The sequence below is a fragment of the Dryas octopetala genome, chromosome 8 (genome assembly GCF_963921425.1).
Source record: "Dryas octopetala chromosome 8, drDryOcto1.1, whole genome shotgun sequence".
NCBI classification, from domain to species: Eukaryota; Viridiplantae; Streptophyta; class Magnoliopsida; order Rosales; family Rosaceae; genus Dryas; species Dryas octopetala.
In genome coordinates this window covers 10885185-10937168 of record NC_141373.1, presented here as the reverse complement: position 1 = coordinate 10937168, position 51984 = coordinate 10885185, and the positions used below count along the sequence as shown (strand labels likewise).

At 34.9% G+C, this 51984-nt stretch overlaps 4 protein-coding genes across 8 annotated transcripts; 3 read left to right on the top strand and 1 right to left on the bottom strand.

The window, feature by feature from the left end:
• The first annotated feature begins 9286 nt into the window (after positions 1-9286).
• LOC147277161 (Major facilitator superfamily protein) lies at positions 9287-18927 on the top strand. The gene is made up of 16 exons (XM_086253246.1): positions 9287-9464; positions 10027-10158; positions 10859-10960; positions 11282-11386; positions 11544-11619; positions 13517-13591; positions 13815-13917; positions 13993-14058; positions 14858-14939; positions 15491-15588; positions 15817-15893; positions 16059-16172; positions 17194-17313; positions 17541-17669; positions 18129-18207; positions 18545-18927. Exons 1-16 carry the CDS (start codon positions 9331-9333, stop codon positions 18676-18678), a joined length of 1626 nt encoding a protein of 541 aa, XP_086109372.1. The 5' UTR covers positions 9287-9330; the 3' UTR covers positions 18679-18927.
• A 4665-nt stretch (positions 18928-23592) lies between these two features.
• PPA6 (pyrophosphorylase 6) lies at positions 23593-27596 on the bottom strand. Its single transcript, XM_086253708.1, has 6 exons — positions 27232-27596; positions 26475-26635; positions 25450-25550; positions 25175-25356; positions 24518-24616; positions 23593-23960 (listed from the first exon to the last, which is right to left on the bottom strand). The coding sequence occupies exons 1-6, from the start codon at positions 27481-27483 to the stop codon at positions 23868-23870; spliced, it is 888 nt and encodes a 295-aa protein (XP_086109834.1). The 5' UTR covers positions 27484-27596; the 3' UTR covers positions 23593-23867.
• A 4841-nt stretch (positions 27597-32437) lies between these two features.
• On the top strand, positions 32438-35866 carry EMB2735 (embryo defective 2735). The gene is made up of 4 exons (XM_086254797.1): positions 32438-32572; positions 33267-33532; positions 34338-34500; positions 35281-35866. The coding sequence occupies exons 2-4, from the start codon at positions 33395-33397 to the stop codon at positions 35472-35474; spliced, it is 495 nt and encodes a 164-aa protein (XP_086110923.1). The 5' UTR covers positions 32438-32572; positions 33267-33394; the 3' UTR covers positions 35475-35866.
• A 1907-nt stretch (positions 35867-37773) lies between these two features.
• On the top strand, positions 37774-51420 carry LOC147277158 (Ankyrin repeat family protein with DHHC zinc finger domain-containing protein). 5 transcript variants are annotated; one of them, XR_015123839.1, is made up of 13 exons: positions 37774-38184; positions 38569-38709; positions 40301-40413; positions 42499-42578; positions 43634-43797; positions 45020-45158; positions 45253-45352; positions 46073-46130; positions 47647-47724; positions 47859-47957; positions 49771-49853; positions 49955-50103; positions 50914-51053. XR_015123839.1 is itself a non-coding variant. In XM_086253980.1 (13 exons), the coding sequence occupies exons 1-13, from the start codon at positions 37945-37947 to the stop codon at positions 51097-51099; spliced, it is 1626 nt and encodes a 541-aa protein (XP_086110106.1). In that variant the 5' UTR covers positions 37774-37944; the 3' UTR covers positions 51100-51420. The 5 variants fall into 5 exon arrangements, 3 of the variants coding, with proteins under 3 accessions (XP_086110106.1, XP_086110105.1, XP_086110108.1); XR_015123840.1 differs by having other exon boundaries at positions 50911-51050; XM_086253980.1 differs by having other exon boundaries at positions 49771-49849; positions 50914-51420.
• Positions 51421-51984: the final 564 nt, after the last annotated feature.

Here is a 51984-nt window from a genome sequence, read left to right as displayed (position 1 = left end):
AATTTTTTGTAAAGATAATCATTTAATAAAGACCTAAAAGATATACAGTTTGGATCGTTGAAATCCTATATGAAGTGGACCCCATTAAAAATTTGTGTCAAAAATAAGATGTCATAGATCCGTCCCCATTAAATATATACAAACAAAAATATGCTTAATTAATTTCCCGGGTGATGACAAAGGACTCCAAAGATTGTACTTGGACTTAATAAATTGATTACATAGATTCTTGGCATAAATATATTCAATTTAGACACATAACTATATATACTATTTCAACGGGGTCCATGAGCTTTCAAATATTTCAAATATACACCTGATTTATTATGTAAATTGAAAAATGAAATTCCGTTCATCAATTTATTGAGAGATTAGTTAAATGGCAGCTTGGCTTTTGCTAACGGGGATTAATTGGCGACGTGGCACCAACTCAGCATACATTTCCCGCCAAATGAGCAACACATATCCACTTGACACGGGCCCACACACCCATCACCTCTTTCCCGCTCGTCGAACGCTCTCCTGACCATTTACTCTCCCAAAAACATCACGTTTTCTCCCAAATTCGAATATAAATCCCTCACTTGTGTTCAACGAGCGAGAAAGAGATGATGAGTTTGTGGACCCGTGTCGCTCATTTCCCGCGGGTCCACCTAACCCCTGACACGGGCACACAAACTCTCTCTCACTCTCTCTCTCTAATTATTATTAAATTGTGGGCCCATGTTGCTCATTTGGCGGGAAATGTTTGCTGAGATAGCGCTACATCGCCAAGTAATCCCGATCAGCAAAAGTCAAGCTGTCATTTAACTGATCTCTCAACGAATCAATGGACAAAAATTCATTTTTCAATTTAGATAATATATAGATCGGGTGTATATTTGAAATATTTGAAAATTCATGGACCCCGTTGAAATAGCTTATATAGTTATGTGTCTAAATTAAATTTATGTCTAGATTCTTAGTTGAGTAGGTTAAATTAAAAATAGATGATAAATATAGGTGGGATAAATAGAAATTAGATAATAATTCCCATAAAAACTACCTCATGGGCTACAATCCATGGCCTAATGCTCGATCACTAGCTATATACATATATTCCATGTCTGATGTGAACCAACTTTCGAAACCCATTTGGCATATGGGTCAATCCTTCAAAGATAACTTTCCCAAAGAACACATGCACAGCAAGCCATTGAAATCTGGATTTTAAATTTTTAACCATGAAGTTGAAGAGGTCTGAATACATCCAATAGTATATAAGGTCCGGATAAGAGAACTGTTGTAATATACACAAGAAGGTTGAATCATAAACTTTGTTTAATACTGAAATAAAATTCTAAAAACCAAATCCTATTTACAAGGTGCGGCTGTACCCATTAAACCACCAGCCTAATTACCAAATTATTTAAAAACCAAATCCTATTTACAAAGGGTGTCTAGCTAACACACCTAAATTGCTATACCCACCAAATATTCTGAATAATTTACACATAAAGACCATGAGAACCAAACCAGTACATTGAATTTAGAAGATTGGTTTCGGTTGGCAACAATATTGGAGAGTCTTGAACCATCTGGCTATTGAGTACTTTCTGATCATAATTTTGATTAGCAAGTGAAGCTTCAAACTCATATCTTGTACTGTCACGAACTGTGGTGACATCAAAGATACTTTGTCTTGTCTTCTTCTCTCCTCTTTTCATTGGATCGTGACGAGCAAAATACTTTTGAGCATGAGAAGCTACTTGTACTTGCGATCTTGTCTTCACTGCATATCGACATATAAACTTCCAATTTCCCTTCTCATATTTCTCCAATCCAAGCAAAAATAACCTTTGATATCAACAAATACAATAGTCAATATATATATCTTCATTGAATAAAGTTTGTAAGAAATTTAATTATTGAAACCATTAACAACCTACTACTACTTATATTCATTTGGAAAATAACAAGAAGATATATAATTGAATTCTACATGGTAAATAAGTAGATAGATAAATAAATAAATATAAAGAGAAATTTTATTAACTAAACTTTGTGGATGCACCAAAAAAAAAACTTTGTGGATGAACAACTCCCTTTCTATAAACTTTTCTATAAACTAAAAAAGAAAGTCAAAAAAATTCAAGAAAAACTTACCTATAATGAGTGATGAGATCAGTGTTTTCAGACGCAAAAGCGTCACGCGAGGCGTTTGCGGTTTCGCAAGGCTAGGCGTAAGCCTTGACGCGTATAGCGTAAGCCTTTCGGGCATAAAAACATATAATAATAAAAAAATTATAAAAAAAATAATATAGCTAAAAAATAGCATTAATTGTCATTCATAAATAAAAATCATCCATATTACATATCAAAGCTCCAAAGCACTCTAACCTCACAACATTTGGGACTTTTCTGCAAGGTCTCATTCCATTGTGAGTGTGAGCTAAGTGCTCTTTCAGTCTAGAAATACCCTTGTTACATTGTTAATCATAATACTTGTACCTTATATTTTTTTTTCCACCAACCTCTTTTGCATACTCCCAAGCAAAATCTTTTCGAATACTTCCAAGCAAAATCTTTTGGACTCATAATTTTTTATCAAAAAATATCTCTGTCCAAAACACAAATAAAATACCAGAAAAATTCACAATATTCATTATTCACAACAATGAACAATACTCACAGAATCACAAATTTAAAACAATTCACAATACTCACATAGTCACAGAATCACAATACTCACAGAATCACAATCCCAATATTCATTATTCATTATTCACAACAATTCCTAATATTCATTATTCACAAAAATTCCTAATATTCACATAATCAATTAATCACAGATGTGCAAACTGCAGAAACAAACATACATATGACTATATGAGAAGAAACTCAGAAAGTCAGAAACAAACATACAGAGGAGAGAGTGAGAGACGAATGCGCTCCTGCTGCCGAGAATGAGAGATCGAGACTCAATGGGCTCCTAGCTGCCCAGAGAGAGATGAGACTCAGAGATGACAGAACGAGAGATCGATTCGAGAGTCCACCCAGCCGCCGCCCAGACCACCCAGCCGCAGTGATAAGACAATTACCCAACCGTCGAGAATGAGAGAACACTCACAGAGATGCGGGTTGAGGGTTGAGAGTTTGAGAGAATGTGATTCTGAATGGGGAAGGACTGAAGGAGTTAATTAAACTCTCAGCCCAAAACGACGTCGTTTTGGGACTGAGTTTTTGAAAAAATAAAAATAAAATTCTTGCATAGCGTCACCATTAACGCTATGTACGCCTCGCCGCTTTATGCGCCTTGCTGTCGCCTTTCAGTCATTTTATACATTCCCTCGACGTCGTGCGCAATCGGCCACCGCCTCGCCATGACTCGCGCTTGAAGCTCGCTATTGAAAACACTGGATGAGATATACCCTCGATACATAGAAGTTTTATTGACATTCAAAGATATTTTTTTATTATATTGTTGGGAATCGAAAAGGTCAAAACTCTCTCAACCTATCCAAATTTAACCATTTGGTCTAGTAGATTGCACCCAGCCTCCTATTTGTTGAGAGAAAGTTTTGAGTTCAAATCTCATGTACGATAGTTGGCGAATTAAAAAAAAACTATCTAAATCTTACATATTACTCTTTCCTCCTTCACCATTAATTGGACTAACCTCAAGAATTTAAAATAAATAAAAAAGAATACTTACTCATGCTCCTTTAGTGTCCAAGAAGTTCCTTTCCTCCAGCTTTTTGGGACTTGTGGCCCGGGCTTTGAGTTCACCAGACAATCAGAATTTGCTGGGACATAAGAACCAAGGGGTTGGGTTTGAGTTTGTCCAGCAACATCTCCCACACTCAACACTTCAACCAGTGCATCGATTTCTAATGATGGCATCTCCATCACTTTGCCCCAATCTTCAAAATTTGGGCAGTCCTCTGCAAAATACTTAAGTACATCCAACACTTGATCATCGAAAAACATATCATCTTCTTCACAAGATGATGGAGAGAGAAGGACATTATCAGTCATGCTTTCACTCTCTTCAAACATTTTTTTTTTTTTTTCAGTCTTGTTGTATCTCTTATTCACTGGTTTGGATTAATATTAATCAATTTGTTCTTTATGTTCTAAGCTTTTTATAGCGATTGACATATATTGTTCTAAGGTCGTTGGTTATTTTGAGAAACTAATGAAACATAGTCAGCATTGCATCATTCGATTAATCTTTACACTAATTAATTAATAGTTTTTTTGGTCCATAATTAATTAGTAGTTGATAAATTATAATATCAATATCAATATCAATCTTAATATATATATATATGTATCGTTGTTATCTTTCACATTTTCTTTCCTAACCTTCACTATTGTTTTGACTGTTTTTATTATTTTCCTCCGTATCCTTACTATTTTTCTCCCTAACAAAGTAACAAATCTCGAAATGTATTTGGAATCTCTGCCTTTAATGGATGGATAATGAATAGGATCGGATTAAACTAGGTCAAAGGTTGAATCTATCCAAAAAAAAAATTCACAACCACCCTTATAATCCAATGACTTTCAATGGGCCACGTCATCACAAAGTTTTTTATTTTTTTAAACTCATCATCGTTTTGGACTAGTTAGAAAAAAAAAATTAAATGAGAAAGTTTGAGTAATTGTGAGGGATGAACAATGGACCATCACCGTATTGAATTTGAATGTCCTAAACAAATTGACTAGTTGTATTTGATCTAACTGTTGAATTGAATGTGTAATCTATTTATTTATTTTGTCTTAAAGAGTTTTTTTTTTTTTTTTTTTTTTAATTGAATGTGAATTTGAGACATTTTCAATGTTGTGGAGAAATATGTATAGTATTAGAATTTGAAACGGAAGAATAGTTATTTGTAAAAAGTCTCATGACCGTACATTAATATTAATAACTTATGCCTTTATACATTAGTCTCAAAAGTAACAATGTCTATTGAATCCTACATTGACATTGTCTTTTTAATTTTTACTACAATAAAGAAGAACAATGTTTAACTATGCAATGCTTGGTTACCATATTCAAAAGAGATACTCTATTCTATCTCAAAAATATCAACTTTACCCTTAAACAAAATTAAATAAACTAATTCAACAAAAAAAATTAAACAAATTAAAAACTAAAACTAGAAAAAAATGCAACAGTCCAAGGGCAGATCTAGCTTAGAGCTACATGGATTGTAGCCCAGGTTGCTTTTTTGTAAAAAAACATATGTATTATGTTTGTTTGTAGCCAAAAGTATATATATAGCCCATCCAATTAAGAGATAGTAGGTTAGCCCAATGTTTTAGTCCTTAACTTCTTTAAATTAATATTTTACTAAAAAAATGAGCTAAAACTCAATAGATTGAGCTAACTCTTATAGTTGAGTAGGCTATAACGCTATATATATACTTTTGGGCTGCAACATAAAAAAAAATAATAATCATACGATTTGGGTGAGTTTTTTTTTTTTTTTTAAGTGTATTAATTTAAACAGATTATTAGATAATAAAATAGATATAGGTGATGTTAAATATGTGTTATTAGATTAATCTAAAGACTCTTATAAAACAGTTCCTCCTAATAATCATCCAGTTATAAGATTTTACTTAAAACTCTTAGGATGATTATAATAATTATACCTAGAAGCAAAAGTATAGTCAGTAACCTTTAAGGTAATATTAGCTAGCCCGACCTTTCCGAAATTTCTGGTTCCACCCACCCATTTGACCTTGGTGGCTGCCCATGGTTGTAGATTGAGCTGCTCTAACATTGGTAGCAGTTACGACGGTGGTGCTCTTCAGTCTTGGGCTAGCTTTTGTAAATTGAACTGTATTCTTGTTTAGGGCCTTTATGCTTTCTTTTTTTTTTTTTTTGGTTTTTTTTTTTTTGTGATTATATGTTGGGTAATTTAATTCAATAACCCTTTTTAATATGTAATAAGCTTTTTTGACTCTCCTCCCCCAAAACTTACATTTATAACCCTTTTACAGTTTTTTAGACCAAAATACCCCTTAAATATATTGTGTGTAAACCGCACATTACACCAAAATTCACCGGTTATTGCACCTTCTTCCTGCAGCAGCTAAACCCTCCTCCACCTTCTTCATACAGCAACCATGGAGAGCAACAACCCAAACCCTCCCCCCCTCACCGGCCAGCGACCTATCATTTCATCTCTCTGTCTCTCTCCACTTCTCTCCCAACTCAAATCTATAAAAAAAAAAAAAAACAACGCAGATTTAGGTGTTTGGGTGGTGGACAAGATCGAGGAGGCACCACATCGCCAAACCCCACCTTGAACAACGATAGCTGAAGCTCCGCCTTGCCTCAAGTTTGATTGGACTAGTGGGAGAGAGAGAGAGAGAGAGAGAGAGAGAGAGAGAGAGAGAGAGGTCGGTGTGGGAGGTGGAGGATAGTGGTGGATTGAATCTGTTGGAATGATGGTGGTGGGTTGTTTTGCCATGAAAAATATGGTCAAATTCTAGTTGTGGAATGCACGGTTGCCAGAAGAGGAGAAGAAGATGGTGAAATTTCTGGTGGAATGCGCGGTCTACATAAGGTCAGGCGTTTTATTGCGAGAGTAAATTCGACATTTCACAGGTAAAATGGTTAGAAAAGTAAGTTTTGGAAAGAGAGGGTCAAAAAAACTTATTGCATATTAAAATGGGTTATTCAATTAAATTACCTTATATGTTTAGGTTTGATTCACTATGTGAGGATTGAAGGTGTTGGGCCTCTCTGGCCACTAAAACCTTTGTTTACGGGCTTTGTCTTATATGTTTTTGTTTTATCTATCTTAATTGTTCTCTATTATCAAATTGTCTTAAGGGTGTTACTATTCCCACCCTCTATCATATTTCTCAGGTTTTTTGTTTACAGTCCATTATAGAAAATAGGTTTTTTTTAAGGTCCATTATCATAAAGCAAATCTCAATGCAGTCAACTTTAATGAAATCACTTGAAAAAATGCATTGGGCACAGAGCCCAAGCTTTTTTTTTGGCAATTCCCACTCCGCAGCAACACCAAAAAACAACGTAACTTATATAAATCTTATGCCTTTTGTATGCATAAACATGTAAAAAAAAAAACCATAAAACAAACACAAAACACAAAAATTCAAGCTTTTGGAATAAAAAATCTTAATTTTAACAGTACCAATAATTGTCATTGTCTAAGTAGTAACTTTCAGATCTCAAAGCACCTCTAGATGATGCAATCAACAAACTCTGACCTCTATACTTCTAGATCGAAGGTAGACAAACTCCGATCTGGAGGTCTCCGATCTCCTTCAAGGCTCTGGCGATGAGATATGGTAAAAAACACAGAGAGATAGAAATAGACAGATAGAAAAAGCAGCAGAAGACGATGATAGAGAGAGAGAGAGAGAGAGAGAGATCAGAGAGCGATCGAAGATAGAGTGATCGGCAGAAATAGCGCTAGAGAAAGGTATGAAAAGATGGGGAGGGAGAGAGACAAAAACTGATTCTTTTAAAAGGTGGGTTTAAAACTAATTAAGTGGACCTTTTTATTATTTGGGTAAAGTAGGTAGATTAGCTTATCAGTAAGAGTCCAAAAGTGAATTTTATAATCATTATTGTATTTCTTGCTCACCTTATTTTTACCCCATTAAATTTTAAAAAATATAATGCACATTTTCCATAATTATCCACCCACTAAACACTCTTCCACTTCCCACCCTAAGGACTATGTGAATATCAACACTCTATCCTATTCTTTTGTTTTGTATATATGTCTTCTCCTTTTCAATGAAGCTTACTATTGACAAAATAAAAAATAAACAAAAATAACTCTATAACATCGACATCAATGAAACCACATTCATTGGATCGTGCCTACGAAAAAAAAAAATCCACATAACTAATTATATGTTTCTTTCTTTTCTTTTTCTTTTTTCCTTTCTTTTCATTTTGTAGAAAAGTAAACATTATAAAGAGATGCCCAATTCATAGAACTAATCACATTCTTAGCATCCTTGACCCAAAAAAAAAACCTTCCCTCTAGCATTAGATTCAAGCAGGAGCGGATCTTCATTGAGGCAAATGGGGTTAATTGTGACCCATTGAACTAATTTCTTCTCCTACATGTTAGAAAATTGACCTCATAAATTCTTGTTTGATCCTTTAAAGTTGGAAGGGCAATGAGATTTGTAGAAATGCCTCAAAGAGACCGCTATTTTCTTAGGAGAAAAGAAGCAGTGGAGCAAATGTCTAGTACAAGATGTCGTTGTAGGCCGTCACTCAAAAAGAATTAGAACATTCCAACAAAGACACCCTACCCACTCGACAAAGCCCTAGAAGTTGAAGTCCAACTTTCCTAATATACTTTTTAATCTCGACTCTAGTGGCAAATTTCTTGGATTTGCCACTGTATTCAAAAACAACTTTAGTAAACTCACAATCCTTTACCAGTTGAAGTCCCATTAATTGCAGCAACAATTAATTCAAAACATGACTTTGATCATCCATTAAAATTGTAGTTATTGCAAGTCCTTGTATTGTTTTTGAATTTTTGTTCATAGTATGCTCACTTGTATTTATTATTCAACATCGAGAAGAAAATGGAAATCTCTCCTTTAATTAGCTACTGTACTCGAAAGTGTAGCAAAGTGTTTTGAAAAAGTATTATGTGGGCTTGACATTAAAAACAAGATATATATATATATAACAAACATATGCCTACGTGGCCCAATTAAACAGAAGAGACACACAACTTAGCCAACTTAGCCATGCAACACAACACACAGAATCCAAATCCCACACCCGAAAAAAGAATCTAAACCGCATCATTCCAAAATCCAGATAACTATTACGGCTATCTGTTTTTGTTTTTGTTTTTGCCAGCAAATTTTTAAAAATACATAAGTGATAAGTATGCGTATAATATACAATTATATTAAAAAGATGAATATTTAAAAAAATGTATATTGAAAATGATAATAAACAAATAAGTTACTTATTTGTGACATGATATTTGTATGGTAGAATTTTTCGTCGGGTAGACTCCTTATTTTTATCAACCTCAAAGTCAAAGTCAAATATGTGGTAGAAAGCAAATTTATAGTTTCATTACTTTCCTAGAACACTTGTTTGATGAGTTCTTTCTGTTTTTAATTGCCTTCTGAAAAGTAAAAAGCTGACGCCAACAAACGAAAACACAAAATTCTGAGGCAGAGAGAGCGAAGAGAAGAACTCACTTCCTCCCGCAACTACCAGTCTCACTGTAACTTGGAAAAAATAAAAAGAGGTTTTACATTACTTTTAATCAAAGTTAATTTTGATTAAAATTATAATATTTTAAATAGTATATGCCCATGGCTCAAAAAGAAGAAGCAGCAAAGACTTCTGACGAAGCTAAGCAGCCTAAGCCTTCGGCGGAGACAGCCATGAACATTGTTGCTTCAACCGCACCTCCGGCTCCTTCGTGGTTCACGCCCAAGAGGTACTTTGCTTTTGTTTCAGTTCGCTTTTTGGGTTCTGGAGCCTGTTTGGTTGCCGAGAAAATGTGGGAAAGCAGGAGACAATTTTGACTTTTTTTGGATTTGGGTTTTGGTTTTTTGCTTATTTTTGTTACTGGGTCTGGAAAAAGAACGAAAATTTGTACACGGCTGGACCGTGGTACAATATTTTGGCTGGCTTAGTTGGGTTCAGAGTTTTTTCTCTACTTTCTCGGAAACCAAACGGGGAATTGGGTTTTTTCCCCTTGTGGGCACTATTGTTTGATTGCTGACAAATTGTATGGAAGGAAAGGGAAAACAGTGAAAACTGTTTGGATGCTAAATTAATAAATTGTTTTGAGAATGAAAGGAGATGGTGATGTACCATGTAGTTGAAAGCTATGGTGTTATATATAATATATAATTATAATTTGATTCATTGAACTCTGAGCTTGGGTTGAGTTATTTATCGTTTGAAGGTTTTGCAAGACTAGTGCCACATTAGAGCCATTAGTATCTTGTTCTTCATTTTGGTGTGTAATAAATGTCTTTATGCTGTGTTTTCAGGTTACTTGTTATCTTTTGTGTGATTAACTTGTTAAACTATGTGGACCGAGGAGCAATAGCAAGCAATGGTGTGAATGGGAGCCAAGGAACTTGTACAAAAAGTGGTACATGCACATCTGGTACCGGGATACAGTAAGAATTATTTCGAGGCTTTCTTGCTTCTCTGGTTTTTCACATTTGGTTGTCTCCATGCATACTTTGATTTCATTTATTTGAATGTGCTGAATTTTAATGTTTGCTAATACGATCATGATCCATGGTATAATGGAGGTGATAAGAAACAAATGTTGTCTCCATCTCGTTATGTTGTTATTGATATAAAGAGTTCATCTTTTTTCTAGGAGCACCTTTTTGAGAATTTTCTTGAATTGTTTTTCGATTAATGTTCATGCACAATGATGTGCTGTGTGAACAATATCCACCTACTGCAGCCATGTTTGAGACTTTGAGTTTGAAGCACTTATGTGTGTATATGTCTATGTTTTATCCTTTTTTGCACTAATTTATGTTCTTCTTATTAAATGAAGCTTGCAACGTGCAGTCTTTGAGATGACTATCTTCCTTGCTTGCATAGTCTTTGCCTTAAACTTCTCACCATTTCCATGGTCATAAAATTTTACTTGAAGATAGACCTTAAGTATTGTTTGGAGAGTCTTGAGATTCTACGCCTTAGGCTTTGTTCTTTTGAGCTTTTGTAGTCTCTTTTGTGTTGTATACTTCCTGCATATGATAATTGTATTCTTTTATGCTATTTTCTAATAAATGTTTCAATTGTCATAGAAAATATGAATCATAGACATTATTTGCTTCCTTAATTTCATTTTGTATGTAGGGGGGATTTTAACTTGAACAATTTTGAAGATGGAGTTCTATCATCAGCTTTTATGGTTGGACTTCTCGTGGCTTCACCAATATTTGCATCATTAGCAAAGAGGTAATAATCACCTATTGCATTATACTACCATGGTATAATATCTTTGAGCGAGGTGCATAATTTTGAAGATGAGATCTCAGTGCTTTGAACAGAATCATTTTATTTTGGACAAGTAATATAAACTTTTTTGGACATGTAATATAAAGTAATAAGAAAGTGTTTGATCATCTAAACTATGCAGACAGACATAGTCTGTCCAGTACAACTAAAATGACGATAATAGTAAACAATTGGCTAAATGATATATAATTATATATTTATGAATTCCAGAAATATTTATTTCTCTGTGATTTCTTATAGATGTTTTATCAAATTCTGCAGTGTAAACCCATTTAGGCTCATTGGAGTTGGATTGTCAGTTTGGACTGTTGCAGTAATTGGTTGTGGTTGTTCATTCAACTTCTGGTCCATTACTGTAAGCCGCATGTAGGTGACTTTATCCTTCTTGTGTTCTTGATATGCCTCCTTGCCCAGTTTCTTGCTCATTGATATTACACTTTTGAATAATCCAGTAATGTGGGATATTGTTTATGAGTATCTTAGTTGGTTTTACTTGTTTTAATGCATTTTCTGTTCTCTAAAGGCTAGTTGGTGTTGGTGAGGCTTCATTTATTAGTCTTGCAGCTCCATTCATTGACGATAATGCCCCGGTTTCTCAGGTAAATTTTGTTTCAGACTATACCTATCATTTTAAATTGGTTTGATCTGAGTAATTACGGTATTAAAATTTTAACTTCATATTTATTCTATTGTTCTAGAAATAAGGTTCTATGGAACAATGGGGCTAAGAAAGTGAGTATATGCTCTAGGTTACATGACATCTCTTACCATTTATTTGGATATATTGACAGTTATGGGATTTTTTTCCCTGGTCATCACCAGTTGTGCAATGTTTCAGCTTTGGCTTTGATTGCTAACCTTCTAGATTGTTGTCATTTTAGAATGACATAGATAAGCCTTAAAATCCTTGGGCATAAAAGTTGTCATTCAGAAAGAAAGATGGTAGGATATAATTATGAAGGTTTGAGCAAGGATCTTAAGGGTAACAAGCTGCACAAAACCTGAATAAAAGAATGTTGTGGGAATTTCTGGATAGCAACAATAAAATGGCTAGGCTGACACTAAAATCTGATGTAAGCTCATAATTGGTAGTGGTAGAAACTAGAAATAATAATTCAGTCCCTTGGTGAAGCATTTTGCTTCAGGTGATCTCATCGCTCCTTAATAATGGAGTGGTTTGGGTGATTAAGTTAGCTAATGGGAGGTAAATCTTAGAAATAGATAGATAGATAGATAGATAGTGATGGTTGGTGTCCATTCTTGAGTTAGTACTATTACTATAAAATTTTTTTAAAAGGAAGAGTACTGAAGCAAAGTAAAGGAACGAGATAAAAAATTTTTATGGTATATTAGAGCTAAACTGTTTAGAATGTTCTTACGACATTTTGAATCCGGCTTGGATCTAAGCTACACATAGCCCAAGCTCTGAATTTATGCCATTAAATTCCAACAAATGGGCAAACTTAGCTCTGCACAAAGCTGCAAGCTCAATTACTGCTTGGCTTAAAGATTTGAGGCCTTACTAAAAATAACTAGATGCCTCAAATGAATTAAAGAGTATTTAGTTTCCAAAGAATGCTGCAATTTTATTTTATTTTTTTTATCAACCGATATTGGGGATAGGGGGGTTCAAACTTGGGACCTCGGGTATAGAGATAAATGCCCTTAACTATTAGAGCTACAAGCTCCAACACAACGTTGCAACTTTTAGAAATTATGATAAGATGCCTAACTTTAAGGGCTTGTTTGTTTACAGTCAAAAGATTTTACTCTAAATCAAAATGTAATACTACTGTCAGATTTATTCCCTTCAAAATCAAATTATTTAAAAAATTATTAGAGAAAAAATTTCAAAGAAAACCTATCTCCCTTTGTACTAGTTTTTTTTTTTTTTATACCCAGAAATCCCTCAAACCCGCTGGACCTGGGCTCAAAACCCTACAATCTTCAGGAGGTAGGAAACTCTAGCAAACGGCTAGGTAGGTACTTTGAGGGGATTTGAACCCCAGACCACATGGGAGCAAACCATGGGCCTGACCATTCCAACCAAACCCTCGTTGGTGCTCCACTTTGTACTAGTTGATATATGTGTATATGAACTTTAAGTGCATGAAAAATAATAGAAACTATTAAAGCTTTTAAAAGATCACTTTGTAGCAGTAAACTTGTAATAATAAGCAAAATATTGTGACAAACACTCAGTTAAGAATAATGTGTCCAATTGTGTTAAAAAAGTTAAAGCAGTATTTTGAAACCAAACTATAATGTGGAATTTAATTGTAGGTTTCTTCCAAATTTTTATCCCTTCGTCAATATAAAGCCACTGTAATGTAACCATGTGGCCAGCTCTATTATAGGTTTTTGTTACTATGTGTCATTTCCCTCCCTCTTATTAGGCAAATATCCTATTTGATATTATAGCCACCTCACTGCTTTATTCGTTTATAATTTTTTAAATTTCTTGGCAACTGACTTGTACCATGCCCTTTATCTCAGAAAACCGCGTGGCTTTCAATATTCTACATGTGCATACCAAGTGGATATGCACTTGGCTATGTTTACGGTGGGTTGGTAAGTTTTCATACCTAATTGCTACATGATTCAGTCCCATTTGGAATATATGGTCTCTTGGTCAACATATAAATTCCTAGATCATAGAAACCTGCATGTTTGATAATTTTCCACCTAAAACTATATTTGGTTTCTGTTTGATATTCCTCACCTGTTCCCATATTTATTACAGTTTCCCCCACCCTCAATAAACTTATGATGATCTGTCATTTTTAATACATAGGTTGGAAGTCATTTCAATTGGCGCTATGCATTTTGGGGGGAAGCAATTCTGATGCTTCCATTTGCTGTTCTAGGATTTTTTATGAAGCCTTTGCAGCTGAAAGGTGAACTTTTATACATTGATTGATCTTGATCCAGCAGGCTTTTTACAGTCATTACTAAGCAATTTGTGATTACAGGTTTTATACCCGCTGAATCAAAAAAAGCACTGGCAGCAGTGGAAACGGCTGCCTCAGAAGTTGAAGGTGCCGATATTTTCTTTTTTCAGAAAACATCAAATTACGTAGTATCTGCAGATATTGGATTTTCTTTTTTAAAAAAAGCATGCACTGTGACTAGATGCAGAAGAGCTTATTATTAATAGGAACCTCTCCAATAAGCTATGTTTATGTGAAGTACTCTGATGAGTAACTTTGTGATTTTACTGTTACTGTATAGTTTCAGAACTGCATTCTGTTCTGTAAGATTTTTATTAATTTTATATACCTTTCCTGAAATTATTATTAATTTTTGGGATGAAACCTAAGTTGAGTTGAGTTGACTTCACATGAAACTTTATACTTTGATTAGGTCCATCTAGTAATCTTTCAATGATAAAACTCCAAATGCCAATCCTGTAAGAAGATTGCTTCATAATTAAGTTGTATCTTTCATTTCCTGGTAGCATCTTGGAGCTCATGATGCTGACTAAACTCTAAACATCATGTTATGGATTAAAAAGGAATGATGCTATGTGTGATCAAATTAGTGGACAGTGAGCTTAGATGTATAAATAGTACCAGCATAAACTTGTATGCTGGAAAGGGCGGAAAATAGTGTATTTTAAATGTTCAATTTTTTTTAATTTATCGTATTTTCCTTAGTCTTTAGCCCTCTTTCTTGACCGACAACGATTGATAATATTTTATGCAGTTCTTTTCAGTTCTTTTAATTCTTTATCAGGATAATGGAGGTTTCTGTTCTGTTAATTATATTTCTGTTCTTATAATTTCTTTTTATTCTTTTCCTTGGCCATGCTAACTTGGTTTGAAATTCAATCCACAGATTCATGTGATTTGAATGGTAAAGATGGTTCGTTTTCCATGAAGGAAGATGTCAGAAATTCTACCATACACAAATCTTCCGAGTGAGTTCACTCATCCTTAAGCTTATATATATATATATATATATATATATATAGGGTGGTGTTTTCTTGCTAGATATCTGGCATGTTATGTTACAAGACTGAATCTGTATCACACGTTTTATCGAGAATCCACTTATTCAATGGTTCAGAATTTGGATCATCTATGATATTGGAAGATTTCAAATGCTAAGACTGACCAACCAATGAAGCCAATCTAACTTGCTTAGGTGGTTTCTTATGTTGTCCCCGATCTGTTGTTTCCTCATAATTATCCCCGAGGGAAAATTGAGCTTCTTGTGTAAGTGGTATATGCATTCTATTCCACAATCCTCTACATTATAAGTTCCAAATTAAGCAATCATAGATGCACAGGCCTGCAAACATCATCCCAATCAACTGAGATGCCTGTGTGTAAGGATAATGGGCCAAACTATTGGTATTGTATAACTTCCTTTCCATATTATTGTCACATGTTAATGATGTTATTATGCCATAAGTTCTAGCACTTACTGTGAACATGAATATAACCTATAGATCTTATTTTATGGCAGGTCAAAAGTTGCAACCAAGATAAAGAATCAAATTTCAAGATTTATGAAAGATTTGAAGGGGCTTTTGGTTGAGAAGGTTTATGTTGTTAATGTTCTAGGTACTTTTTCTTTCTCTTTCTCCACCTGCTTTACCTATCATCTTCTGTATGAGATTTCTTTGGTTCAATGTGGTTCCTTGATAAAATATCTGTGATGGCTAGTTTCTGGAGAACACATTCAATTCTTAATTCTTTTTTTGAGAGTATCGTAGATGTAATAATTTATCGTTTTGCTTCTCTCTTTATCTATATACTAATTTTCTTCAACTGTGAAATTTCATTTTGTAGGTTACATAGCATACAACTTTGTCATAGGTGCATATTCATATTGGGGGCCTAAGGCTGGTTATAATATATATCACATGGTAAGAATCGCATTTAATTTGATATCATGGTTTTGTATTATTCACTAAAAGGTTTTTCTTTTTCTTTCTTATTCTTTGCATAGTCATGGTTGATGTTCAATGATGTGGAAATTGCACCTAGATAAAACTTAGTGACTTTGCTTTAAATTCATGTTCTTTTGGCAGAGTGATGCAGATTTGATATTCGGAGGTATAACAATTGTCAGCGGAATATTGGGTACTCTAGCAGGAGGCTTTCTTCTGGATTATATGACTAACACTATCTCAAATGCTTTCAAGGTAGGCATTCTTGTTTGTTTATAAGGGAGGACCTAGAATATTTTTCTTGATACTGTTGTTTAGCAATTAGACATGCATTATTTTGTTTCAGACCTAAAAAAAAAAAAAGAGGCATGCATTATTTTGTTTTTTCTAGGCTGCTGTGCAAGGAAAACTGAGGTTGTCCATTGTTTGTCTTTTCAAACTTCTAGTTGGTCTTTGGCTTTTGTTTGGTTACGTTCTTTCAGTGGATCTGTTGCATTATGACATTTGGTTACTTGGTTTTTCTTATAGTATATTTTAGTTGTTATTTCACATCCTGACTTTGTTATGGGTGTCGGTCTCAATAGCTTTCAAGGATTTATCTTTTTCTACTATTCTTTTAGATTGGAAGACAACTGTAAGTTAGGGGATAATATGTACAGATTGGTTAGTCTTGGTTTAGATTGCTGATGAACCTGATGTAGCGTAATCTTTTAATGCTTTATTTTGGTGAGTACTGCTTATCCTCAGCCTTGTACATTTTGGTTATGTAAACCAGTATTATTATGTAGTGTGATGAGTGTATCCTTGTGGACTTTTTCTCCACTATGTATGTACTTTGATGAGACTTAATAAAATTGTTTCTTATAAAAAAAAATATAATTCAGTTTCTTCTTAACAAAGAAAAAGTTGGGGATATGCAAGAATGGTCGCATATTCTAGTATTTTTAGGACATGATTATTGATGCCTTTCGTCATTTTATGCACTTCTAAAAAAAAATAGAAAATGAAAAGAGAGTTACAGTACAGCTTTTCCCAGGGATTTGGGAGGTCCTTCGAATTAATAAAGGAGGGAGGTCCTTAAATTTAATCAAGGAATTAAATTTTTTCTTAATACAAATTTAGAGGGAACTCTGTCAAGGTTATCTTTCATTTTTATTGTTTTGCTGCTTGTGTCTGAATAAATTATGTAGTCATTGTTCCAATTTTTTATTTCCTTTTTTTATTTTTCGCTTTGTTTCCTTGCATCTCTAACTACTATACTTGGACTCTATTGCAGCTCCTTTCAGCGGCAACATTTATTGGGGCAGCATTTTGCTTCAGTGCCTTTTGCTTCAAGAACATGTATATTTTCCTAGCTCTTTTTTCAATTGGGGAACTACTTGTCTTTGCAACTCAGGTATATTACTATTCAAAGGATTTTTCATTTATTATTTTGGTTTGTTGTGTTTAATTTTCTTCATGCTGTTAGTGCATGCTTCTCAATTTCACTTAAATCTGGAATGCCTTGTATGGCTCAAAAAGTAGCTAATTACCATAATCACACTTTTCTTAGCACAAAAGACATTTATAGCTACAACTGTGGAATACTCACTATGCTTGGACTTTCCATGTTTCCCTTTGCAGGGTCCTGTAAATTACATTTGTCTCCATTGTGTTAAACCTAATATGAGGCCATTATCTATGGCAATTTCCACTGTTTCAATTCACCTCTTTGGGGATGTGCCTTCCGCGCCTCTTGTTGGAGTTCTCCAGGTTTGCCTTCTTATTTTTCATTATACTGCTGTTGAAAATCAAAACTATCATTTCTCATTGGCCACGTCTTGCAAATGTTGAAACTGGGGTATCCTGTTCTCACATGTTTGAGTAGAAGTGTGGCTGTTATTAATGCTCATTCATAAATTCTTCAGTCTACCTTAGCATTTGATAGCACATCATCACAGTAACTTGCATGATTGGAATTATTTATCTTCATTCTATTTCTTGGTTTGAGGCTTTGAGCTAATTGTTATTGTAATTGATGTTTGGGCCAGAAGTAGAATGTGATATCCTAATTTTATTTCTTACTAGTAGATAATCATGTAAAGAAGCTGACCTGCCTTATATACCATGGACCAATTCTTTGCCTTTCATCTGTGCTACGAACCTAGCTATCATGAGTTGCGCATTCTGATTATGTTTTTACTGGCTTTGGTTTTGTTTTTGATTATGCAGGATGCCATTAACAACTGGAGGTCAACTGCTCTTATTCTAACATCTATTTTTATTCCAGCAGCTGGAATATGGTTTATAGGTAAGTTTTCCTTAGTTACTCAGTTACTTTCCAATGGAACACTCAAATTGATGATTTGTGAGACAAGAATTTTAGTAAGGGCAAGACGTTTGAGTAATCTCCGAACAGAGAGACGGGCGTATAATTCAAGTTGTCATGATGCCAATAATTTAGTGACTATTTTCGGTTAACTAGAATACAGCTAAAATTATTTTTGAGGGTTCTTTGCATACTGGACCCAGAAGACTGGCAATTAACACCTTCCATATTCTGTGATAAGGAAAAATTATTTGGCATGTAATGAAGTTGAGACCAGTCCTATTCCGTTTTTGTAATCCTCATTTTGTGCGCCATCCAGGAATTTTTCTGCACAGTGTGGATAGATCTAATGAAGAAAGTGAGCATCAGATCACCACAACTGAAAGGTCAAACACAACACCATTGCTTGAAGGGAAGAAGATAGAAACAATTGAATCTGCTGCTGCGACATAAGACTTCTGATCTTCCAAGGGGAGTTGGGGGGCATGGTTAACCCGTCACACATGTTCAGGTCGTGTCTACCAGGTTCTTTTAATTCATGTAAATATGGTTCCAAGGGCAATTTTTTTTTTTTCAAAAAAAAAAAAAAATTCCAATGGATGTGTTTATATTTCTTTCTTTTTTAATTTTTGCAAGGGTTGTAAAAAATGCAAACTATCTTGCTCAAGCAATGTGATCGATAAAAACATGCTTTTTTGGATATTGCTTCTTAGTATAATGTCAGTCAGTTGACTCAGTTCTGATCAATTACGATGCAAAATCTCATAAGATGAAATGAGAGAAACAAAAACCTTGTGCGTGTAGTGTGCCTTATGATTTGGTTTTTTTTATATATACAATAACAAAGTCCCAAAAATCCGCGACTCCAAGAACCAGGCAAACAGTTTGTCTAGAAATCCAAGTATCCAACCACATGAGGAGTTGCAAAGCAAATGATATTTAGTTATTTACAGTCCGAAACTCCATTACCCGATTCAACTTCCAAATGAAGTTCCAGAGTCTGAAAAATTCAAATCCTTCAGAACAAGACCATAAGCATATTTCGTTGAGAAAGCAACATTAGCCGTATGGTTCCAGATCCAACTAATCTTGAACACTTCCTTCCAGGCCTACAAGAATGAAAACAACTTTAGCCGCAGTATATTGAGGGAGTCAGTGAGAGACCTGACTATCTGAGCAATATATCTTTTTTGTTCTTATATATCTTTAATCTTTCTATTACACTTTAGTTTTTCTCAATTTTTCCCTTTATATAACTCCTGTAGTATTGTACATGCATCTGTGTGCATGTTAACTTCTGCTAACGTTGCGTTGAGCAGCGGTGGATTTAGGAATTTATCATTGTGGGTTGGTGATGAAGAAAACTCATAGCCCTTAGCTTAGAAACCGTCTCTTTGAGTTGTTTTATCAAATAATTTTTCCCCACCGTTAACGAGAAAATCAAGAAAATTGAGGATAAGAACATGAATTTAATGGACACTTCATGGTTGATGGGGTCAAATTGACCCCCTCAATCTTACATGTTATTCGCCATTAGCGTTGTTGGGTGAGTCCCACATAAGATTAGATTATTACTTGATCTGTATGGTCCATTTTCAACTTCTATATACTTTATGTCGAAAAGCTGGTTGTGACCAAGATCCCAAAAAAGTCTCATAATTCAATTCAAAATACAAACTAGATTGGGGTTTAGTAAAACATGAGAGAAGGGTAAAGGGTAATGGGTTAAGATTATGATAGGTTTAAGATTCGTTTCCTTCAATCTAACAAAGAAAAAATACAAACTAAATGACACCAAGAAAATGGGTGCTACTATTTAGCCCCACTTTTTATCATCATTACACTGTTTACACTCAACTCTAAAATTAAAATTATAAAAATTTATTATTATAATTTCTACCCAACAACTTTTCTAAAACTAGCCTTGTTAAAACTCAACTCCACACCCAACATATTCCTACTCTCATCCATACCCAACAAAAACACTCAACACTATCACCACCACTACCCAACACCATAACCACCTAATGTTGCGGTATTTTATTTATATACCTCCTCCTCCTCCTCCTTCTCTTCTTTTCTTTTACTTGAGATGCATAAAAAAAAGTTTTAAGAAAACTAAGGGCCCATTTGGTATCATACTCTATTGTTTTTTCAAGAATTAAGAATTTTTTTTTTTTAAATGTGAGTTTTCAAAATCAATTTTTAAAATTTGAAAACAATTTTTAAATTTTTAAAAATAATGGCAACTAAGAAAGAATAAAGTATAAAAAAAAAAATTTGAGAAAAACTATAAAACTTAAAAAGACGCCTATTTTTTAACTTTTTTTCTAAAAACTTTTTTTGAAATGGTCTACCAAATATGTTTTCTTAACTATAACATGTTTTTAAAAAAAAAAAAAAAAAAACTAATTTTTGAATAGGATACCAAACAGGCCCTAAGAAACCCAGCAGATTCCACAAGCAATCCCCTCCTTTTTCTTTCTTCTTCTTCATTCCTGCAGATAATCCCAACCGAGAAACCCAGCAGTGCCCCTCTCCCTTCATACCAAATGTGAGTGCAAGGAAATTCATGCCAATAGCAGCTAAAGAGTCCGCAACCATATTGGCCTCTTGAAAGGTGCGTTGGATCTACACGTGCGTCTTATCAACTTTGATAAATATGTGTACATCACTACACATATAAGCAATTCACTATGAGCAAAATGATACAGAGGAAGTAAGACTTACAACTGGACACTAATCCAAATTATGTTTGCTTAAGCCTCACATACCCTAGAATCTATAGTCTTTATTGTTAGTTTGATATACATTATTGGTCATTTCCTGATATTATTAGTTTTTTGGCACAATGGTTGTCTGACATGTATCATATCCTGAGTTTGAATTCTCCATCCCACAAAAATGTATGTTTGAGCATTGTGTCTGTCAGTATATGACTGCTCTCTATGTTCGGGGTTGGGGCTGCACCTAAGGGAGAGTGTTAGCTTGATATACATTGTTGGCCACATTAGTTATCTAACATTCACAGTGTGTTTCACCAATCAAATTCATAGCTCCAAGTCAACAGCTCGCATCACCGCTTCACTCGAGTCAAGAAGCTTCTTTTCTTGAGTCCACAAATAGCTTCAGGCTTGAATCCACTAGTTTGGAACACTAAGAGAGGTTTCTCATTTTCGTTTGTGTATGGGTTTCCTACAAGTTTTCTGTGGCATTGTATTATATATATACAATGGTCAAGATGAAAGTAATGGTAAAGGAATGATGAACTACCAACTTAGGCTTGATTCATAAATGCTCAAAGATGAATTTGTATGAAACTCGTAAATGCTGAAAGTTGGTAAACAATTCAACGATAATTAGCTTCATTCTCATTTCAATTCCAGACATTTAGTAAACACTTCAATGAGACGGGTTCATTTTGATTCCTAACCATTTTGATTTCTACTAGTTCCAATTCATTCTCTTTAATTATGATTTCATGTACATAAACATGATTCCTTACCATTTCGATGCCTACTTATATAGATTCATTCTCATTATGATTTCATGTACGTAAACATGTCATAAGTGAAATGTATAATCCTACATAAAATTATGCATGAATGAGTTTTGTTGAAAGGAATTATGCATGATTGAGTTTAGATAATTAATTTAACAACTTAAATCTTGCACTTTCCTTCTTAAGTGACCAAATCAAAATTTGAATTTGCAGTTGAGGTGTGCATCTTAATCTTTCAATCTTTAAATATCCTAAGGTGGGGGGTGGGGATTTGTAGCTTTAGTAGTTAAAAGCATTTAGCCCTACATCCGATGTCTCACACCTCCACCTCGAAATATGGTTAAAATGATGAGTTTAATTTACCAACAATGGTTTCTTTTAGTAACCGAGAATGTTTTGGTCCAACTTTCACGCACCAGACTAATTCCTTACGTCGGTCAAAGAGAGACAATCCAAGCCGAGCACAATGGTTTCTATTGATATCAAATAAATACTCACTCACAATTCCATAATTATAATATATGCTTTATAATAAAAATAAATTCTTGGTGGAGCCCATGAAGACAGAGATGTGTAGGAGCACAAGTAAGGCCTTCCAGTTTCAGAGTAATTTTCAAGCTTAAATAGGTAATTCTAAATGGACCTCTCTGCTTTGCTTTCTAAACCCCGTAAATGTTTTTATATTCCAAATCTTTTAAATTTTATCCCCAATTTGTAAGAACAAAAAAAAAAAAAAAACCCCACCACCCTCCTCTCCCTTTCTCCCTCTCACTCCCTCCCCCTCTCCCTCCCCTTCCCTTCCCCTTCCCATTCTTCATGCCTTGTTCTTACATAATTGGCATGTTATTGGATGTTGTGAACTTAACCGTGATATTTTCATGTTTGCCTTAATTGACCATCTTCAATTGTTGAATTCCTCTTATTTGTCTTATCTACACTCCAAGCACAAAACATAACCCCTTTTTCTTCTTGAAGTTTGGGTGAAAGCTTTAAATGGGAAACAAACAAAGAAAAGAACATACATTATTTATTTGTTTTGTTACATTGGAAGGAATCGAATCATGAAACTAGCCTAATTCTAACATTTACCTCACCCTAAAATTACCCCACCCACCCTCACCACCACTTGAACTAACCCCAAAGGCTTAAAGAACATACATTATTTATTACAACCACCGCACCACTTGGGCTAACCCCAAGGACTTAAAGAACACACATTGTTTATAACACCATTCGTAAAGGGATTGGCGATCGTAGAGACCCAGAGCACAAGCCAAGCCAACACTCTGATTCTCTACACCTGCAAAACTGTTTTCAATAATGCTAGTTCGTTCGAACTTCAAATGTCACACCCGCAAATGCGCACCCTCGAAGGTGTGACTTAAACCTACCTTAATTACACTTTGATCATCCAACGTACTTGAGAATTTATTTATTTATTTTATTTCCTCAAACTACGTCACCCTACCCTCCTCCTCAAAACATACGGCCTGCTTATTCCATATGGTTGGTTGGCATTTGTAAGGGCTGGCCACAGTTCTCTAAAGAATCTCCAACCTTCCCTGTGATTATCGTAAGCAAGCTTCTTGATGGTCTTGCTGGAGATCTGAATATCAAGTAATGGTAGGTTTCTTCTTCTTCTGGTCTCCAGCTGCTGCTTTGCCTTCCTTTGGAGGCTTTGTCCCCACCTTCAGCTTCTTCTCAGAATCTCAGTTGCTGCCTTCTCTGCGAGGCTTGGATTGACTTCTTCTCAGTTGCCAACCTCTCTGCGCGGCTTGGAAGCATAGCATAAGTAACAGAAAAGAACCTCCAATCCAAGTTGATTGATATATAAGCTTGTTCTAATGTATATTTGGACCCAATGATATCACACGCATGATTACTAACTAATGAAATAAAATCAATTTGTTCATGATCAAAACCAAATTATTAGTTTAATATGGTACAAAATACTACAGAAGACTAGGGGATTATTCCAGCCCAACGGCAAAAAAATTGGAATTGATGTAACATTCATATAATAACGTGACTGGCTCGCCAAAAGGAAAAATCTCTAATGAATCACAGAGTAAATCTCCTTGAAAGAAAAATTCGCAGAGTATAAACAATAACACCTGCAGTTCCCATTCTACCAATGCATTTATGCAAGTGACAGATCTCCAGCAGGAATTGATCTCTTGACAAGCTTAGCCCATGATTCGTTGGTTTCGGTTATGACCTTAAGAGCATAATCCTGTTCATGACAAGAATTGTTATAGGGTTAGGTATAAAGCACATCACATATCTAATATTTTCAGATGGTACCATTATATTAATTTTTATGTTTATTAAGGAAAGAATGTTTAGCCCAGACAAAGGATTGAACCACATCTTGTACAACCACTGCTTTCAAAAACCTATTTAAGAGTATTTAAGATGGCAAGTATATTTTCTTGCATTTCATGACTACTACACTAAATCTACATTGATAAGGGAATAGTGAACTTGCAATTAGTGTGCAACTAAGACCATTGGGTTTATAAATCACGTTTCAAGTGTCTTCATGCTGTGGGACAACATGTGGGATTGTGTTTGAAGCATGGATCCTTGCAAAATCTGCTTGCATTCTGCAAGGAGTGCTATGCCGCTAGGCCATATGACCACAAACAATGATTCGAGAAGAAAAAAAAAAAAAATAGAGAAACCCCTCTTGATAACAGCAACTTGCCAGCCTACATAAAATTAGAAAATAGCAACAAGCAATAGACAGAACTCCAAGGGATTCCGGAGAGAAATGAAAAAGTAAATTACCTTGTTTGCCGCCTTGTTGCCAAGACCAAACTTGTTAGCAGGCTTTCCATCAGGGATCTTGTAGTCTCTAAACCAGTCCCTTATTGCAGTGAGAGTCCCCTGAAGTAAACCACAAGATTAGGCCCGCACATGTTTGCAACTTTTGACAGCAATTATTACTTAGGGCTGCCTTCAAACCCTTTCACTCCTATGGAGTTAGCAATTTATTAATAGTGCAAGTACAGATGCAAATGCAGCTAACGGATTTATTATGCATATAATAAGCTCTGTTACAGGAATATGTGATCATATAAGCTATGCATATAATAAGTTTTTGTTTGTGCTACAAGAATATTTATCATCATTTTCTCTTCCTTTTCACATAAATATTTCTCACCCTGCCACACACTTACTAAATTCTATCAAAACTTACTAGTTCCTTTATCTAGCTTATGAAGGTAGGTAAATAGTGACTTAAACAGTAATACCTATCATAACCATCCACTCAGCTCAAAAGAGAGGGTAGACATACTTTCTCGTACAGTAATCATATCATGTAAAAATGAATTAAAAACTGTAAACATCTAGATAATCAAATACACAAAAATTAAGGTGGCTATGGTTGGGTATGTGTAATTAGGAAAATATGTTAGTGCTTGGTTAAGAAGCGGTACATACTGGGAAATGCTTCTCAACATCATCAATGTCATTAACGAGAGAAGCTCTTGGATCATCTAGTGAAATTGCAACTATTTTCCAGTCAAGTTCCCCTTCATCAATCATGGCTAAAGCAGCCAAGGGCTTTACTTTGAGAATCTCGCCAATCTTTCTCCGACTTTCACCAATCTCAACAACATCAACTACAAGTTGTAGCAGAAATAAAAGTTTTATTTGTCCTTATGGTGACAAGTAACCTAAAAAATTGGAAGAAATAAATAAGAAGGTAAACATACCTGGGTCATTATCCCCAAATGCTCCTTCAACTTCAGAGTTAGCCAACGATGGGTCTTCCCAGGTTTGTGGAAGCAATCCATAATTCCAATTTATATTGTAGCTGAGAAAAATTTGATACAGTTATTCACAAAAGATAACTTTTAAGAAATTTTAAATGATACTCGATAGACACACATGTTATACATGTGCAATGTGATGGTGGTTACACTAGAAAGAGAGAGCGAGATATGTAAGATGTAGGTTGAAAGTGAGGTAATGTATAATTACTATAGTAACCTTAGTTTTTAAATATATTATTTAAATTGTTTAATGTAATGGGAATACAGTTGACATTCATATATCTGATTGACAAACGGCGCTCTTAATAATATTACTAGAAAATCTCACACAGGCAATCGATGAACAATGTGATGGAGTTACAGTAGGAAGAAGAAAGTAAGATATGTGGAATGCGAGTGGATAGGTTGGAAGGTGGGGTTGGGTAACTACTATACTAACCTTAGTATTAAATCTACTATTAAAATTGTTAAAAGAAATAAGGGTAGGATTGATCCCTACATGACAAGTCACAGAGGGCTCTCTTAATAATATTATTAATATATTAAAGTTATTAACTGAACAAGGTGCAAGAGGAGGCAGGTGGTGCTGGAAAAGTAAATTTATAACTACTACAGGTTTCCTTTTTTACCTTTTGTATTGATTATGTAATACTTAGAAAGAAATATTTATGAAAAATAAAAGAGCCCTATGGAATGTGTAATTGAATGTAGTAGAAAAATTTAGATTTCTTATAGCACAAATAAACACTGAGGCCACTAACTTAAATATCAAACTCTTTCCAAAATATATGAATGTGTTTATCTGTGTCAACTAGCAACAATGCAGCACCACCAGTGGCTTATCTTCTAATTCAAGATGCGCACTTAGCCAAGATTTAAACTTGATACAAGTAATTTAACAAGGCACCAAGACAAGGACAAACAAAATTATATAACCTTAAGAAAAAGTAAAATTTAAATCTTACGGATAGTAACGAAGTTTTCCTTTCTTTGTATCCTGCTTTATAGGAGTGTGTGGCTCATCAGTAGCAATCTCCATCTTTGCACTTGATTCTTTGGGTATTTCAACAACACAGTTGAATACGCCATCTCCCAAGTGCAGAGGTATATCATGCCAAGGTGAAACCTATATATAAACCAACATGTTGTTTTAGAAAATTGAGACAAAAAGTCAATTAATTAACGGGTAAAAGCCCAGCATTTTAATTTATTTTTCCCTGCAGTTGCAAATACATATTCACTATTTTCAATACAATTTAAAACTAAAAATTACTCAGAGACAGTCAGAACTTGATCTCCAAAATAAGAAAACACAAGAACACATAACCATATTCCTATAATCACAAACCACTGCATTACAACGGTCCCCTAACATTGTAACTGAAAGTCTCATTTCTTTTCTTTGCCTCCATTTCTCCACCAGAAAACACAATCTGGGAAACTAAAAAATGAAAATCAAAACCAAATTTGAAAGAGAGCGAGAGACCTCAATGAAGCAAACGATCTTTACCACTTAAAATCCAAATCAACATTAATTCGAACACAAACTTTCTTGCCCATCAAAACCCAAAAATTGAATCTAACAAATTTTAAAACGTCCCAATTATGCAAGCAAATGGTATTATTCTAGCCCCCATTTACGGAGAGCTTTTCACATTCTTCACTTTTCGTGCATATTTTCTCAGAATCCATACAAACAACGGAACGGGAAAAAGATATTACCTTTTGTCCAGAACGGTCGACGAAGAAGACTCGATAGTTTAGGGTTTCGGGCTGGCCTTCCTCCTTGATCTGGACCTCGGGGTTGTAGATAGCTTTGCAAGTTAAGGACCTCCTGGAGGAAGACGACGACGCTAGTCTTCTATTAAAGCAAAGGGTGGTGCTGTACGGCCTCTGCTGCTTGGGCAGGAAAGACGCCGTTTTGGAGAGCAAGCAAGAGGTATTGGCGACGGATAGCACTCTCGCGGTGGCCATGGTTTTTTTTTTTTTTTTTGGAGGGAGGGAGGGAGTGATGAGTGAGTGAGTATCAAGTGGTAGTGTGATTCTGACTTTCTGAGGAACACAAAATAGTGGAAAGAGTGAGTATGAGTCTGTTTTGCTTGTTTGTGTTCTTTGGGTTGGACTCTTTTTGTGCTCGGGGTTTCTTTAGCCACACAACAAGTGGCACGCTTTCATTGGCTCGTCTTATTTGTGTTTGTCAGCGTGTGAATTTTTTTTTTTTTTATGGATTTTTTTTTATAATAAATTATCCTAAAGTTCAGTTTTTGAAATACTTTTAGTGAAAATCCGTCTAAATAAAAAATTAAACTGAAGCCTAATCTATTTCTGCGTGTGTGCCTAGAGGTCATAAACAAGCTATCGAGCACTTAATACTCTTGTAAAAAGCTTATTGAATGCAGATATATCTGCATTTTTACAGGTTTTAGATTGCATTTGTATTTTTTTGGGTTTCGGATGCAGCTTTTAAGGTTACAGATAATTGATTTTAAGTTGTAGATGCATATTTTAAATTGTATATGCAAGAATGAGATCGCATCTGTAACTGTCGAGCACTAAATTTTTTGTCTTGCAACTTAACTTTTGGGCTAATTGGACTTGGGCTTATCTTTCTTTTTTATTTTTTCTACTTAAAACACCTTTTTTTTAAGTCCAAAAATAAAATACAATGATAACCCATCACACTTTAAAAAAAATATATGACAACATAGTCCTCCTTAATGAAAGAACGCCTAGCACATGCCGTATTTTTTTGAATAATTTTATTCAATATATTCTTTTAATACCCCTTAAACTATTTTGACCCTCCAGCCCAAAAATAATTTTTATGGCCCTTTTGCATTTGAAATGTAAAAAATACTCTTCATATAAAACCCTTTTTTTTTACTGTATTTTTTTTTTCTTTCTCTTCCCCAGCCAACCACTGCCTCTCCCCTCCCTCCCTCCCTCCCCAGTCAACCACTAACCTTCATTCCCTCCCTAGCCAACCACTGCCTCTCCCTCCCTTCCTCCCTTCCTTCCTCCCCAACCAACCACTGCCTCATCGTCGCCGCGCCACTCGCCGTCAGCGTCCCCATCCTCCGCCGCTGGAGTAAACCCAGCAGATGCAGCAAACTCAGTAGATCCAACAAACCCAGCAAATGCAACAACAAACCCAATAGATGCAGCAGCAAACCCATCAAAATCCAATGAAAAAAAAAAACCAACATCTCCTAGCAAAACCCACAAAAAACCCAGCAATACCCTCTAAATGGGTTTTTCTTTAAATGAGTTTTTCTCTAAAAAAAAACTCAAATCTTGTTGAATTTTTGTTGCCACATGGTCGAATTTGTGGTCGCCACATCGCTATAGCACATTCCACCATGTGGCGACCACAAATTCGACCATTTGGCGACCAAAAATTCAACCAAATCTGGCCATAGCACATTCCACCAGATATGAGTTTTCAATTTTTATTTTTGTTTTTTTTTTTCAAATTTGGGTTGGGAGAAAAGATGATGGGTCGATGGCCGATACCCACCACCATCCTCCACCTCCCCACCGACATCTCCTCTCTCTCTCTCTCTCTCTCTCTCTCTCTCTCTCTCTCCTTCCATCTTAACCCATTTAAAGAAAAACTCAAATCTGGGTTTTCAAATTTTGTTTTGATTTTTCAAATTTGGTTTTAGAGAAAAGAGGAGAGAGATAGAGAGAGCGGAGATGATAGGCATTGGCCGATGATGGAGGTCGCTCTCCATGGTTGTTGCAGCTTGCAGTAAGAAGATGGAGAAAACAACTGCTACAGTAACTCGAAAATGAAGGAAACAGCTGCTACAATGTATTTGTATAAGGGTATTTTGGTCTGAATAAAAAAAAAAAAGTCATAAAAGTTATTTTTTAGGCTGGGAGGTCAAAATAATTTAAGGGGTATTAAAAGAGAATATTGAATAAAATTACTCTTTTTTTTTTTTCCTATATTATACAGCACGTGCACTGTTGAACAATGCACGGTAAATTTGTGTTAGGCAAATTCAAAAGTACAAATTAGACATAATTACATGTGTCGTGTTGTGGGCCACATACTAAATAATGTATAAATGAGTAAAATTTAAACGAGCGACACTCACACGTACGGCCGATTCTATGATTTTAATCCCAATTATTTTTCAGACAATTGATTCAAACATTGAAGCATAAAGCAACTTTATTAATGGTAATGAGAAGACTGTGTACAGAAAAATCAAAAGACAACCAACTGGTTATTTATTACAATTGTTTATTATTGTCCACTAAAATGGCATTAGTTGTAGGGAAATATAGGAGAAATGGGAGCTCCAGGTTCTTCACTCGGAGCTGGAGGTTTCTTGCAATGGCATTCACAGTACTGCATTGGGCTATGACCGAGTTTCATAATCTTGCAAGTACCAGTTAGAGTGCAATGTTGTTGGCAACTTTGATTGCAAACTTTGTCGTCAACTCCTGGCACGCATGATCCAATATAATGAATATCGCAACACCGACCCGGGTCCGTCTGAGCAACTACATCTTGGATAGCTGAAAACAGTAATTCAGCAATATTATTTAATAAATGAATAATATATGTACCTTAAAATAAAATAGATATGTGTTACAAAAGGAGAGAAATTAAATGAAGAAAGCAATGTTTAAAGGTCTCAAATGCTTCATTTGGTACAAAATTAAACGAACCTGTGCATAGAACAAATATCACAATAAGGAAAACAAACAACTGTTTTGCTATGGCCATCTTTTCAAACTTGCAAATTGCTTTGGACTGCTTTGTTCCACCACCATGCCAGAATATTATATATATAGTAACGTTGTTGGAGACCTTCTTAATTGGATTTCCTTTTATAAAAAGATTGCATATCTAGAAAGGTGTATGCATTGAAGATGGACTTATACATTGATTTTAGTATATTTGGAAAGTATTTACGATGCTAAAATATATTTTATTATATATAATAGGGAGGCGCACTTTCAAAATGTAATCTTACACTCCACTCATTTTTTTATTTAATTAATATATTTTTTATTAATTAAATAGTCAAAATTGCTCTCAATTAAAAATTAATGGTACTTAACGGTGCCTTCGTCTTCTTTCTCTATATCTATCGGTCTCTCACTTCCCTCCACACAATTTTGAAAAAATTTGAAAAATTAATCCATTTTAGTTTCAGTTAATCGAGCTCCCCCCAAGTATTACTCCAAATTTGAAAAAAGATTAAAAGTCTTTGATTGACTTAAATTTGGATTAATTTTCCAAATTTCTTCGGTCTGTTTCTATTAATTAAATTTTCAAAATTGCTCTCAAATAAAAATTAATGGTATTTAACGTTTCTTCCATATTCTCTCTCTATCTATTGCTCTCTCACTTCCCTCCACACAATTTTGAGAAATTTGAAAGATTAATCAATTTTAGTTTCAATTAAAGATTTTTAACCAGTTTTTAAAATTTATAGAATTTTGACCTTTTAGTAGTAATCGAGCTCCCCCGGAGAAATGCTCGAACCCCCTTTAAGTAGTACTACTCTAGGAGAGCTTGAGCACTACTCGAGGGTCAAATTTTGAAATTTTTACTTGGGTTAGTTTTCTAAATTTCTCCAATCCGTTGGTGAGTAGCCAAATTGAAAGAGTCGTAGAATTTGCTACTCTACACATAAGTTCAATCCCCCTTCCCCTTAGAATTAAAAAAAAAAAAAAAAACCACAAAGTGCAATTATTTTCTATTTATTTTGAGAGGAATGCTAACTACCTTCTCCATATATGTTTCGGGGTTTCTCCTTTTTTTGCATGACATGTGTAATTCAAATATACTTAAAACAAAATATTTAAGAAAAATTTGGAAATCTAACTCATATTTAAGTCAATTAAAGACTTTTAACATTTTACATGGCAAAAAAAAAAAAGTAAATTACTAAAAACTTCATTTTAGAGCCCTTTATACAAAAAAAAACCCATATAAAAAATTGGAATGATAAGTAGGTTCACACTCTGTACAAATAAGTCCATGTTATGTTTTTTTTTCTATGATTTCTTTAAAAAAAAAAACTAAGTAAATTGACACTGTCGCACTGTCAGGCCATGCCGCCGATAATGATTACTACTGTCGTACAGTGACAATGATTGCCACTGTCGCACAGTATCAATTAATAATTAATTGCCACGTACTGCCAATCAACTTCTTCTCCCAGCATCTAAACCCTCTCCTTTCTCTCTCTCCTCCTCAGTTTCTCTCCCCTTTCTCCCCCTCGCTCCATCCCCTCCCCTTCCCCTTCCTCTTCCCTTTGCCCCTCCCCCCCACATCCTTTCTCTCTCTACTTCCCTCTCTTCTCTCTCCCTTTCTATGTCTTTGTCTGGAAACACAACCCAGCTCCCTCTGCCTCTCTTCACTTTCTCTTTCATCTCTCCCCACCCCTACCCAGCTCCTAACCAGTCGAAACCCCACATCTCCCCCAACCCCAACTGTCGCCCTCCCCTCGACGACCACATCTCCCCTCGAAACCTAACCCCCAAAGCCACCGAGATTTTGGTAGAGGACCGACTTGGTGCCAGTTTTTTGCGATTGGCCCGGGTGGTTCGATGAGTTCTAGATTTGGTTTTTAAAAAAAACACAAAAAAAAGAAGACTTTCAACATTTTTTCTAAATTTTTAGCAATTTAACAAAGTAGTGCTTGAGCTTCTCTTAAGACGTGCTCGAACACCCCTCGAGCACTGCTCAATAGGGTTTGAACATTACTCAAAGGGAGTTCGAGCACTTTTTAGGAAGAACTCAAGTATTAATCGATGGTTAAAATTCTAAAAAAAATTTAAAAAATTTTAAAGTCTTTAATAGAAACAGAAATTAAATAGTTTTCAAATTTCTCAATAGACTTATAGACTGCACTTTTTGGCTTAACGATAAAAAATAAAAAATAAAAAACCAAAAGAAATTGGCGTACCCTTTATTGTTCTTTCAGCTTCTCACTTTCCCCCTTCCAGCCCCCTAAAAGCTCTCACTCTCAACCTTCCTATCAATTTCAAACTTCCCGGTTTCAACTCACTTCACTTTCTCTCTCACGCAGACCAGGTGAGTGAGTATTCTATTCGACTCTCTTTTCTCTGTTCTCTTCTTTGATTATTGCTATTTTTTTTTTTTTTGAACAAACAGAAAAATGAAAATTGGAGTTGAAAATTGTGGAATCTTCTATTCATCTTCACTGATTGCGGCTCTTTCTCTCATTTTTTTAATCTTGTTAAGTGGATATCGATGAACCCATTTTTCTCTTTGTGCAATAGTGTGTATAATTCAACGTACTGGCTACTTAATAAGCTAAAACTGGTTTCAAGGTCAAAATGGTTAAACCCCACTGCTCTAATTTCTTAAGTAATTGCTAAATTGTGGTTTGCTCTACTGGTATTTCTCTCTTTTGATGTAATAAAATATTTTCGAATTGTCAAGTATTTTGGCCTTAAAAATGTTGTTATTACTTATTAGATGGGTGGGTGCCTATGGCCCAATGTATTTGTGTATAAATTTTTGGTGGTGGATGCATTTTGAAGGAGCAGGAGACCCTTCTCCCATTGCAGTTGAGGACTAGAAGTATTTTAAGGGTTATATAAACTTGGAAAATGTCAAAGAAGTCGACATGACTCTGCCTAAATTTCAACAAAACTCGTTTCCTTAAAAAAAAAAAAAAATTTAGTTTAGCCCTTTCTAATCAATGTTCGTGGTTACGCCCTCGGTGATGGTGATACAGTTTTTGTTTCATTATTTGCATTAGATGGTTATTAGAGTTACACAGGAAGCCATGGCTTGGAAGTCTACTAGCATAGTGGCGCAGAATATGAAATTGGACTTCTAATCTGAGTCCACACTGACAAAGTGAGAAAAGTAAACGACGTCACAGAAATGAAGGTCAGGGGGGTGTGTAGAAAACTGTATGATTACGTTCGTTATGATCTGAAAGAGATTGCATTTCCATCTTCGCTGCCAGATCCTCCTCATATGAAGAAGCGCCGCAAGCTCACCTGGCATGAGTGGTTCTTGGTACACATTTCTTTCATTCACATTTCTTGGTACACAGAGCTCACCTGGCTTTGTAGTTGGTCATATTCATATGCAATTGATTTAATTATGTAATCTATGATTGATTGAAGTAATAGTAAGTAGTGCTTGATTGTTAAAATAGTTTATGAAATAAAAGAAACTAGTTACGGCTTGTTTGGGAGTGCTGTTGATGCTTTCAGATAACCAAAAAACACATTTTGTAACGTTTGGCTAAAAGAGACAAAAGTGATTTTTAGGTTTGAGAAACCATGCTTCCTGGAGAACTCGGCACCTGATAGGTGTTTTTCCAGGAAACAGGTTGGGGTTTTAATGAAATATTTTGTATGCTTACAGCTTATAATAAAAGTGATACTAATAAAAGTGCTAATGAGCAAAAGCATTTCATACAGATACACTCCTAAACAGGCCTTTAGTTTGTGTATATATTTAACTTGGTGGGTTGGCGACATATCGGTCACTTATTTGGTGGGTATAACCATTGTTCTTTTTCTTAACTTATTCTGAAATTTGAAGATATGGACAACTGTTCAATTTTAGAATGCTTGATAATTCCTGCTGCTGTAGATTAAAGTTGATTTTGGGGCTGACCATCTGAGCTGGTGAAATATTTGGCTATAAGTTGTTTTTCTTTTCTTCTAGGTTTAGGTTTACTTTTTGTTTTCTTTTAATTTGTATATGAGCTTTGTTTTACTGTTTGGAATGTATTAAAGCTTAATATTATAATCTACATTTGTGGTGTTGACATGAAGGGTGGTAATTTATACCATCTTGAATTGGCCTTCAGGTGTTGAAGGAGGCTTCTAGGCTTTATGCTGCCAGTTGGGTGCGGGATATTGGTCCTGAATTGCGGCCTAACGATTATAAGAAGGATGACGAGAGTGAAGATACACCTAGTGGAGCAAAGAGCACAGCTAAAGAGAAAGAACCCTCAACATTGGAGGATCTTGGTAAATAATCTCTACATTATGGTGCCATATCAATCAATGTCATAAATTATAATAGCTTTAATCAAAAGCTTCAGATATCACCTGTGATTAGTAAGAACCTACATTATTAACATGTCATATGATATATGCATGCATATGACTATGAAGATGGCTATGGATGCCAAATATATTTCCTTTGATTTCTTTTTGTTGATTGGAGTCACAATGTGTCATGTAATGATTTGACTCAGGTTGGCATAAATCATAATCATCTAATCCTGTATCTTGTTCAATCAAGCCTGTCAAATGTTTTACATGTGTCAAATGTGCTTCAAGTACTTGAGCACAACAGATTAGAAAGTTATTTTTGATAGTGGTTTGTATATCCAAACAACTTCACAACATTTCTATTTGATAGTGGTTCAACTTTCAGATAGTAAAGGGAAGATGAGATAAACCAGTATGAGCAACAAATATGAAAATAATTAGAAAATATAAAGCAGATACCTATATTGTAAGGCAGTTCTATCTGTCTGGTAGTTTTTGTATCTGGTTTGTCTATTGCCTGTGTCTCTATATCTGTTTTCTTCTTTTTTCGGTAGTAATAGGCATTTCTCATTTCATTTTTTCCACTAAGTATATGTTTATGGTTGCCTGTCCCACCGCAACGAAAAAATAATACTAATTCTCAGTTATTTTCTTGAAAGCCTTAAATTTTTTTTAGTTAAAATTTTTTTTTAGTTAAATGTTTCGAAATTTGATTATGTTTTAACGATTTTATTTGGAAACAAATATTAATAGCTGTGGCTGCTAGAGGAGGAATGGAGACATTAAAGCCTGCTCTACAGCGGGTCTACATGACGAGAGCTTCTGCGTATAGAGATGCTCTTAAAAGTTTTATACATGGGTACCAAGAAGGCATCCAGCAGGTCATGGAGAAAAAGGAAGAGTCTAAATCTCAACAGGAAAGTGATATACCTAATAAATCTGATTAACATCTCTTGCAAGAGGCAGCATAGTTAGGTCTCCCCCAGCACAACTACTGAGGCAAGTTGTTGAGCTTTACTGTAGCTCAGTTTTAAGAACATTCTATCAGTCATTCATTTGAGTGTTCAAGTACTCTAGAGCAAATTCGAGAAATGTGAATATTTTTTTTTTCTTGTTTGGAGACTAATAAAATTTCAGTGTGAAATTTACCTTGCCACCCGATATGGGCATACCAACATGGTCTAGTTTTTCAGATGTTTTTGCACTTGAAAAACTAGAGCTGCTGGGCTCCATATCTGTTTGAACTGCAGTCTGAGTTGCCTGATGGTACTGCCAGCTTCAGCTAAACTGTACAAGTTAGTGCGTAAATAGGCACTAATGGCAACCACAAGAAACTAAAGCAGATTTTCATGGCCAAACGAATTTGTTAATGCAGGTCCCCAATTGATTCTTCTATGGTGTTCAAATTTAAGCTTAAAATATAATTTGTTTAAAGTTGAACTTTAGTTCAAATTTTGTTTAATCCCATCCATAGTTGTTTTATTTGGCATGGACCTCTATGAATGATTTATATAAGCTTTAGTTTATAGAGAAAAAGTTTTGTTTGCAGATAAAAAGAGCACAAAAGAGATAATGTTTTTAATGTCAATATGTTGAATGATAACCAAAAGAGATAGAATTGAATAGTCACTATTATATTATAAGCTGAGTAAGTTCCAGAGAATGTATCCAAAGTAGCAACATCTGAATTTTAAGAGAGTACTAGAAGAAATTGGGGTTGAGTGGTAGTAGAAGAAAAATTGATTTGGGTAAAATTGTCTTTTAACAATAATGAAGTTAATATGATATGACAAATATATATGATAGTGTGCAAAAATTTTTTATCACATCGGCACATAGATCTTGTGCCTTATTAGGGCACAAAATCTTTTCCCGATTGTGGCTGAAATGAAACCGCACCAAACATGCAAATTTTTTTCTCAAATCCGCTTCAATGTTAAATTGATGGATTGACGGAAATCATGTATAGCTTTGGATTTGGTTTTCAAATAAGAAATAAAAAAAATTCAAAACTTTAAGTTCTAACCTAAAGATTTTGTGAGCTTTGATTAGTTTTGGAGAGCTATAAAGTTGTCTTTCAATCTCCCCATAATATTAGTCTATAAAACAAATAGATTATTCTTTTTTAAATTGAAAAGTTGGATTGTATCGAAATAACTAACAGAATTTTAAAATGTACCAAACTGACAAAATTTAAATTCCATGTGACATTGCTTGGTTGAAATGTGACTCTTAGGTTTCTTGTTTGGCTGGAGAAGGAAAAGGATAAAACTGGTTTGGTAGGTTATTTTTTAAAGAAAAAGGACAGGTGTTTTTAGTAAATTAGACTCTATTACCAACCTACTAATGTACTTAGTAATAATGATATTGAAATACTAACTTAAGCTAAAAGATAATCGTAAAACTCATCCGTGAACATAGATTAGGCCACTAAGCACTTGTTAGGTGCATATGCGGTATGCCTTTTTTGAGATGTAGCAATTTTTCTATATGCACTTGCCGAGTGACAAAATTTTTTGTCCTAAAACTTAGGGCATGTTTGGTATTCTATTTAAAAACTATTTTTTGTTTTAAAAAACAAAAAAATAAGTTTTAGTCAAAAAAACGTATTTGGTAGACCATTTTTAAAAATAATTTTTAGAAAAAAATTCAAAAACATGCCTCTTTTAAAAAATGATAAAACATTATTTTTCTTAATTTTTTTTTTACACTTCCTTTTTTTTTAAGATGTCATCATTTTTTAAATTTAAAAATTGTTTTCAAATTTCATACTAAACACGTTTTCAAGTTTTAAAAATTGATTTTGAAAACTCACATTTAAAAAAAAAATCTTAATTTTGAAAAAAAAAATTTGTGTAGGATACCAAACGGGCCTTTAATGGTTAAACCTTTATCCTTTTAACCAACATTTATTAGTGGTCAACCCGTAAAATCTAAGGAACTCTTTTTTTTGTGCTAGGATAAAACTATAAAAGACATAATTACATTCTATTGGTCCATGTCAAAATGTCACTTGGGGTGAAGAATGAAGATGGAGGTCCACTGACTCCACTCTAATAATGTTCTTGACTAAAATTATCTTTTTCCTCAATTATCTCGAAATGTCCGTCATGCTGACGCAAGATGCAACAAAACCATCATGACCAAAGTCACCAAACCCCCTAATACACACGTAATGACGTAAGCATATTTATTCAATTTTTAAAGCACCGGAATCATAATTTTAGTCATAAACGCAGTAAAAGCATCTTATAAACGCAGTACACCTTCCTGAGTCCAGACTCCATTACCAGAGCGCAGAGTAGAGCTCCCAAACACCAAATCAAGGAACAAACTCTAAACCCTAGCAAAACCCAAATTCACTCCGAAAAACCCTACTACATCTCAATCCCCCGTATGCGGTAGCTATCAAGAAAAATGGCTTCTTCCGAGATAGAGCTGCTTGTGTCATCCGACTCCAAAACCCAGAAAAACCCTACCGAGGTGGTTGCTGTGCTCGACGTCTTCTCTGCTTCTGCTTATGGGGACCTTCAGAAGCTGAGGAAGTTCGTCGAAGAAGACGGTGCCTGTCTCTCTAAGCCAGACCCCCATGGCTACTACGCCCTCCATTGGGCTGCTCTCAATAACTTCCCCGATATCGCCCAGTACATAATTGAGGTATTCTATGCCGTTTCTTGTACTGTGAGTTAGCTTGCTTGCTTTTCTGTGGTGGGTTTGTAAGGAAAGGTTGAGTCTTGTGGTGGGCTGTAAAGAAAGGTTGAGTTTTGTGGTAGGTTTGTAAGAAAGGTTTATTTTTGTGGTGGGTTTATGTTGAAAACTTGAAATGTTGACTTTGCATTATGTTTGTCAAAATTTAGTTGAATTCTGTGATGGTATATTTTGGTATTAAAATTGGTTAAGCTTGTTTGTGGTTGATGAAGCATATTTGTGTGCTTTTATTTTGTTGTAAATTTTGTTTTACTTTTGGCATTGGATTGCTGCATTCTGTAATGTGGTTGGCTTTGATTTATACGAATATGTTTGTTATTGATGTTGTTAAAGCACGGTGGTGATGTCAATGCGACTGAGAATATACAGCAGACAGCATTGCATTGGGCAGCTGTGCAGGGTGCAATTGCTGTGGCGGATGTGCTCTTGCAGAATGGAGCTAGGGTTGAGGCTGCTGATGTACATGGGTACAGGGTAATTGCCTCATTTATTTATTTTTTTTCTAAATTATACTAGGATAAACCAGCAGTATTTGATCATGCCCGGATTATGATTATCTATGCATATTTTGTGCTTTTGGATTGTTTGATAATGGAAGATGCTCCCTTCTGTTTTCTTTTAAATTTGTTATGTTTTATGGCTGGAGAGGAATCATGTTGGCACTATGTGATTCCTTCATTCTTTACTATTGGTTTTGTACTTCTGCAACATTTTGTGACAGGGATGATACTTTCATTTTAATTTTTTTAGTGGATTGCAGTTTCGGTGACATATGTTGTTGTTCTTAAATAGTCGTTTATTGGTTTTTCCTTTCTTTACTCTGGTAAGTAGTACATAATCCAAAAAGGAATGAAGTATCTGAGCAATGGTAAGTGACTAAGTGGTAACCGTGATTTATACGTTGAAGATACTTTCTATAAATGTTAACAACTATTGGGTTTGGGTACAATCATCATTCTTTGTGCACACTTTGTTGGTGCACACTTTGTATGTGCATTATGCATGTAATATACAATCCATGTTCGACTTAAATTGGTTAGACCCATTAGAAAGTATACGTTGAAGGGTATAGTGCACACAATAGCATCTCATAGAGCTTCCCTCAAATGTATGAGTGACTTTCTTTTTTAAACGTATGAAGAGTAAACAGTAAATGGCAGGATATATATATATATTATTATATCTTAATTATATTCTCAATTCTAATTTGATTTAACCTAATAAATACATCCATTATCACTTTTCCAGTTTCCGTTACCGTTTCTCTATGGATGTTGCATCACTGTATCATTACTTTTTCCTGTCTCACTATCAAATCTGTACCGTGCAATCTCACTGATGCACTAAGTCATTGCATGATGCTAACCCAATTTCCTCTCTTATCACCCTTATCTCCGCCAAAACAACCATGTCTTTATTTCCACTTCCTCAGTTTTAGTTTCTAAACATGCTTTGAAGTCAACTTTTGGAAAATGGGTACCTTTTCTGAAGATAGTAATACTGCAGCTCTCACATCATTTGGAAAATTGGTCTCTGTGAACAAAAAGCATGCAGTGTTGGTGAGCTTATCGACACATACACACATAGAAAGATAGATAGATACATAGAGGACAGTTCAGGAGTGGATGTCTGTGGTGCGGACATCCCTCGCTATTCGAATGTCAGCTCTTGCTGTTGTTTTTTCACCTGTTCGAGACTTGCTGTTTAGGGCTTACTCTTGGGTTTTGGGGGTTATATTAAATAAACATTAGAAGATTCTAGAATTCATAGCTATGTTTGTAATTGTAATAACACGTGTTGGAACTTATTATTGCCTTATTGGTGAATATTATATTTAGTGCGAATTAAATCTTGATTTATGTCTTAGAGTTTACGGCCCGACGTAAACTTTTGAAATTAGTTATTAGTCATATACTTTCATTTATGCAATGGATATGCATTTCCAATAGCTTTTTTCATTACTTTTTTATTTACAGTCTGAGATTATATTAGTCATATACTTTCATTTATGCAAAGGATATGCATTGCCAATAGTTTTTTTTCATTCCTTGTTTATTTTCTGCAGGCAGTTCATGTTGCTGCTCAATATGGGAAAACATCCTTCTTAAATCGCATTATTGCAAAGTATCATGCTGATTTTGATGCACCTGATAACGAAGGGAGGAGTCCTCTTCATTGGTAAGTTAGAAGTCTCTTAATTGTGGCATATTGACATGGTTTACATGTACATAACTATTCTATGACATTGACATGGCGTTTTAATCATTCAATTTCTCTAGTTGACCTGTGTTCTGGTGAATTTACTTCATTCATTCTCGTGTAGTTTTCTGCACATGTGGAAAGAATGGGTGAATAAATGATTGGAGTAGTTAGTTATTGTTTTATGCTGAAAGGTGTTTAACTATTTTTCGTCTTGGTGAGAGAGGGGTGAATAACTAAATTTATCTCTACCCTTTTTTCTAATGTAAACTGTGGTAGATACTTTTGGGTTTGTACATACTGGTATTGGACCATGGATGGATTTGTGGTGTGTGAACAAATGACCTGCACACTAGTTTTTGATGAGAAGTGTCTTACAACATGCAGGCCAAGCATTCCTTTGTCCTTATATTTCATAAGAATTTTCTTTTGCCAACTGAAAACCAGCTATAATCTCATGGTCGTGCATTATGAAATACATCATAAAATTGAATAGAACTAAAGGTAAATGAAAGACTTTAAGACCATGTACTTGATATACATATAAATGAAAAGAGAATTCACCAAAAGAGAAAAAAGAAAGAAAATATAAAATATTAATTACATATTTTTAATTAACTTTCTAAAATACTTTTCAAGCTGGATTATTTGATTTTGTTAAAGAAACAAATCTTCAAAATGTAAGTAAGGTTTTATAGATTTCCATAAAAAAAAGTAATCATAATTGGAGGAGTAATACTTAGAGTGCTAAACTTTTATAGAATGAAAATAGTAAACAAAAAAAAAAAAAAAAAAGAAGCTTTGAAAACAATTTATGGTTGCGATAATACCATGTTAGTTTTCAATTTTTTTTTTATGAAACTCTTAATAGATATAGCTTTTTTTTTTTTTTTTTTCCCTTTTTCTAAAAATGGATATAGTCAGAATGGAGAGGGGGTGAAGAAATATTGAACTAAAGAGAGAATAATAGAGAGTTAAGAAGAGATAAATAGTGTTGAATCAAGCAAAAAAAAAAAAAACAGAAAAAAAAAAGGAAAAAGAGGGAGGAGGGAGAAAGACATAGAGGTCCACTCATTTTCCCTTTGATAGTTATTATATTTATATTTCTAAGAAAAGGTAGGTGGCTTTTTTATTTTTTCTTTTATTATCGGTTGGTGATCCTATCATTCAACGATTCCTTTATTAAAATTGTAGAGAAAAGCCCCCTTTGCACTTCATTTGAGTTAAGAATTAAGGTAGTGGTGCCACTCTCTTTTCAAGTCATAATTATATATATTTGAATCTGTAAGACGAGGTAGGTAAGCTCTTTTTTCTTTTTAAACGAGGACATTCTTATAAGAGATTCACTGTATATCTATATGCACACAGGCACAACAAGCTTCTCCACCAGTCATTCGGACTTGTGGAATAGGATTTTGTGAGTTGAATACTTTTGAAATTGAATATCTCGAAATCTTAGAAGTTATGTTTCACAAATTTTCATGGCTGTGACTGTTTCTGTGGTTTTAAGGGTGGTATGAGGAAAACTGGTAGGGTAGTATGAGGTTAAAGTTTATGAAAAGGTTGGGAGTAATGATGCTCAATGGTTTTCAGCTATGGCATATTAGATGCATGTAAGTGAGTGGTGTTGTGATGTTATCCATGCATATCACTTTCAAGTGCCTTATGTTGTATGATTTCAAAATATATCACCTCCATATAGCACATATTCGTTTTAGATGTGATTTGTTTATAATAAGACTAGTGTACAACTTATGTTTCCTCTTTGATTAAAGTTGTTCATTATGCATGTAATGCTTTGACTGGTCTAGGTTATCTTTGCCAATTATGTTGATTTGTTTATTTTGCTTATCTGTATTTTTGTCTGAGGCTTAAGATTACGAAAATGTCACGTCTGATTAGCAAAACAAGTATTTCTATTGAAGTCAGTATTTTGGATAAAAAAGGATTTCAGTATTCAAATTATGATGTCCTGTGCAGCAGTCTTACATATCTGGAAACATGAAAGATATTTTTTTTAAGATTGCCAGTAGGGAAATTAATTATTATGATGCTTTCAACCAGGGCTGCATATAAGGGATTTGCAGATACAGTTAGATTACTTCTATTTCGAGATGCATGCCAAGGGAGACAAGATAAAGAAGGTATACTAAATGTGCATTTTGGTATTGACAAAAATTTGTTGTGTGCTTGTTAGTTGTTACTTTAAGTTCAACTAAATTTCTAAGTTGATCATTTATGTAATGTGTCTTACCTGGCCTGGGTAGTGGGGAGTGATCAAGCTTGTTTAATGATGGGGTCAAAGGAATGTAGAGCTGCTAGCTAGGCACCTTCTAAATAGTTTTTTAATCATTATACCAGAGAGATGGAATCATATCTCACCTTCCTCCAGGATTAGTGTGGCTATAACTAGGGGTGGGAAGAGGTTGGGTCGGGTTAAGTTTTGGCGCAACCTGCCAACTGACCTGAGGGAGAGAGAGGGGGGGGGGGTCATAGGCCAGTGGTGAGGGTGGTTGGGCCGGCTGGTGGGGAGGAAGGGAGGAGAGGGTGGTGGGTGGGTGGGGGAGGGGTTTGGGATTTTTTTGTTTTGCCCACCCTTACCTGTAACTGGATACAAGCTGCAATATATTTTCCTACTCCCTATCTCTCCTCCCTTGACCTTGGACATACTCCTGCTGTTATAGCACAGATTCATTTATGTTTTGGGTTTCATAACTCAATGCAACTAGGTAAAGCAAACACAAAAAGTTACAGGAATAACGGAGATATTCTAACTATTGCCCAATGTTATCACAACATTGAAACAACCAAGTAGGTTATGTTTATCACCACCGTCGACCTTTGAAAAAGCAAACTCAACTGCAGAAGAGCTTAAGAAACAATTTTGCTCATGCTTCAAGATCTTGTCATGAGGGTACTTATTTGTTAGCAAAACATGCAAACGATATAAATTATCCGAATAAGGAGATACTCAAATTCTCTACTCTTAATATTTAATTATTTTTCAATGCTCATTAAGTCGCTCATAGAGAACCATCAATTTCTGTCATGCTAGATGTTAAAGATGTAAATTCCAATTTCTCCTGGACCCTTTTGACTTTTTTTTTTTTTTTTTTTTTTTTTTTTTTTTTTTTCTGGGTTTTCTTGGTATAATCACTTTGCTTTGTGGTCTGATGATTTGAGTATCCAATGCTATTAGGTTGTACCCCTTTGCACTGGGCTGCTTTAAGAGGAAATGAGGAGGCATGCACTTTGCTTGTTCATGCAGGCACAAAGCAGGAATTATTGGTGAAAGACAATGCTGGTTTTACTCCTGTTCAGATTGCATCCGATAAAGGTCATCGACGTGTCGCTCTTTTCCTTGTACGTAACTTTGCATTGACATTGCCCTAACCAAATATAAACAAGGCTTGAAAAGCAGATATGAGAATATGAACTTCTGCTAGTATGAGATTGTGTTTTGGCAAGTGGTTTTGATATAAGGACATCATCTTTTACAAGGGTTGCATAGAAAAGAAACATGTGGGTTCTGATGGACTTTCCTATCTGTTATCGCTCACATTTTCTTTTCCTCGTGGGGGTTTTTCATAGGCTCTCATGTATCTTTCATAACTTACGCACATGCCTCCCCCTTTTTTCCCTCTTGTAAGAGGTTGAAATGTTGAATTTTCATTCATGTGTCATATATGCGTCTGGAATAAATGCAGGTGTTATTGTAAATATGATGTGTCATATATACCCAATGGTGATTATTTTCGGGATTTTTCGTTTATTGTCCATAAAAACTGGAAAGTCGGGAATGACTATTGCCCATAAAATTAGAGTAAGGTGGATGAAGTAGAGAAGTGGGTCTAGGGTATTTTGTTGATAAGCACATTCAGCTCATTTAGCTACTTGGTATTGGAGAATGGCAGGCTTGCAATGTAAGGAAGCCTTCATTTCTTATTTAAATTAGAGAAATTGCATAGAAAGCTGCGTTGTTTATAATAGAGTTCAATTCTTTGAAAACATGTTTACAACCATTGAAGTGTTGTACCTTGGCCATCTAAATGTGATTATAATCCTTAATCTTACGAGTTACAAAGTTCAGAAGAGTATTGAATTTAATCTCTCCAGAATTTGGATTTGATCATGTTGTTTTGAGAATCTTCCCCAGTGTATTTTCAAATGAAATTGGTATTTTGCAACCAATCCTTTTTTATGTTTCAAGGTTCGTTAGATTTCCTGCATTCAGTTGTAAAGGTTTAAGCCAGTTGGCCTGGGAATTTTAGAAAAAAGGAGAAAAAAAGGGTATGGAGGGCTTTCTTCATTATGTTTCTTTAGCTTTTGTGGTATGTATGGAACAGTTGGTATTTGGAGGGGTGGAATATTTGATTCTGAAGAGTAAAGGAAATTATTTATGCACTTTGCACTAGTAACTGACCTATTCTGTTTGTTCACTCACCTTCCTTTTTAACTCTATGATTATTTGTATTTTCCGCTTTGTCTATGGTGGTACCGTAATTATACTTTTCTGTACTTGGGTTATGCTCCTCTGACTACTTTTAGTGAAATTTCTTAAAAAGAGTATTTTGGATTTCTGCAGTCTAACCAGCAGCGGGCTCATAGAAACTGCTGGAAGGACAAATTTTGCAGGGGGAAGATGGCTGATTTTGGTTATGCTCCTATCTTGTTCTGTACAATAATCATTCTCACAATTCTCTTTGCGAACTCAGTCCTTACAGGTAGTTAAGCTATGGTGTTCCAGATTTCCTTTAGATTGCAGATAGAATTATGTTCCCTTATTATTCATTACTGACTTCACACTACTCATGTTAGCTCCTAATCTGACAAAGGTTACTGCTGCTATTGGCCTCTGGGGATGGACTGCTGTTTCACTAGCAGTCGGTTCACTGATTATGTTCCACAGATGCAGTAGGTAATTTTTTTTTCTACCTTTTTCTTTTATTTAATGTTGTTTGCTTTCTAGAAGCATAATTACTTGTCTTTTGACATTTTTTTTTAATCTTTTGCGAATCGGGTTGCATTTATCTGACTAAGAAAATTTAAATGTGTATTGACATACTTGAACATATGTTTTGGTGAATTTGGTACTGTCACTTAGTAATTATTTAAATTTCTGAGATCAAAATAAATCAACCGACAGCTTCTCTCCAATCTAGTGCTGAATAAGTGCTACATAAGTTTGTGATTTTGTTGTGTATATGCTGACAAGAAACATGCACTCTCTCTCTCTCTCTCTAAACCCTAAACCCTATATATACAAGGGCCTTCAGGTGTGGGATCCCACATTTAGGCTTATTTGTGTGATCCCTCATGGGGTGTATTTTGATAATAGGAACTGTCTACTTTTTTGGTCTTCATTGAAAGATCGTGCTCGCAAAAAATTAGGTTAATTGGAAAGTGTTAACCCATCAGTTTATACCCTCAAAACCAAGTGAAGGAAGCCGCGCCTGTTTTAAAAAATCTTTGCCGAGCTCTCGGCGGAGCTACCGAGCACTTGATGGGACGTTCGCTCGTCCGCACCTGATCGAATATATATATATATATATATAATATCTACCACAATTCTTCCATTCTAGCTTGTCACTTTGATATCGTTAGAGCTACTTCAATTATCTGACATAATTTCTTGCAGTAAAGATCCAGGTTACATCAAAAGAGCAAGGGACTTAGGCAGTCATATAAATGCAGAGGTATGCAATATATTTGTTTAATCTCGTACCATTTCTACTGCCAATTAGAAAAGAAAGTTCATTATAGTTGTGAGTAGTTTTCAATAAAAGGACTTGACCCAAAGCAGGGTTATGTAGCAGAAAAACCATGAAATTTTTCTTTGAAGCCATCAATGTCCGTAGAACAGAAGGTGGTAGGCATGAAACTCATCAAAAAAGTTGTTTCTGATCAGTGGACATCTTGTCCCCTTTTTTGTACTTCTTTTTTTATTAAAAAAAATTTGTTTCTCATAAAAAAGGAACAGAAGGTGGTTGGCATGAAATTCAATTATATCTTAGAGTGGGTTGATGATTTGAATATGATCTAATCATAACCCTATGTTTGGATCACTTTCAAGTTTCAACTAGAGAAAATAAAGAAGAGAAAAAAAAAAAAGCATAATTTTTTAACATTTCCTTGTGTTTGGTTACTTAAAGAATATAATAGGAAAAATGGAAAATAAAGAGAAGAAAATACATTTTTGGTTTTTGTTTGTATGGATGAACATTCTCTTCAAATTTCACATATTTGGCAGAGAATGTTAGGAGGCAAATCTGAAGTTATTTTCCCTCCCTTTTCTTTGTCATTTTCATTACTAACCAAACAGTGGAAATCTAGGGATTTTAATGATTTTCTTTTCTTTCCTTTCTCCATTGGTAAATCAAACATGGGGCTAGATCCCATTTCATTAATCCAACAGATTTGATAAAGGTTTATGCCATCTAAATCCGTCAGTGGACATTGAACCATACGACACATTATTGGTTTTTGGTTTTTTTATTATTTTATATTTTATTTTATTTTATTTTTTTTTTTTATAATGAGAAACAATGCTTTTACTGAACTAAAAAACTGCAAACATAGGGACCAATCTGTCCATTGAATATACAAATATTTAAACAAATACTGTGAACCAGCAAACAAACAACGATGCTAAGCAATATCTTAAGTGACAGCACCCCACCAATCTGCATAAATAAATAATTGTGTATCCCAAATATTGGAAAATACCAAAACCCATAATGAGGAATCAAACTTTATTCCACAAAAACTCCACTCCCTCCCCATCATAATACTTAAAGATCCTTGTAGGCTTGTATTTCTTTCCAACCACTCCACCTTCACAGCATTCACACTGCGATTCCATAAGACTCACAAGTCACACCCTCTTCCCCCACCAAAAGCCCAATGGTAGTAGAAACAAATGCATGATTCCAGAAGAGTGACTCTTCCAGAATTACCCAAAACAAGTAAAGTTTTCCCTACATAACAATGCAATAGGGCAGTGAAGGAACCATATAACGCAATTGAAAAATAGATAATGAAATCACACATGCTTGAGATTTTAAAACCTGCATCTATGATGTGCATATAGACAATATGCTAAAAAGATTTGTTGTACTCTATGATATATAGCTGTGTTCCAAAATGTAGTTGCTGATGGGTTTTGACTAATTATTGTAACTCAGCTCTCTAATAGTGCAATGACATTTTCAGGATCCTTTGTTGAATATTGATTTGAACAATTCCTCTGTATGGATGGGAAATTGGTCTCAACTTTGCCCCACCTGCAAGGTTAACTTAATGCCCTATTTCCTGTCAAATATGATACTAACGATAATAATACTTGTGGATACTTTTTATGCATATAATTATTGAGATGCCGTATTAGACTAATATCACGTGTTCTCAATTTACTTTTGTTTCAGATAATTAGACCTGTTCGGTCTAAACACTGCCCCACGTGTAACCGATGTGTAGAACAGTTTGACCATCATTGTCCATGGATATCTAATTGTGTTGGCAAGGTAAGCGGTGCTAACTTATTATCTTAGTCCAAGTCAGCATAACTTTGTCACAAATTCTTAAGATTTTATCTCTATAGAGTTCAAAAGAGTAAATTTAATATGGAGTCATAAGATTGTCTCCTTGAAAAGTGGGATTTTTTTTTTATTTATTATTTTTTTTTTCAAAAAATCAAATTACAAAGTACAAAAAGAGTTGACAAGGAGTCCACTTAAAAAAAGCCAAAACAAATCGGAAAACAAGAAGCGTATCTAATAGATAAAGCACCCTCCCAAGCACAACATCTAACAAACAACATATTTCCAATATAACCATATATCTGCGAATGAAAAACCCCTAAACTCTGTGGAAACAGATGCCCAAAGTGCTGACCAAAAATTCAACTTCAGTCACGGGACAATGTAAAAATTAAGAAAATATGATCACTGATTCCAATTTTCCTTGCATAAAATACACCATTTTGGGGATAAGCAAGTATTTGTTGTCCTTCATAGGTGCTGTAGTTGCTATCTTATGAATAAATAGATGGTAAAAAGTCATCAGGATTGAGGGTTTGCTACCCTTGCATTCAGGATGTTACATCATTGCCCATTACTTTACTTTTGTCTTCAGTTTCTCCATTTAGAATTGCCAAATAATTTATTATTTGTGTCCATGTTATTAAACTAATAAACTTGTTTGTTTTTTGAGTGAATAAATCATGCTTCATTATTTGTCCCCATACTAATTCATGTGACCCTGACCTTCGTAATGCAACTTAAACGTGGTCCAATTTGAGGAGGGATTTCCACGTGTGATACAGAGATCTCTTGCTATGGTGGTGTTGGACCGCTTTCCAGTTTTATTGGATTCCAATAAATGCGAAATGGGGACCTGGGCCCTATTAGATTTAAAAATAAGTGGTTAGAGTATCATATGTTTAGCAAATGTTTTAAGGAATGGTGGGAAAGAGAGGTGAACAAGGCAGGGAGGGTTTAAATTTATGAGGAAGTTAAGGGTTGTAAAGGAAAAACCTAGGGAATGGAATAAGGAGGCTTTTTTTGGGATGTAAAAAAGATGAAAAGGAAGTGGAAGAAAAAATTAAGCAGCTTGATTACCAAGAAGAAGAAAATAGCTTGAGTGAAAATCGGAGAAGTAAGAGGGAGAATCTTAGGTTAAGATTTGTGGAGTTAATTCATAGAGAAGAAATGATGTGGAGACAAACTCAAGGTAGACTAGGAAAGAGTGGGAGATAGCATCACATGAATGTTCCACAAGTTGGTCAATGGAGAAGGATAAATTTGATCAAGAATCGGAGGTAGGAGATGAGACATTTGTAGAGGATGAAAGGATTCTTGAGGAGGTCATTATTCTTTTGAGAAGTTCTACTATGGTAGTGGGATCACAATATCAAGAACTGAGGGATTGGATTGGAGTCCCATTAGTGCTACAGTAGTGGGATCACACATTGAGAACTGAGAGTTTGGATTGGAGTCCCATTACTGAGGGGACAAGTTTGGATGGTTGGAAAGACCATTTGAGGAAGAACTGTGGAGAGTTACTTTTTATTGGTGTAAAGACAAGGCACTGGGATTGGCTGGTTTTCTATGACCTTGTTTTAGTCATGTTGGGACCTGTTAGTACTGTGATATCTTAAAAATGTGAGAATTCTATCTTGTCCTACGTAATTCTTGATTGTACTTGTTTCCAGTATTAATAAAATTTTGTTTGTCATAAAATAAAAGCTGCATTATGTGTCTTTACCGGTTTACCATTGAGGATATCCTTTCCCTTGTTTCCACCAGCTTCACTATGTTGTCATTATGCTTCTTGCAGAGAAACAAGCGAGATTTTCTTATTTTTGTCTGCATGGGAACTTCAACATCACTCATTTCTGCTGCTGTTGCAGTTCAAAGTATGTGGGTATCAGACAAGCTGCTGTCTCCATTATAAACTTTGTGATAAAATGTTTACTTATTTTATTTTGGCATAAATGACAGTTGTCTTTTCATGATGACAGGGATTTGGAGTGCAGTGCCAGCATGGCAAACCGAAGAAACATGGATTCATCATGTAGTAGTTCAACATCCTAGTGTTGTTGCATTTCTGTTTATGGACATTATAATGGTGATTGCTACTACAACTCTGACAGTGGCACAGGCATCTCAGGTAATTGACAGACCCTTCACTACATGTGTTAGTTTAAGCTAGTGATGGCAATATATGTGCGCCTTGGCAGAGTGTCAAGGTACATCTTGTGAGATTGAAAGCATACTGTAATTTTACTCTCGAAATGGATTTGATTAATATGCTGTTGTATTCAAGGATCTGATTCAGCCGGTATGGTCTGGTAAATTGGAAGAAAACTTTGTTTCATGTTTTGCCTCCTTTTTCCCTTTTATTTTAGCCTTTGTGTGGGATAAGTTAGCTATTAAAGGATCGGGTGTTTAGTCGAGTGGTCAGGCCCATGGTTTGCTCCCATGTGGTCTGGGATTCGATTCCTTAAAGGTACCTATCTAGCTATTTTGCTAGAGTTTCCTGCCTCCCAAAGATTTGGGGGGGGGGGGGGGGGGGGAAGTGGCCATATTAAAGAACTTCGCTAAACATTAGGTAAAGAACATGGGAGCAGATACCAATGGAGAAGAAAGTTTTGAGGAGCAGAACTGGACAGGCTAAATCCCTATTTGGGAAAGTTTGGTGAAAATTTTGAACTTTAGTGTTCAGTATCAGACTCATGCAGTTATGGCATCCTGTAAGAAACACTAACCAGAAAAAGGAAAATGGTTGATATGGATTAATCAAATTAATGTTGTAGAAATGGGTCTATTTCATTTTTAGAATTAAAACTAATTTCTTTATCTCCTAGTTCCTCGACTTTGGGATGTGTTTTGAAGCCTTAACTAGTCTTGATGTTATACAGATTTGTATTTACATTTACATTAAATAACATTTAATTTAATTTTCATGTCTCTGAAGCAGATAGCTCGAAATATCACCACCAATGAATTGGCGAATGCTATTCGTTATGGGTATCTTCGTGGTCCAGATGGGCAGTTCCGAAACCCATATAACCATGGGTGCCGGAAAAATTGTGCAGATTTTCTCGTTCAGGGCTACACAGATGATGAAATTGCTTGGCCTCCGTTGCAGCAGGTCACCAGTTAAGACTCATGTTATGCTGGTTTACTTCAGTTACTTGAATTCCATCAATTGACCTTGGTCATGGATGATGCTGGGAACTCCACCTGTAGCTGCTTCCATTTCCCACCATAGGTTCCCCAATTCTTATACATAAATTTTCTGGTCATTTACGATACAAACTCCTTTTCTAGTTAGCCTTGTGTACAATTGAAACCAATGAAATGGAAGCTTTTTATTTTGTAATTGTGTACAATTGAAACAAATGAAATGGAAAATAAATCAAAGTAATTGAAACCCTTGAAATGAGAAGCTCGGCTCCTTGGCTCCTCGGCTCCCCAACTTCTACATCTGGTCTTTTTACTTTTAACATCAAGCATTAAAATTATTATTTAATTTTGTGTGGAATGTGGATCACATAAGTGCTCCCCCAAGAGACAGAATCCGAAGACAAGTGAAGAATGAACTATGTATCTAATGGTTGAAGACACAATTGTTGAAGAGAAATTTGAAAAACTAACCTATTTTGGTTTACATTAAAGATTTTTAATTTTTTTTAGAATTTTGACCATCGGGAATACTCGAGCTCCACTTAAGAAGTCTTCGAACTCTCTTGGGGTATTTGAGCATTTTTGAATGGGAGACCGAGCACTAAAAATATATAAAATGGTCAAAAATCTTTAATGGTGTGTTTGGATGGAGGAAAAAAAAATTCGGAATTTAAACAAAACTCAGTATTTAAGAAATTACATGCTTTAATTTCTTTGTTTGGATTAATAAATACAGAATTTTGTAAATTTTAGGTGAAAAAAAACTTGGGATTTGAAGGTTATAAATTCTACCTAAATTGGTGTCATTTTCAAAATTCTAATTTTTACAAAAGAAAAATAAGTCGTGTCGACACTACCACCA

Excerpts from the sequence above, each read along its gene's own strand:
- LOC147277161 (XM_086253246.1), top strand. The coding sequence starts at position 9,331 with ATGCCCATGGCTCAAAAAGAAGAAGCAGCAAAGACTTCTGACGAAGCT. Across the intron at positions 15,894-16,058 it reads GTTATAATATATATCACATG|AGTGATGCAGATTTGATATT; the intron begins GTAAGAATCGCA and ends TTCTTTTGGCAG. Across the intron at positions 17,670-18,128 it reads CTCTTGTTGGAGTTCTCCAG|GATGCCATTAACAACTGGAG; the intron begins GTTTGCCTTCTT and ends TTGATTATGCAG.
- PPA6 (XM_086253708.1), bottom strand. The coding sequence starts at position 27,483 with ATGGCCACCGCGAGAGTGCTATCCGTCGCCAATACCTCTTGCTTGCTC. Across the intron at positions 25,551-26,474 it reads GGAAAACTTCGTTACTATCC|CTACAATATAAATTGGAATT; the intron begins GTAAGATTTAAA and ends AATTTTTCTCAG. Across the intron at positions 24,617-25,174 it reads ATGTTGAGAAGCATTTCCCA|GGGACTCTCACTGCAATAAG; the intron begins GTATGTACCGCT and ends GGTTTACTTCAG.
- EMB2735 (XM_086254797.1), top strand. The coding sequence starts at position 33,395 with ATGAAGGTCAGGGGGGTGTGTAGAAAACTGTATGATTACGTTCGTTAT. Across the intron at positions 33,533-34,337 it reads CCTGGCATGAGTGGTTCTTG|GTGTTGAAGGAGGCTTCTAG; the intron begins GTACACATTTCT and ends ATTGGCCTTCAG. Across the intron at positions 34,501-35,280 it reads CTCAACATTGGAGGATCTTG|CTGTGGCTGCTAGAGGAGGA; the intron begins GTAAATAATCTC and ends AAATATTAATAG.
- LOC147277158 (XM_086253979.1), top strand. The coding sequence starts at position 37,945 with ATGGCTTCTTCCGAGATAGAGCTGCTTGTGTCATCCGACTCCAAAACC. Across the intron at positions 43,798-45,019 it reads GACGTGTCGCTCTTTTCCTT|TCTAACCAGCAGCGGGCTCA; the intron begins GTACGTAACTTT and ends GGATTTCTGCAG. Across the intron at positions 46,131-47,646 it reads GCAGTCATATAAATGCAGAG|GATCCTTTGTTGAATATTGA; the intron begins GTATGCAATATA and ends TGACATTTTCAG.